A 72089-nucleotide genomic window follows, 5' to 3' on the forward strand; every position below is an offset into this window, starting at 1 on the left:
GCTCCTTGGCCCATAGGCAGAGGGTGTAGGTGGAAGCTCAGGGTGCCCTCAGGGCCCTGACATTCCTTGTCAGGGAATAACTGCCCACAGTCTCCCAATCCTCTACTTAAACCTGCTTCACACTGTACGCCAACTCTCCCTTCTTCCAAGCACTGGCTATATCCTAATACCAAACTTACTTCCTGATTTCTTTTTGTTGTTGTTTGTTTGTTTTTGTTCCTTTCTTCATCCATCTCATTCTGGTAGCCCTTGGCCCTGTCTGTTTGCAGCATGTTTGCAGAGACTGTACTCACCAGATCCCCATGTTTCTACTGTATCCGTCTTCCAAACTCGATTTCACTTCTTCTCCCCAAGTGTGTCCTCAACAGGCTGTACAATTCTCAGCACAAGCTTATGGTGCTCAAGTTCCATGAGTCTCTGCAAGATAGCAGTGAAGAATTTTAGAAGGTTAAACAAAATTTTGGAAGGTTATTTATGTCTAGATATTATATCTTTTGGTCAATGACCGAGACTCAGTGATGCTCTGCCATGCCCATACGTGCCTGCTCTGACAGCAACACAAACATGTGCCGCTCTCCCAGCACATCCATTCCAGATGAATAATCTGAGAACGATTGCTCTTGCCTCGGAGCTTCTTGCCATTTCTAGCCACTATAAGCAACAAATAAGTAAATATGTGATGAATGGTGTTTGGCCTCCTTTTACTATGTCATGCTGACTTAAAGCTGCTGCAGGGGGGAAAAGGTTGATTCACTAAAATCTGGTTCTGATCGTTGTTTGCTTTGCTGTTTACAGTGAAGTTAATCCTGATTTAAACAATTATAATAGGGGGTGACTGTCCTAGTAACTTGCTTGTTCTTATGCATTGATCATTTCCATGCTGCATTCATATAAAACATAATTTAACTTACTTATACATTAAAAATGCATATTGGACAAAAAAAAAAAAAAAAAAAAAAAAAAAAGGTGTAGAAAATGTGAGAAAAGAAAGACTAGCCCCGGAGGATATCACAGACAGTACCAGACAAATGATCTCTGAGACTGACTGAAATAGTGATTGGTGTGAACTAGCCTGATGGTGCTAGATCTGTTCCTCTGCAGTTTTCAGAGCTTGAGCACTTGGGTGGCACCTTAAAGTATCTAACTCTCTAACGTGTGAGTAAACACCTGTAAAACCTCAAAATGCAGCACAGTTTCTAGGATGAGATGTCTCTGTCAAGGTGAGAGAAGGCCAGCCCAGGAGGAATCACAGAATCACAGAACTGTAGGGGTTGGAAGGGGATGTCATGGGAGACAGTATCGAAAGCCTTGCTAAAGTCAAGGTAGATGACATCCACCGCTCTTTTCCCATCTACCCAGCTGGTGATGCCATCATAGAAGGCAACAAGGTTGGTCGAGCACGACTTCCCCTTGGTGAATCCATGCTGACTACTCCTCATAACCAATTCCAATAACCTCTCTTCCAATTGCTTGGAGATGGCATCCAGAACAAGCTGCTCCAATACCTTTCCAGGGACAGAGGTGAGACTGACTGGCCTGTAGTTTCCCAGATCCTCCTTCCTGCCCTTCTTGAAGACTGGAGTGACACTGGCTATCCTCCAGTCTTCAGGCACCTCACCTGTTCTCCAGGACCTTTCAAAGATGATAGAGTGGTTTGGCAATCACATGTTCCAGCTCCCTTAGCACACGGGGATGCATCCCATCGGGACCAATGGATTTGTCTGTGTTGAGCCCACTCAGATGCTCCCGAACCACTCCCACGTTCACCACAGGGGGAGCCCTCCATTTCCCAGACCCTTTGTCCTATTGCCAGGGGCGAGGAGTCCCGGGGGAGTGTCCTTGAAGCAAAGACTGCAGCAAAGAAAGCATTCAGTATCTCTGCCTTCTCAGCATCTCCTGTGACCAGGACACCCTCCTCATTCAGCAAGGGACCCACACTATCCCTAGTCTTCCTCTTGCTGTTTACATACTTGAAAAAACCCTTCTTATTATCCTTTATCTCTTTTGAAAGCCTCATCTCTAGGTGGGTGTAGTGGGTTTACGTGGCAAGGTTTTGGTAGCAGGGAGCCATAGGGGTGGTTTCTGTGAGAAAGATCTAGAAGCTGCCCCATGTTTGGGAAGGGCCCCATTGTTTTCCAGATCCGAGCCAATAAGCGATGTTGTTTTGCACCTCTGTGAGAGCATATTTAAGACAGGGAAAAAACGCTGCGCCACACAGCAGCCGGGAGAGTCAAGGGAGTGGGAGAACAGCCTTGCACCAAGGTCAGTGTAGAAGGAGGGGGAGAGGTGCTCCAGGCGCCGGAGCAGAAGTCCCCTGCGGCCTGTGGTGAGGACCATGGTGAAGCAGGATGTCCCCCTGCAGCCCATGGAGTACCACGGTGGAGCAGGGTTCCACGCTGCAGCCCGTGGAGGAGACCACGGTGGAGCAGGTGGCCCTGCACCGACGGAGGCTGCCGCCTGTGGAAGACCCCTGCCGGAGCAGATTCCGGGCCGGACCTGTAGCCCGTGGAGAGGAGACCACGCAGGAGCAGGTGATCTGGCAGGAGCTGCTGCCCGTAGGGGAGCCAGGTTGGAGCAGTTTTCTCCTGAGGGATGGACCCCGTGGTACGGACCCATATCTGGAGCAGTTCTGGAAGAGCTGCTGCCTGTGGGAAGCCCACGCCAGATCAGTTCATCAAGGACTGTATCCCGTGGGTGGGACCCCACAGCACAGGGGACGAGAGTGACCGAGAAGGAGCGGCAGAGAAGAAGTGCTGTAGACTGACCATAACCCCCATTCCCCGTTTCCCTGCGCCGCTCGGGGGGAGGAGGTGGAAGAGGGTGGATGAGGGGGGAAGGTGCTTTTGGTTTTTTTTTTTTTTTCCTTTGTTTTCTCACTTCTCTCGCTTGTTAGTTGTAGGCAATAAATCTTACTATCTCCTTATGCCGAGTCTGTTTTGCCCGTTACAATAATTATTGCGTGATTTTCTCGTCCTTATCTCAATCCTTGAGCACTTTTCACATATTTTCTCCCCATTCCTCTTTGAGGAGGGGGAGTGAGAGAGCGGCTGTGGTGGAGCTCAGCTGCCCACTCGAGCGGAACCACGACAGTGGGCTTTAGCCTTCCTCATCACACTGAGATCGCGACCCCGTGGCTGAACACAGATCTCAAGCTCATCCTGTTTATTTCCCATGATCTGTGCATTGGTGTACAGGCACTTTAGGGAAGCAGCAGGCGCAGTTACCCCTGGGGGGATACTAGACATGTTGCCTTCAGGGGCAGTGGCGACCTGGTTCAGGAACGGCACGGCGACCAACCCCAGGCTGCTCGGTCCATCAGCTCACAGACACCAATGTGGTGGATGGCAAATGGCCTTTATTGTCGAGTCACATGGCGTTATATACCCAAGGCCCATAGCGTCACTTCCGCTTGCTTACATCACAGACCACGCGCTACTGTCCATCAAGGGAGGGGCTCCACCTTTCCGTACAGCACCACATCTTCCGGCCACCAGACCCTAACCACCCACATTTCCCCCCTCCCTATGCACAACCAAATTAGCTAAAATATAACAATCTTAAGACGTAGACATCATAACTTAAATAAAAAACATAAGGCACAATAACCAGGAGAAAAGTAGGAGCTAACTGGTAACCCTGAGTAAATACACTCTGAAAGTAGTTGCTGGTGTTCTACCAACATAATGTTAACTTTCTCTAACCAACTTTTAACAAACAACACAAACTTATTTAGTATACAAGGTCCAAAGATAAGATCACACAAAGGCATCACAGCCCTCCATCCACGGAGGCCACTTTGCTGTTGTCTGGATTCTGCCAGTGTGGAACTCTCAGACTTAGACAGGATGCTTGCTGACTTATTGTCTTCTCTTGTCACCGGGGTATACAGATCACGGGGGTGTCCAATGATCCGTTCCTGTGAACAGAAACTCAGTTTTCATTAGTTTTATTCTGAGTTGCGGTCGGGTCACTGCGCCAAACTGGCGCCAGCGCCCGATCCACCGTGATCTGGCAGATAGTAGGCGAGTTGATCATTCCTTGAGGCAGCATTTTCCACTGGAAGTTGGGGTGTTGGGTGTTTGGAGCTTCTCTGGCCGCACGAGTTGCCATAACTTCATGGGCCCGCAGGCCCTGGGCTTGCTCCTGGGGGGTGATCACTGTTGGGTCCACACCCATTAGCCGCTGCAGGCTAGAGCCACATAGTGGGTGATCCGCCCCAGTTACTTGGGCCAGTTGTCTCATACAGTTGTCCTCCCATTCTTGTTTAAAGATGATCATCCCCCCCCCGTCAAAGATCAGTCTACAAGTTTGTTTTGTATCAAACAGGAGCATATCATCTCCCCTGAAAACACCATCTATGAGGGTGGAGACCATTGCAGAATGAAGCCCTTTATCCGCAATGGCTTTAACAATCGCTTGTACATCCTTAGGGTTTATTGATGAGTGAACCCTCTGCCCCCCATCTGTCACCCAGACCGGGAATGCTAGCGTGGCCGACAGAGCCCAGGCAGCACACGCAATCTTAATTTTCCTCCAATCCGTGAAAGGAATTTCTCCCCCTCGCGGTGAAGCTTTATTTCGGATGTGGATATTTTTGCTATCTGTCCCCATTTCCTCCTCCTCCTCCGAATGTGAATCGGTATCTGATCCGGAGTCGGAGCTCGGCTGACCGGTCACCTCCGAGTCCCGGTACCCTCCCATCGAGTTCCGGCCCCGCCCCCCACCCCTTTGGGCGGGCCGCTCTCTCCCTCGTGGCTCACCCCACCGCCTCCTTGGCGAGGCGTTTGCCCCACCAGAGCGTTTTTTCGGATGTCCGTTCCGATCAGCTCTCTGCCCCTCTCTCACGCTTCTACCTCCTCCCCGGTCGCCCCCACAGCCGTTCTCTTTCTCCCATTTCCACGTGTTAGTAAAACCTAGCACTTCATCCCCGTTCCCACCGGAGGCTTCTTCACCCGACTCTTCGTCTTCTAGTTCGGCGCCGTACTGGGGCGCACATGGCGGTGGTCTCTCCCGGATTTCCTCAGGCTCTGGTTCCCCACTGGCACCCCTGACTTCCTCAGCTGAGCCACCCCATAGCTTCCACAACTTTGGTACGACCTTCACAAGGGTTTCCATCTTCCCTGTTGGTCCGGGAGCGTCCTCCCCGCCGGGCTGGTCCCGCCGCTCCGGCCGCCGTTCACCCAAATCCAGGAGTTTTCCCGGGTTTCGGCACCACTTGTTGCCTTCAGGGAGCAGTGGCGACCAACCCCAGGCTGCTCGGTCCATCGGCTCACAGACACCAATGTGGTGGATGGCAAATGGCCTTTATTGTCGAGTCACATGGCGTTATATAGCCGAGGCCCATAGCGTCACTTCCGCTTGCTTACATCACAGACCAAGCGCTACTGTCCATCAAGGGAGGGGCTCCACCTTTCCGTACAGCGCCACGTCTTCCAGCCACCAGACCCTAACCACCCACATAGACGGGGGATCAGGAATGTTACCTTATCTGAGGAGCCCTCAGACATTCCTGTGTGAGAGCTCAGAAGTTTTTCCCTGTCTTCAACAGCGACAGTAGTGACAACTTCCCCCAGCCCTTCTCTGTCACCTTTAACTCCCCTCCCTTCCCCCATTAAACCTAGTTTAAAGCCCTGGTAATCAGCCCAGAGAGCTTGCTCCCCAACACACTTGTGCCCCACTTGCTCAGTTGGTGTCTGTCCGTAGCCCACATACTCGGCCTCTCAAAGGATGGCCCAAGATCAAAATACCCAAATCCCTGGTCCAGACACCACCCCCTCAGCCAGTCATTTACCTGTTCTGTTCTGCTCCTTCTATCTGCATCCCAGTCACCCAGCAGGAGGACAGAGGAGAACACTACCTGCACCCCCCATCCCCGCAACAACCTCCCCAGGGATGCAAAGTCCTTTGTAATATTCTTCATTTTTCTAATAGCAGCTTCCCAGGATCCAGCCTGAATGACTGCGAGAAGATAGTAGTCCTCTGGTTTAATGAGTCGTGGCAGAGCCTTCCTAACGTCTCTGACACGTGCCCCAGGAAGACAGCACACTTCTCTGGCTAGGTTGTTTGGGTGGCAGATGGGAGCCTCAGTGCCCCTCAGCAAGGTGTCCCCAGTCACCAGGACTCTCCGCTCTTTTTTTGTGGCACAGGTTACAATGCGGTGCTCCATCCGTCCCTAATCCTTATGTTTTGAACTTCCCCCAATCTTGACTCTCTTCTCGGGGTTGCTTCCCGGGTTCAGACTACTGTGCAGACCCTCAGCCTCTTCCACAACCTCCCTGAGAGCCTCAAATCTATTTTCCAGGGACACTGTGGGGGTAGGTGGCACCGTGGGTGTTGGGGGCAGACGTCTCTTTCTGCTCCGAGTCAACACAAGGGTCCAGCCCCTTGTCTCTTGCGGACAGTCTGGCCCTCTGTTCTGCATCTGTACAATGGGGGCAGCCTCTACCCCTTGTCAGGACATAGGAGAGGGCTGCAGAGCAACAGCAGGGGCGGGGAGACCCCTCCTATCTGTCACCCTCAGAGACTCCCTCAGGCTGCCAATTTCTTGCTGCAGCGAGCCACCTGCTCAAGGAGTCCCTGAAGCAGGGCACACCTGCACCCGTGACAGCGCTCTCCTTCCTCATGGCTGGGGCTGCGGCTCTCTTCCGCATTATTGGGGGGTTTGGGGTTGGCTTCGTTTGTCTCCCTGCCAGGAGCCCTCGCTGCAGCTGATCCCTGCGAGGTTCCTGATCAAATGAGGAGTGGGAAGCCTTGCTGGAGTGTGACCCACTGATGCTCAGTTCCCACTCTTCTGGAAGCAAAGTGAGCGCACAGAGGGATCTATAGGCCCCAAATGCGATAAAGAGCACAAGGGTCTCCAATATGTCTTCGTGTCACCCTTAGCTCCCACAGACTTTTCTGACAGGACCTCCCCAGCTCCCTTTCGGGTGCCACCTTCCCTAAGCACTACTCTCACCAGCACAAGCGGCCCTTGGGCCCCGTGTGCTCTTCTGGCACAAGCCAGTGGGAGCGATGGCTCTGCCTCTCTGGGGGTCTCAGCTGCAGACATGTGGCCGAGCATCCTGGCAACAAGACAAAGGACAGCAGCCCCCTCGTGGTCCAGATTCCGTTTCTTTGTAGCTAAATCCTGGGCTGGTCCTCACCTTCACTCTACTTTCTGGTTAAAAATATCTGACCTTGTGAAACTTCCCAGCTCTCTCTGGGCTGTCCCTCCCTGCCCTGTGAAACACCCATTGAGGTCTGCTGAGGACCACGCAGCTTTGTCTGCTTCCACGTGTGCCTGTCCTCGACCTGACGGCGCCCTGCTATTGGTTCCCCCTAATTTTAATCTTCTCCCCCAGCTTGATAACCTATTTTCTTGTGCCTACAAGGACACGAAGACTCACTTTTCATTGTTTGCTGGAACACCTGCAGGGGGTGGGGGGCACAGTGTGTGCTCACTCCCCCAGCCAAGAGCTGCTCTCTGTTTCCAGTGATGGGTTTTGTTCTGGGAGCAACTGGAGGGACTGCCTGCAGCGTTCACACGTCCCTCTGCGTCTGCTGTTCGTGAGGGATCGGGGGATGCTGGAATACTGGGAATTTTAAGTCAGAAAGCGATGAACTAAAACAGTGCTCCCCCACGGCAACAAAATGCTCTCATGCAGAAGCTGATGGGGGCCCTGCACGCAGGGGTCAGTCCTGGGGGGAAAGCGCAGCCGCCGGCAGCCCCGAGGTGTGAGCTGCACCAACCGATGCTATTTCTGCCAAGGTCTCCTGGGCAGGGGCAGGGCCGAGGGGTGAAAAACCCGCAACAGAGCTTTTTAACCGCTCATGATGATGGCTTTAACTATCCGGCACTTGGAACTGCCGTTAGAGCTATGAAATTGTAAAAGCCGGGTGGATAAGGGCAGGTCGCGGTACCTGAGTCGGCAGCGGTGGCAGCAGCCCGTAGAGCTGCTCCCTGAGCCTGGCTGCGCCCCGTCTCCCCGTAGAGCCCCCACTGCGGGCTCCCCAGCTCCCTCCCCGAGTTTTCAGGTGTCCCCATCCGCCCGATAAATGCTTGGAGCAGGGTTTCGATACCCGCTGGTGCCCCGCGGCCGCCAGAGACACTCGCACAACCCGCGCTTGGCAGAGCACGACATGAAGCCAGCTCCGCCGCTGCCTTGAATGGGAGCATAATTCCCACGGCCGTCTGGCTCTGATATTGGGCACGGGTCCTCCTCACGGCTGGGCGCTGGCTCCCCCGTTCCTCTGCGCTGCTCCTGGGGAGCGGCTGAGCCCGGTAGGCGGAAGCTGCCGGGACGGGGGCTGCCGGGGCGGGGGCTGCTGCTCCCCGATCCCCTTCCCCGCCGCGCCGCCGTGATGAATGGAGCCGGGCCGAGCGGGAATGACGGCCGATGAATGAGGAGGAACCAATGAATGAATGAATGAATGAATGAACGAACGGGGGCGGGAGGGGCGCGCGCCGCGGGGGGGCGCTGTGCCGCCGCCGCCCGGCAGCCCCCGGCCGCGCACGTGTGTGAGTGCGCGGGGCTGGGAGGGGCGGGGCGGGGCGGGGCGGGGCCGTTTTTTTTTTGTTGTATAAAAGCTTCCCGCCACAGCACGCGCCCGTTTGGCGGCAGTTTCCCGCCACCACCGTTCCCGCCACCTGCGCGGAGCTCCCGGCGCCGGCGGGAGGGAGCCGGCCCCGCGCTGCCCGGCCCGGCCCCGGGGCAGGATGCGAGCGAACGGCTCCGTCCTGAACGGCTCCGTCCTGCCGCGGGACCCGCCGGCCGGGGACGCCCCGCGCCGCCCGCCCTGGGTCACCTCCACCTTGGCCGCTATCCTCATCTTCACCATCGTGGTGGACCTGCTGGGGAACCTCCTGGTCATCCTCTCCGTGTACCGCAACAAGAAGCTGCGGAACGCAGGTAAGCGGCGACGGGGCGAGGAGCGGGCTCCGGGAGCTCCTCGGGCTGCCCCCGCGCTGCGGTGGCGGAGCGGCTGTGGGTATTTTTAGCGCCCGCCGCCGCCTCGTGGTGCTATTTTTGGCTCCCACCTCGGGAGGGAGGAAGCAGGGAGCCTCCGAGGGCGGCATTTAGCGCGGGGTTAGGGGTGCTGCCGGGGCACGGTGCGATTCCGCGTGATGGGTGCTGGGCTTCTGGGTGAGCTGCTTTCAGGTAGAGAAAGGTCTCAGGTGATATATAGGTGATACACTTCCACCTGCGGTGCGAGCTTCAAAGCCAGCCACACGTTAAACTATAAATGTTGCAGGATTCAGAATAAGAGGACACTTGCTTTGCTTGTTTTGTTCACCTCCTACTTGTTCCTACTTGTTATTTCTTTTGGTAGCAGCAGACAGCTTGAGGTACATCCTTAATCTGTAGTTTCGACAGGATAGTTTTTGCGATGGTCTGTATTAAGTAAATCCCTTTTAGCTCATGTGCTATTGCTCTGACAGGCAGCAACTTCCTCAGATTCATTCTGCTTTATCACGGCAGGCCAGCTGCTGTGCACGTGTACCAAATCTGTGCGCTCAGCCCCATGCATCTTTCATTGAGAGAAATAGGAGTGTGTGAGGGAAGCTGTGCTGTTAATGAAAGCAGAATTGCAATCTCATAATAGAGATGCTAGCTGTACTTTTTTCATGACTAGCTGCCAGTTTCTTTGTTACAACTTCGCTAAATTTAGTAGCTACTGGTTCAAAATTCAGCTGAAGGGGAACTTGATCCTTGGCTTCACTGTAAACTGGCACAGCAAAGGTAGCTGACTGGCAACCAGTGGCATGCTTACCTTTCTGAGGTTAAGTCAGGCAATTCAAGTAGATGGTACATATCAGTTTTATTCAGCTCTTGTGGAATACCAGAGCACAGTATCAAAATGAAGACAATCTGACTTTTCCTGTTGCCATTGATCTAAATTCCTAAAGCTGTATCTTGCTTTCATTGACAGAAGTTACTTTCACTAGAGCTGGCAGTACTACAGTGTGCAATACTGTATGGTCAAGATGAGAATCAGACTCCAAAATGCTAAGGCAGCACTTGGCTAGCTTTGTTTCTTGTGAGATGCTCTAATGGAGAGAGGGTTGAGATGGCCATGTTACTGGGGTTATTCCAGGGAAAAGGGGTAATACTCTCTTCCCCCTTAGTACAGACATATTTCAGTGCTTCTGGGGGAGGGGGAGAGTTGCACTGCAGACACTTCTGGTAATAAGCCTGAAATAAGTACAGTGCCAATTTTCTGGAAATGTAACTCACTGGTTTGGTTCTGTGTGCATGTTCAGTACTGTACATTTCACAATATCCCTTTTGAATCAAGACACATGCTTGCTTGCTCTTACTGCATTTCTCATTCTTTTTCTGTCACAGTGAACTGCAGCAAACTGTCAACAGTTATCTCCTACAGCTAGGGGAGTAGAGCACTTTCCTGAACATATGATTTAACCTTGAATATGAACTAGATACTTTCCTATACTCTGAAATGAAGGATTATTGGAAATAAGTAGATACTTGGTACATGATAAATTGTTTATAGTCTCCTTTAGGGAAAAATAGGAAAAGTAAGTTTTAAGTTTTCTAATGAGGCAGATTAAAAATCCTTTTCCTCAAAGGAAAGATAATACATAGATAAAATGAAACTCTGGGAAGAAAATATGCCTTGAAAAGGTGTGTGGACTCTTCTTGACTAATCTGGTAAAACCCCATACCTGGGCATAACTTGACCTATGTGAACACTACTATTAACTTGGCATTGAATTAAGGAAGGCTTACTCAGGTGAGTAAAAACTTATGATTAAGTGTAACTACTCAAACACTGACCTAATATTTACTGAATAGGAAGGAGCTTCCTAACTTTTCATACTAATTCCAGGTTATTCAGCAAGAGAATATTGCAAATTGTGTTTAAATCAGATCATATAACTTGATGGTTATAAAGACAGTTACAACTTTTTACAGAGCTATAAGAAGAGAAACTTCTGGTTTTACAACAGCCTATTTAATAAGTCTTTTGCTGGCACATTTATTAAGGAAAAAAGGACACAGGATGAAAATTCCACTGGAAAAAGGTCAGGGAGGAACAGAAGACACCTCCTGAAGAAAATATATAATTGAAGACTTTTCTTTTTCCAAGAAAGGACTAACAAATGAGGAATATTAATACTTTGCCAAAAAGGTGGATTTGGTGGGGGAATACATCTTGCATCTCTGTCCCACTCTCTATTATGTACATATTTTGGAAGATTACTGCAAATTGAACCAGTGGACTTATGATTAAAAAAATGCACTGAGGAATAGTAGGAAGGCATAGAAAAACCTTCTCAACAAGTGGTATAACCTTCTTGACAGTCAGAAGGTTAGTAAAAGGCACTGGCCAAAGCAGAGAAGTCAGTATCAAAGAAGTTTGTCTCAGCAAGCGAGGAGTTTCTGATACTACAGACTCCTTCATAGTCACAAGCATGGCTTCAGTAGATGCTCTTCTAGACACAGAAGCTGATGATGCAACTGGTAGGATCCTCTTTTATTTAATGTACTTCACTTGTAATAAGTTTCATAGTTCTGGTCTGTTTCTTTAATGGTAACTTTCTAATCTAACAAGCACCTGACACCAATTCAGTCCTGATGGGAACAGTTGTGATTTAATGCTGGACTGAATTTGGTTTATGATGTCTGATCTTTTAACTTTGAAAGAAATTTCAAGAGGAACATTCAAGGCATAAGGATTCTAGTGCCCATATCTTGACAGGATGTCCATGCAATTTAAACTTTAAGCTTATATGCTTTATTAATAATTCATTTGAAGAAGAATGAGGATAGCTCATTTTCAAAAGTTTGCTGTAAATCATCTTAATATTTGCAATGGAAAATGAAATTCATAGATGAGAAATAGGGTCATTCAACAAATTCTACCCTGAAATATGGAATAACCAGCTTTAGGGAAGGTAGATTAAAGAAATGCTAGTAGTTTTTGCAAAAAGTGAAACTTCTATTTGAAACTCTTAGCACTGGAGTTAAACACCTCAGAAAAATGCGAAGAGATTATTCAAAGTGGTTTATGTAGGATTGTACAGATTCCTATCAGTGACTGCTAGTATCCTTATGCCTTTGCTGTTAACCATGCCAAGAAAAACAATGCATCAAGAACAAGGTGAAGGAGCAGTTGTAAGTCTTTGACTCTGAAGATTAGTTTAAAGCTTAGTATGTTAAAATGTCAGCGTTTTGGCCATGGGGGGCTTGGGTGTACAGTGATTACAGAACTGGGCCATTCTTAAGGTCAATGAAGAAAGTTCAAGTGCTACTGTCCCTCTTGTTCTTTTTTCTATTCCTTCTGAAACTGGTCTCTTGGTCCAGTGGGTTGCCTTTTCCTGGGTATTTTTGTACTGAGGTCAGCTGTGCCCTGATTATCCCTTCAGTAAACTTCTGTGACAGAAGGGAGCCTAAAGCAGGCAAGAAGCTAGCTCCAGTAGTTTCACACTGACTCTTCTATGCCTGCCTTGTTGGCTAATGCTTGGTAAAAGCTGGATATCACAGGGATTGGTGCCAAGATGGTAACTAGCACCTACTGCATCAGGGCAGACAGCTGCATTCACACCCCACCCTCCTTCTCAGCCATCTCTCTTTTGTGTTTAGATGTATCTGGCTTTTCCCTGTTTTCTGTATTCTTGGCACAAATGCATTGTTGCTAAAACTCTAGCTTTTGGTACTGATGAAGATAGAGCAAGTCTGATGTTGCTGAGGCCTCAGGGCCCTAGAAAAGTAATTAACTCACTAGGACTGCACACATGCTTAATCTGGAGTGTTAACTACTTTAGTTTCTTCCTTTTCATTTGACAATGTTTGCAGCTGAGGCAGATTTAGCATGCATTAGGTCCAAACAAGTCTGTAAAGGAAGCTGAGTGCTCAAAGGAATGATGAGGTTGAGAGTTATCTATGACTGTAAGTCACTGGTGAAAGAACGAAGCAGCTGTGTTCCTTAGTACTATTTTTCAAAAAATGGTAATTGCTAAATAATACAGCCATCCCAGAACTGGAGAGTGGGATCCACCAGTAAGAATATTATTTTGGAGGCTTTCCAAATTGGCCTTGTTTTAAAATTATGTACTCTGAGCAGTGTAAGAATCTGCCTGTAGTTTTTTCAGTGCAATTTCTAGAATATCAATCTTCTGCTTCATTTGGAACCAACTTCTGATAATCACATTGGAGATCTCATCGAGCTTTTCAGAATGGCTATTCTTGATGATGTTTTTTAGTGTTCAGACAATTTTTAGTAGAGTAATAGTATTTAATAAATGAAATTCCTGTTGTAAATCCAGACTAATGTAACCATTGTTTTTGTTACAGGTGATCCTTGGACTTCTTTTTCTGTCCAGAGAGAGAATGGGTAGCCTGACAAATATTTGACTCAAGGGAGATAACTAACAGAAGATCAAGTTGTAGCACAAATTCAGGGTTCTGATGAAAGATGAGATGATGTTGATGGCATTATTTCAGACATAACTTCAGGTATTAAAAATGGTAAGCTGATTGGGAGAGGGGAAAATGTCTAGAGGAAATACTGAACTTGTTCAATTGAACAGAACTGAGTATAAAAACTTGGTTTAAATAAAGCTGTTCCAAAGACTGGTTTTGATGAATAATTTACTGAATTGAGGGTTTTTCAGAAAACTACTTAAATGACATTGTCCTGTCAGTGACCAACAATAGATGAGTATTTCAAATAACATTCCATTCTTTCTAATATGTCCGCTAAATTCAACTATTTATACCTTCTGCAAGTTTCTGCTTTTTGAAGTCTTTCACAGCAGTGCTTCTAGCTTGCTGCTGCTAGCAGAGAACAGTACCTACATATTATACTGCTTGTCTTTTTTAGTAGTTCTTGGAGTGCTTCTCCCTTTTCTCATTTAGACGGCTTTTCATCTTTAATCTTTTATCAATTTCTGATCTGCTTCTACTCTCATTCTTTTTCTATTTTTCTTTTTACATTACTTTCCTATCCTGCTGTGGATGCTTCTTGTGTTTGTAGCAAATGACATAAGCAGCAAGTCTAGTTTCGTGACAACTGCTACCACCAGTGGGCATCCAATGCTATAGGACAATGTCCAACCCATTTGTATAAGGCTGGCTTTCCTAGGGCAATAACAATTGCTATAGCAGGGTTAATTCAGTGCTGTGCATTAGTCTAATTTTGCAACCTCAAGAACCTTGTCACCCTTGCTCTTGGCAGTTTTTGTCATATCAGTGAGCTGCTTCAAATTCCATGTTAATTTTGCATTCCTGAGTAATGATTGCCAAGCTCTGTTTCAGGAGGATGAGTGTTACTAAGAATTCTTCAGGTTAAGAGAATATTGCTAATGTTTTATTGTCTGCTTATTTAATGTGTAGTTAAAAATGCTGAAGACTGTAATACAAATGCTGCTATTAGAAGTATTCTTTCAAAGTCTATTCCCCTTAAAGTCACAGAGGCACTACAGCAGCTGAGTAGTATAATCCAGGTTCCTACCTTACATGTCAAAATAAAGGTCAGGCCTATCTTTTCCTCCTGTAGTTTTGAGGATGGATATGATATACAAGAACAAAACCTTAATGATACCCTTACATTCAGATGATAAGAATGTTGCATGTTTTAACCTTGTACTTTTCAAGCTGATCAGAAACTAAGGTGTAATCAGCAAGTCTGTTTAACTCTTTAAATAGTGACTTCTGTTACTTCTAAATAGCTTATAGTGCCATTATAGTCCTGTACTTGAATTAGGCATTTTCTCATAATGGAGAACTTGATCTCTTCCTTTGCTATAGTTGTAAGAAACTCCTTTTAACACTTTGCTTGTTCTTTGCTCTCCTGTCACTCCTAAGGTCCCATGTTGAAAACAGAATAATTTCAAACCCTGCTGTACATAAGCAAGTATTGAAATTTTCAATTCAAATGCAAAGTAGTGGGAAAGGTATGTGAATGGCTTCTGTCTTTGTCTACACCCTTAGATAGCCTTTTAGCTACCTTTGTGTTGCTTGGGAAGGGTATGTACCTTTCCATTTAGGCCTACAGAAACCCTGCTCTGCATGATGTACATTTCACATGGATCATTTTCCTCCAATGTGATGCTGAAATATAAGCTCTATCTTATCTTAGTTTTGTATCTGCACCCCAAAAAATAAAGTTAGCAAAACTAGTTTTTCTCTTTGAAGGAGAGGCTACCAAGCAGAGGCACCCTGTCCCTGTGCTGGAAGTGGTTAACTCTTCCCTTGTTGCTTGGTATTGTGAGGTCAAGTGATAACATCGCTTTTGTTAGGCCACTTTGTCTGGACCTGAGTATCAACTTAGTGCAACAGTCAGTACTATGTTAGTTGTTTAGGGAAGACAGCCAGTTCTGTAGCCCTTGGCAAAAGGCACGAATGAGCACAAGTACAGGGATTGGCCTTGAAAACTGGTACCCAGCCACAGCCCAGAGAAGTTCTAGAAATGTGCAATGATATCTACTGGGTGAAGCATCATAATCTTTCTCCCCATAGCAGTAGCTATGGATTACATTTGATGTATACCTCTTTACCAGATTCAGTGATGAGTTTTCTGCTCCTTAGTCTTGATTCTTAAGGACTTGTTCTTCCTGTGTTGGGTGTGGGAATAGAAATGTTGTTTTTGCAGAGTTACATTGTTTAGAAGGAGGGAATGTGGTACTGAGATATGCTTACAGTGATAAGAAAAGTTTAGCAGGCAACCTTGTAAAATGCAGACAATCAGACTCCTTAGGACAATTAGGTGAAAATCACGGTGTCAAGTCAAGTCAAATAAGTGAAGAAACATTACCACTTCAAGCAGTAAAAATGTCAAAAGAAATTTGAAAGTTAACAGGCCGGCGACTGAAGGCCATGCATTGTTTGTGAAGCATCAGATAGATTGTGAACCTGGATTACCCACTCAGTGGGGAAACAGGGGAGGGTCCTGCCATCAAAAGGTATATAAACTGTGTTTTGGAACTAGTAGATGCGCTCTCTCCTGCTTGTGGGGCGCCCGCCATTGCAATCGCGAATAAATTACTACTTCACTGAGATCCTCGCCTGAGCCTAAGTTATTGGCTACGGAGTGTTTCTCACAATTTGGGGGCTCGTCCGGGATCCAGTCACCTGCTGGGGAGCCCCACCGCCGCAGCAGCAGGAAGGCATGCCCCGCTGATTTCAGCGGTCCTGTGCATCGACGGTGGCGGTTCTGCGGAAAGCTGACAGAGGGCCCGAGACTGGTTAAAGAGGCAGGATCCGTGAAGTAGTGGGGAAAGGAAGAAGGTAGGCACTCCGGGTTTTTAAGAATCGATCCGGTAACTCTGTGCACAGACCAAGGTAAGAAATATTAAGTATTGCCTTGGGGGTCGGGTGATCTGGTGTATGGTAAGCCCTTGCACGGGGAAGTGCTGGCACTACACCAGGGGAATCTGGTGTACGGTAATCCTTGCACGGGGAAGTGCTTGGAAGTACACCAGGGAATCTGGTAAACTCAGGTGTGCGGTAACGCTGGCACGGGGAAGTGCTTGGCGGTACACCCCCATCTTTCAGTACGTTGGTGTGTGGTACACTGCAGAAGGGAAAATTCTGTAGCACATACTGGCGAGGGTTAGGAAAGATGGGAAAATATGAGTTCCAGGGGACAGGGAGATATCCCTGGGGGAGTGCCTACTAATAGTTCTTCCTGAAAAATGATAAGAAATTGGAAACATAATCCCAAAATTAGAGGGATTGTAAAAGAAAAGTAATTAAAAAAAAAAAAAAAAAAAAAAGGTTAAACATTGTGTATCAGTCTGGACAAAACAATCAATTAAGGAAACAGCAGTATTTTGGCCAAAATACGGGTCTGATGAAAATTCAGGCTTTAAATTTATGTGTAAACAATAAGATTCCTTTTTCAGAGAAGGAGCCAAGTTATGCTCCCTATAATCTTAATATTGAACTGGTGGCAGCAGCAGTCACTCCGGGAAGGGAGACAGGGACTGTAATTAACACTGTCCCTAAAGAAGGATTGTACTCTAGGCTCTGGCAAGAATTAGAACAAGGTAGAAGATATGTTGAGAATTTTGCCTTCCCTGATACTAACAGTACTAACACTAACTGTGTATCCTCTTAGGTGAACTACCCCCTCCTCCTTACCAGCAGAGAGGTTAGGACTTTTTAAGAAGGAGAGGAAGTCTTTATTCAAGGACCCCAACAGCCTAGCTGAACAATTAGACCAGTTCCTACGACCTGATTTATACTCTTGGGGGAGGGAATTATGTCTATAAGTATGTTGTTTACAGGGAAAGAAATGTGAATGATCAGGAGGAGAGCTGCTATACAAGAATGGGAAAGAGCTCATCCTCCAGGACCAGGGGTAATACCGGCAGGGCAGAAATACCCACTTGCCAATCCTGGCTGGAATAATAATAGTGTGCAACACAGAAATCATATGAGAGACTTCGGGTTAGAATGAGAAAGTACTTGGGGATGAGACCTGAGGACCCAGTATCCCAAGGGCTCTTGAAAGTTCATTGTGTGATTAAAGCCTTGCAAAATACGCAGAAAATGCTTCAGAAGGTGGGGGAATGTAGTGAACAGTCACTGGGGGACCCTCCTGCGGGAGGCCCTGGAGGTGTGTGTCTGGAGGGGAGATGAGAAGGAAAAAAAAAAAAAAAAAAAAGAGATCGAAACTAATGGTATTGACAGTGCAGCGGGTAGTGAGGCAGAGGGTTGGAGAAAGATGAAGAAAATCTTCAGGGGGAGTCAGGGCCAGGATGGAAAGGAGAGGAAGAGAGATGAAGGAATGGCAGGCAAAGAGGGCTGCCTGTATTGTGGCCCGAGTCCTAGCAGAGACAGGCTTTGATAAGATGTTTTAAGTGTGGCCAGGCTGGCCACTTCGAATAGGAATATCTGGAGTGGAAGAAGGAGGAAAGAAGGAAAATGGGATGAAATATGCTATATTGATATGTTGTTTCAGTATCTTGGAGGGAAAAGGTATGGAATTAAGTTGGACTCTGACTGAGCCTTTGGTGCTGGTATTAGAAAAGTGCGGGCTGGAGAAAGATAAAGGAAGTGTTAAAAGTCTTGCCGAAGGTGTTAAAGGTGTGGCATGTAATATTTAACAGAGCTGTTTGAAATTGAATGAGCAGGGAAAGGTGATGTAGGCGTTATCTAAGTAACAGTCTAGAAGTTTTGGTATATTTGCATATTTGCTGTGGTGTTTGTTCAGTTTCCCAAGCATCGGGGAGGGGGGAACAGCCTGCTCCACCAGGGGCCTCTCCAGCGGCCGCAGGGGGGGCTTCGGCTCCAGCGCCTGGAGCGCCTCCTCCCCCTCCTTCTGCACTGACTTTGGTGTCTGCGGGGGGGTTTCTCGCTCTCCCAACTGCTGTTGAGCAGCAGGCTTTTGTTTGTTTCTTTGTTTGTTTGTTTTCGTGGATGTGTTCTCACAGAGGCACGGACTGTGTTGCTCATGGCTTGGCTCTGGGCAGCAGTGGGCCCCTTAGGGCCAGATGAAATTGTCCCTTATTTGCCACGGGGAGGCTTCCGGTTTTTTTTTCTCACGGGGGCTGCCACTGCAGTTTCCCAACCCCCTACTCACAGCCCCCGAACCTTGCCATCAAACCCAATACACTGGGGAACAGCTAGGTCATTACTGACTTGTAAAGCATCAGGGATTAAATTAACTAATGAAACCCTAAAAAGTGATTGGGGTAGAAGGGGCTGGGATAACAGTGCCACTTTTGGGGGATACCAAGCTGAGACCAGGGGATAAAATGATCACTGGGCAATTATTGTATGTATCCAAGGCAGAGACTAACTTGTTGGGAAGGGATTTGATGATTAAATTGGGCATTCAACTAGTAAATTATTAGACTGGAATAACAGTGTAATTAATGGAGTGCTCTCAGGCCCTGAGAGCAAACGTACATGTATATTCACCTCTAACTGGAAAGACCCTGAAATGGGGGCGGAAGCAACAATATAGGTGGACAATTTTACCTTGGGGGGTTTACAGGGCCACCTATCTATATGAGTAAGTTTTAAAAAAGATTTTGGAGCAATTACAACCTCCCAAGGAGGTATTAATGTTACAAATATGTGGATCATTTTCTGTTGTCAGGACAGGAGAAAAGAGTTGTGAAGAAAGCTACTAACAAGCTATTCAACTTTCTGGGAAAGCAAAAAGTTACAATATGGAGAAAGAGAAGTCAGGTATTTAAGGCATCTAATGTCTGAGGGAAAATGAAGAATAAATCCAGAGAGGATTCAGGGAATTGTTGAAAATTAAGAAAGAACTAAAAAGTTTTAAAAGAATGATTTTTTTAAGGAATCAGGAGCCATGAAGTCTGAAGGAAAACGGATACTCCCTGATGGGAGAGAAATGCTGAATAAAGTGATAATGAGGCAAATATTAACTGTTTTACATCAAAAGAGTCATTGGGAGGTGCAAGCAATGTGTGATATTGTGCTAAGAAAGTATGTCTGTGTAGGAATATACACTTTAGGGAAGCACATATGTAGAGGATGTACCATATGTCAAAAGGTAAATAAAAAGGTGTTCTGTAACCCATTTAGAGGGGGATGGGAGCCAGGGGTTTGACCTTTCCAAAGTATACAGGTAAACTTTACTGAGTTACTTGTTTGTCCTAATTGACCACGTGACTAGATGGGTGTAAGCTTTACTGAAAGGGTTAAAGCAGGCCTTAGAGATTGAGTGGGATTTTCACAGCCCCTGGCACCCCTCCTCTTCTGGGAAGGTGGAGCGAATGAATCAGACATTAAAGAAGCAATTAACTAAACTAGTGTTAGAAACCCAATTTCCTTGGGTAAAATGCTTACTCCTACAGGTTTAAACAGCACCAAGAAAGGATATAGGAATTTCACCATATGAGATGCTGTTCAGATTGCCCTATCTGGGCAGAAGGGATGAGATACCACAATTCAAAATAAGAGAGTTTCCTTAAGAACTGTATTCTGGGGTTGTCTTCTTCTTTGTCATCTCTCAGGACCTGTGGGTTGTTGGCTCAAACCCCACCTTTGGAATTCCCCATTCACCACCATCACCCAGGAAACCGGGTCCTGATTCAGACCTGGAAAGAGTCAACTCCAGCCTGAATGGGAAGGACAATTACTAACCGCTGAAACAGCCGTAAGAACTGCGGAAAAAGGTTGGACTCACTATACTCGAGTGAAGGCATCTGTCGACGCTAGTACCTGGGAAGCTGTTCCTACAAAAGACTTGTTGGAAGTTGAAATTGAAGAGAAAAAATCTCGTAGTGGACTCTGAGCAGGATAAGAGCTTACAATTGTAAACTAACCTTTTATTTTCACAGGTAACTAACGAGTGTGACTTGTGATTGAGAGAAAGGACAGACCTATAGCAAACTGCAGTGCTCCCAAGGGGGGGGTTGTTATAGTAGTAGTGTACATCTTATTTTTGTATCGATAATTATTTGGAAACCTAAGGTTTAAAAATAATGACAGGGAAAAATTGATTACTAATTTTGTTTTTAGTGATTCTAGGCCTCAGAGAAGGCCTCGGTCAATTGGTAACTTGGAAAAGGCATGACCAGATAACAGCAAAAACGGGATACCCCATCAAAATATGGGTGACTGTGACAGAGGGTTATGTACCACAAGCCGTCACGTTTGATGCTTGTGAGGTGTTAGCTTGTGGAGATTTAAATGCCCAATGACAATTGAGCAGAAAGAACAAGTAACTGGGAGAGACACAACAGCCAGATTGAGAATAGCTGTATGGAAACAATCCTCTATTGCCATCAGAGAAAGGGAGAAACTCAAGGAGAAAACAGGAGAGTAAACAGGAGGCCCTCTGAAATGTGGCAGTTCAAACATTTGAGATTCAAACAGGGTATGGGGACGTGAATGCCTGGATAGAATGGGTCAAATATACTGTCCAGAGTCTCAACCGTAGCTACTGCTATGCTTCTGCCTCGGGATGACCGATTGCCCAGATAGTGCCCTTCCCATGGGGGTGGACCAAAGACTCCCAAGGGATGCGATGTATGATTGCATTGTACCAAGAAAAGACTGCCTGGGGAAATGAGGCCTGTAAGTCTCTCTTTGCTGTTTCTTGCATGATAACAATATCACAGTTCCCCCTGCATTCTCTACAGCTATAGGTAACCATACAGCTTGCCTCTCACAGCAGGGTGTGAGTGCTACCTGGCATCTGGGAGAATTTGCCTTGTGCTACCAAAGACTTGATGGGAAACTGCTCAAGACTAGAGATCCCCAGGGCAGATCTCTGGTGGTACAGTGGAGGGAAGATCTTACGGTCCACCCTACCATCTAATTGGGAAGGCACTTGTGCACTTGTTCAATCAGCTATACCCTTCACCCTGGCATTTGAAAGAGAAACATCACAAATACCCAGAAGAAGTAAAGGAGGCTTAGGAATATCATTTGATGATAGAGTATACATAGATTCTGTTGGGGTACCTAGAGGAGTTCGGGATGAATATAAAGCCAGAATTTAAATTGCTGCAGGGTTTGAGTTACTGTTCTGGTGGGTAACAATCAATAAAAATGTGGATTGGATTAATTATTTCTATTATAATCAGCAGAGATTCATCAATTATACCAAGGATGCGATGAGAGGAATCGCTGAACAACTAGATGCCATCAGCAAAATGGCTTGGGAAAACAGGATAGCATTAGATATGATGCTTGTGGAGAAGGGTGGTGTATGCGTGATGCTGGGCAACCATTGTACTTTTATCCGTAACAATACTGTCCCGGATGGCACAGTAACAAGAGCATTGCAAGGGCTTACCACCCTTGCCAATGAATTAGCAGAAAATTCGGGAGCAGACACTTCCATCACAGGATGGTTGAAATCTTGGTTTGGTAAATGGAAAGGGATGGTAATGTCCATATTTACATCTTTGATTATAGTAGCAGGAGTTTTGACAGCTATTGGCTGTTGCGTTATCCCCTGTGTAAGGGGACTTGTCCAGCGGTTAATTGAAACCACATTATTGAAACAAATGACCATAGATCCACCACCCTACTCAGATAAAATGATATTAGAGGAAATGGAGAGCAAAGAAAGTGAAGAACAGGAAGATATTTACCAAATTACACTTAAAATAAATAAATAAATAAAAATAAAAAGAGTTTTTGCAAAAATCAACAGTTTATAAAAAAAAAGAAAAGGGGGGAATTGTGGGAATAGAAATGTTGTTTTTGCAGAGTTACATTGTTTAGAAGGAGGGAATGTGGTACTGAGATATGCTTACAGTGATAAGAAAAGTTTAGCAGGCAACCTTGTAAAATGCAGACAATCAGACTCCTTAGGACAATTAGGTGAAAATCACGGTGTCAAGTCAAGTCAAATAAGTGAAGAAACATTACCACTTCAAGCAGTAAAAATGTCAAAAGAAATTTGAAAGTTAACAGGCCGGCGACTGAAGGCCATGCATTGTTTGTGAAGCATCAGATAGATTGTGAACCTGGATTACCCACTCAGTGGGGAAACAGGGGAGGGTCCTGCCATCAAAAGGTATATAAACTGTGTTTTGGAACTAGTAGATGCGCTCTCTCCTGCTTGTGGGGCGCCCGCCATTGCAATCGCGAATAAATTACTACTTCACTGAGATCCTCGCCTGAGCCTAAGTTATTGGCTACGGAGTGTTTCTCACATTGGGGAGTGAAGAAGGGTTTTCATTCTTGGATATGGAAGTGTTCTTAGCTCAATACAGGCATGGTATGGACAACTTCATTTTTGAGGCATTGAAAGAAAGGTATCTTTTTGCATGAGTTTCCCTCACTTTATTAGTATCACAAAGCCACTTTTTAGTGCCTTTTCTATGAGTGCTAAAGGAGAATAAATTTTCTTTTCTTGAGTAACAGCATCCACAACCTTATTTTGATGTTATTTTAAAGGACTGGATATTGTTGGAAAATTTGGTAGCTACATTTTATGAAGAATTGATGTCTCCATATATGTGAATGAACTGGATATTTCATTGGTTAACTTCATTTTGGATGAAGAACTAATGGGTTATAAATAAAATCATTTTTTATTAATGGTTTGTGTATTTTGCATTCATATATTGTCTTTTAATGTAAATAATTACTAATTGTCTCCAGATATCTCTGGCTGTATAATTCTGGGGTCTGCCTTCTGTAGTTTGAGTAATTATCTAACATGCATGTTTGCATAATTTTAATCTGTTACAAGATTAAATTTCTTCCTAATTTCTGTGCCATATTAAATCTGCAAACCTTTCCCAAATTTAGGTTATTGAATCAGTTATTACTTAGAACAAGGGATTAAAAGGGAACTTCTAGACTATCAAGTCCAATTTCTAGGTGTACTAGACATTCATATAAATTCTTTAGGAGTCAGTCCTCACCTTAAGTTATAGCTTTTTCTTATTCAATTGCAAGAAGGATGCTCTCAATACCTAAAATGTTTTCTTGTGTAAATGTATCGTGCTTACTAAATGTACTGTGCTTAATATTTAATATCTCTTCCAGTAATAAAGGGTGAGAAAAAGCTCTTGGCTCTTACTCTAACTTTCTAGCCCAAGTCAAGTATCAAATTCTATTTGTCTTTTGGCAAAATAACCTTTCCCCTTCTGTGAGAGCACTTCCCCCAGGCATGCACCTCATCTCTAGAATATACCTTCCCTAAAAGCAAAATGCTTGTTGTACTGAAATCAACTAGCAAACCTTTTACTATGGTCATTAACAGCCTCCTTTCTCTACTTTGGCTGCAATACTTGCCAAAGGATACAATACTTGCCAAAGTCTGCAATACTGTTAAGTCTTAAACCTGAAGTGCTGAAAGCAGTAAAATCTTCTGCATAACTTCCCTTCCTATACCTGGCCTCAAGCCAAAAGCCAAAGATGCATGTTCACCTCTGTTCTCTGTGGTAAACTCATCAGCATTTAAATTTTTTTTAAATGTTACCCTTAGGTATGTTCTCTAGTGAAATTCTTAATACAGAGATTCGTTAAATGTTTTAAGAAACATGGGGTCAGGTGGGGATTTTTGTTTGGTTGCCAATTTCCTTGTGATAAAGGTGATTAAAAATCAGGGTTACTGTACTCTTAAGTGCCTGACCTTTGTATAGCCTGACACGGGTGCATGATGTGAAGCCAGTTGCAATTTCATGTATAGCTGGTATGCAGACTATGGAGTCTGATAATTGGTGCTTCAAGAAACCCTTTGGGAATAAAGAAAACACAAAAGGCCATCTACTACCACAATACTGTACTCTGATTTTCCTCAAATGGATTTTGTTACTGAGGTCAAGGGCAGTTTGCTTGTACTAGAGTTGTCTAGTCAGATCACATCATGTTATCCTTGATGCTATCTTTGTCCTCTGCTTTCTAAATACTCATCATTCTTTAACACATTCATTAAGCAGAACACAGTTTAAAATTTGGGCTTTGCCTTATTGTACAGATTGGTGGTTCTGTTGTTATTTACATCAATATTTGATATTCCTTTGGAAGTTTCTTATCAATGTGACTATCTCTAACCACTACCTTTTCAGTTCTTGCCTTGACTTTTATCCTAATTTTAGGAACCCCACTGCTCAGAACCTCCGCAGTGCATCATAAACCCACCTTATTCTCCCTTCCTGATGCTGAAGCATGTTTCAGCACCTATTGCTAATTATTTTCTTGGGATTGGCTTTTTCTACTGGAGATATACAGAGTTACTTTATATAAAGCTTATGTAAGTCCTATGGTTCTTTACCATGCTGCACAAAGTACTTGTACAAGAGTTCCATTTTATGGTATACTTGTTTCATGCATTTGCAGAAATAAATGTATTTAGCAGCATTTCCTCTAATTATATTTTTTACTGAAATTAAATTTTCATTTTTCTTTTAGTGCTGTAGTATCCCCAGCATATAACTCATGTTCATTGCTTGTGAATATATACGCTGTCTCTGCAAATAAGGATCTCATATACAGGTTAATATTCAGCTTGTCTGACAGGAAGACAGCGCTGTTTTCCCTTCTTCCTTCATCTAGACAGGTGGCTATAAATGGTATAAATTAGAACAATTTCAATGTTTCTGTAATTGATGCTTACTGAAATGGATCCCATGGAGATTTTTGTATTGCTGAGTGCCACTTGAATACAGTTTTCACTGGCCAAGCTTATTCTAACTATTCTGCATGTAACCATTATGGATAATAGAGTTAACACAGTGATCTCCATCTGTCAGGGTACACTGGATTTTTGTCTCTGTATACAGAGAAGACAGTAGAACCAAATTTGTCTTAAATGCAAATTTGTTTAAAATAGTTTTAGTTTAATACCTAAAGTAGAACTCAAAATGCAGTCAGATTTTCTTCTACTTCCTTGCAGCAAAGGTTTTCAAACATGCCTTGAATTAATTGGGCAAATAATTGGGGATTTTTTTTTTTTTGCAGTTTCTCCTAGAAAACTGTGTTTATACCACTTCTGTTTTTTTTCAGCACTCTTTCTTGTACCTTCTTCTCCTGCCCAGTTAGTGTACGCTGCTACTAGGAATCTCTGCAGTGCCTGATAATGTCAATTATGAACATTTTGTTGGTTGCTGGAAACCTGTCTTGGTTTTCCTTGTTTGTATGGTATAAGTATCTTGTTCATAGATGCCCTCCTCCAACAGCATTTTGTCTGCCTAGCATACCCATTTTTGTTATTTTTGAATGCACCTAGGAATTTGTGTTGCTTCTGTTCATTGTGTGTTTGCACTTAGGAATATTAGCACTTTAAAAGGGCATTGAGTGCTTCCTTTGCAATTACTCGTTGTAAGAATTTCTAAGGAATACTTCATGACAATCTAATACAGTTGTACGAAGCTTGGGTTTGCACCCTGTTAATACTGCTGGCAGTGATCATTATCTAAATCATGCTGTGAAGATGCCCTGAAGATATGGTGAACTCTGACACATGTAAGTGCAGGAGTATGAATGCATTAAAAAAAAAAAAGATTAATAAGCTAAGTGAAACCATCCCAGTGGAGACAGTTTGCAGTCTGCTTGTTGGTGGTGTTTGTATTGGGGTATCCCAATTATGACAGCAGTAACCCACCCCATCATTGTAAGCTTTTATAGCAGGTCTTCTCTATAGTTTCCTCAAGCTTTTACAGTGACAGAGCTTTGCTACTAGAATGCTGACTAGCAGCAGGCTGCCTGAGCGCTTCTTTCCTGTGCAAAGATAACTTCATAGACTACCGTCAAAGCAGTGAACTGATTTCTAAGATCTGCTTATATTCAGAGATTCACGTTATCTTCTGTATCCATATTCAGAAAATTTCAGATCAGATTCAAATCTCACAAAGATGAGTCACGCTGTTTCTATATTTTGTCTAGTCATCACAAGAAACGGTCAACAATTCAATGTTTGCCTACTTTACTTAAAAACAACCTTTTCTGCCTTGCCAACAAATCTCCAAATCATGAATTTTCTCATGTCGCTTTGTCTACTCAAACCAAAGAAATGGAATTTCCAGTAGTAACACTGTATGGCATCATCAGTATATGCTTAAGCTGAAACCCATTCTGAAGATGTACATGTGTTAATACAACTTTAAGAATGTATTTTGTGATAGCATTTCTACATCTACATATTCATATGAGAAGTGGAAATAGAGTATGTGACCAACCACTTGTAGAAACACTAAAAACAAATATTCTTAGCACATCAGAATGTTACTAGAAATAAAGAACCATCTAATGATTACCTATCTGTAAACTGAAAGAATGATACCTTCTGTATTCAAAAACTAAGATGCTACTAAGATAGGAAGACGTGATTTGACAAGTAAGGAAAGTCGTATAACTTGAAAAGTGAATTTCAATTGTAGGAGGGCAATAATTAGGCAATAAGCCTAAACTCAACCTTCACTCAAAGGTTTAATCACTCCGGAGAGTTACTGGAAGTTAGCTGTGACTCTTTGCATGTGTAACTTTGTGGTTACTTTTGGGCTGCTGTCTGTCTGTCCTCCTAAAGAAGTTGGTTCTCAGGAACTCCACACCCCCCCCAGTGATTGCAGTACTCACAGTGGATAGAAGGGGCATCACTGCAAACCTTCAGTTGTATAAGGTGGTTTTAGTTCATAGAGCGTTGTTCAGCTAGCAGCATCAAAATAGTGTTCTGTCATTTTCTTTTTGTTTTTTGATTCCTTTTGCCTCCTAGAAGAGAAATTGGACCTTTCAGAGCACAGAACATTTTGGGTTGAATTTTTTGCAGCTGGTGTCTGATAACCCTAGTTTTGATAAGTAGCCTGACTCACTTGCTCTGAAATTAATTTGCTGGTTACAATTATTCAACTTCAGGTTTAGCTCCAATTTGGAGTTCTCAGTCACCATGCAGAACTGTATGGCTACTTCAGGGCTACCTCTGTGACTGATGAATATGCATGGTGCTACAGCCCATCACAATCCTTGTCATAAGGAGGCTTTCTGAAGGACCTGCTTTTTTTTTTTTTTTTTTTTGTCCAAGGCATCTTGATTCCACCAGGCTTCTGTTGCAGCACTCAAACCGTTTTAGATCACAGTATTAAGGGAATCTTCTGTATCTGACAAGGACAAATATTTTGCCTGTCATACCTAAAAACTGCACATTATCCAGTATACTCTATTGTACTGAACAATAAATGCAAGCGGACGCAGATTTTGTCATTTTCTTAGCCTTTATTTATTTGGAGTTTTCAACCAGCTTCAGGTTTTCTAGCTTTTCAACAACAAATGGCAGCAAGCTCTCCAATGTTTTGTGTTCCTTCAGAAGATCAGACTTATCTTCTATTGAAGTTCTATCAAAAGGGCATCAGTTGCCCTTTTCTCGTCTTCCAGAACCATCTTTCCCATTCTCTGTAGACTTTGTTGATTCCATATCTGTCTTCAAAGTTCAGAAATGACCTTTGTCTTTAACAATCTGTGTTAATATGTTGAATACTAAATTTCTGCCTGCATGCGGACACATGACCTCTATTTCTTGTTCTCTGTGGACTTTTGCTCTTAGCACAGTTTTCTTGTTTTGTCCTATCTGTCATGTCATTCCTTCCATGTTTGTTCCTAGTCAAAGCTTATAATTTATTACATTTCTCTAGACCCCCTAATGTATCTTGTCTGCTTGTGTCATGGTTTTCAAGCAGTCAGTGTAGAAAATAGCTAAATCCATTGGATTCTATTGCATCTTGCAGTCCCTAGGCATTTTTTCCTACATATATTCCACATCAAACACTACATCATTTTAAACCCTAGCTACAGTTAGGAAAAAACTTTAAAACTATAGTTTATTACTTCATTTATTCTGCCTCAAAATCAAATCCTTTTAGTTTAGAAGTCACTGTGAAATACCAGGAAAGTTCAGCTATTCAGGGAATTCTTTTCTACATAGGTAAGTTTGATAGCATTTCAATTAATAAATAATATCAAAGAAAGTGCAGCAGGAACATAACTTCAGTCAGAGAAAATCAAAATATAATTTTATGGTATATAGAAAAATTTGAATCATCTTAAATACAGTATTACTCTACAAATTACTCTAAAAGTTTCTTAAAAAGATCTACTGTTAAGTATTCTTTGCTTCTTGCTTTTTCAAGTTCTTGTTTGGATTGTAGCCCTGAAACAAATCTGCTTAAGCTAAGCTGTTTAAAGCAGTACCTAATGCTTTGTTAATTGTCCAGACAGATTACTTATTTTAATGACTCAGCTTTGCCTTCAAGATTTCATGACATCTTGGCACAGCATCCTGGCACTATTCTGATGGGAGGGGCTGTAGGGAAAAAGTGATTAATATGGGTCTTGAAATTACCACTCAGTTAAGTGGAGTAAATGCATGAATAATTTTGAACCTGCAACACATAGGCACCTGAAATTCCCATTTGTTAGTTTATGAATCAAATTTAAAATATTACAAGTTTCTTCTGGTACCGGTGACTTAGACCTAAATAGTAGGTGGCTGTATAAGCTGTTTTCTTGCCTGATACACTGTAAATCCCTTTGAGCAGCAATAGTTCTGAAACTTATGTATTTTAAAGGAGGATATGAATCATTACAAATGTACTATGCTTTTGAATGCCTCTAGACCCTCAAAGAATTTCAGACACTGCACAATTTGATTTATTTCAGTGATGGATGCATTTGTGCAGAACATGTGTAGTTTAGTATATTTGGGCTTTGCAAAAAGGAAGGTTTTCAGCTTCGATGGCATTGTAGAACTATGCAAGAAAAAGGATTGAGTCTTCCTTACTCTAGACTGTTGATTCCACTAAGGTATCTCACTTTGGGCTTTTTTGATCCACATATAAAATATTCACGTACAGCATGTGTATACATTACATATATGATATGCACAATGTCAGACTATCTGAGGAAGAACTGTTGTCCCTGTTAAATGAGTATCTAAAATAATACAATATATTAGCTTCAGTCTCTTTATAAAGCCTGAGAAGTACATTCCCTAAATACACTGTAGAATACTAAGTCTCTCTAAACTCCAAGCATCATATGTGACTTCTTTTTATTCTGTAGTACTCTAGAGTTGAGGCAGAAATTTGTGAATTTATCTTTGGGGTGAGTCACCTATTCTGAACATGGCTAATTGTGATTTTGCTTTCTGCATTTGTGGCAGATTCAAATCCCATGTCTGTACAGAGACTTGTTTGTATTGATTGTTGTATATATTCAGGAAAATACATATTTCTGACTTTCAGAATTGGTAGTCTCCCTGCTTTTTTGTGAGTGGTCTTTGAGTCTGCCAGTATACAATTCAGTCTTGATATTCCTGCACATTTTTTGAATTGTTTTTGTAGAGCTTGTAAAATTCTGAAAATGTATCTCATATGTTGCAAGAATGATAATTTTAAAAGAAAGCACTTGAGTTTTTTCTCCAGATAACCTTCCTTATAAATGCCATTTGTTCACAAAAGTTATTCAGATAACATATGTCCTGTAATCCTTCAAAAAAATTGGCTTGAAAGAAAATGAACTGTGTAATTAGATGTTCTTTCATGATCATGTACTGAAGTAATTTCCTACTTAAGTTTGCACAGCTGTTTTTGGATGAGATGATACAATAAAGATAAACATTAGAATATGTTCAGTTTGTTTTTTCTGGAATTAGCATTTTGAGAGGCAACAATTAAATGGAAAAGCTAATAGAGTTCATGAGTCTGTGGGGAAAAAATGATTAGTTAAGAAAATTAATGGCATGATAGCTCTGTGGACCTTTCAGTTCTTTAAAGATCTTATTTCCATTTACTTCTCTTTTAATCTAGGTACATGGAGATCATTGAATGAAATATATCAGTTAATCACTAGTGAAGCACAGTTCAAATGCTCCTGTGAATTCTTTTAGATCTCAGTCCCTTTAACCACAGAATCATAGAAAAGCTGAGTTGGAAGGGACCCGTGAGGATCGAGTCCAACTCCTGGGTCCCCTAAGGATCACCCTCCTCCCGCCCTCCACCACCACCCCTCCAGCCCCCCCAGAAAAAAAACAACACCCATAGTGTCTGATTTACTTGCCTTATATTGCCTAGCACCAATGAAAGTTGCTTTTAGATATTTCCACTATTTGTGTCTTAAATGATAGTTCAAATAATGTCTAATATTCACTAGAATGCATCTTCTCTCATTTGTTGTGCCAGTGTCTGAAGTTTATGAGGTTACTTACAAAGCTTGCCCTAAGTTCTCCATTTTACCAAGTAAAATAAATGTTGCTGTGTCTTTCACTGTATTTCCATACTGTTGAAATCAGAAACTTTACTGAAGGTACTGGATGCTAGTGAAAGCAGGAGGTAGCCTTGAGTTACATTTTTCTCCTTGCCAAGACTGCTTATATCAAGGAACTTAACATTACTTTAAAATGTACATATTTGAAATCAATGACTAGCCCCTCAGTTTAGCCAAAAAGCTCATTGCTGTACTTGTTGGGAAAGTCTATAGTACTTCTTTAGACAGCTTTATCTGTTTTTGGGTAAGACCAGCATGTCTGATAACCTGCAGTCGGTCATCTCATTGTGGTTATTTGTGAACTGATACATCAGAATGACTACTTTTATAGTAAGACATTTGTGTCTTCCTCTAGCTTATGAATTTTTAAACTTATAATAAAATCTAATAAAATTATGTCCTTTTAAACACGTTGAAATACCAGTCAACTGTAACTATGTATGTGTGAAAATTCTACTGAAAGCTCTAGAGTAGTCATAAAATAAGGGCATGGCATAGCTTTAAAATCACTACAGCAACAGCTAGTGATGCTTGCTCTAGTTATGGTCTTGCCACAAAAACTGCACACATCAAAAACATCAAAACCTTCCAGAGTTTCTTTTCTGCTGAATTTGACATAAAAGTAATCATCACAGAATTAACTTTTTTGCATTAAAATATTAATCTCTGATTAGCAGTCAAGTATTCTCTTAAAACTAACAGCAAATGAGAAATCCTGAAAATTTTTAATGAAGAAAAAAGCTGAAGTCACATAGAGTGAACCACAAATCGAGCTGCTAGCCTGACGCAGACACCTGTTAATAGAGCTGTAAACTGTAAACTGAGATTTTCTAAAAAGCATAGAGGTGGTCCCTCTGATGTGCAGTGATTTAAATATTGAAGCTATCATGACCAGTGTAAGGGGAAAGTCAGTATAAAGGACAAATCTCTTATTTTAATTTCCAAGAATCTAATCTACTAATTTGAAAAAATGCTTTCTAAACTGTAGGGAAAAAGAGACATGTTTGTGACAGCAGAAATGAAATTATATAGTAGTAAGAATATTTACTAATTTCATGCTTATTTATACTGCCCCTGTATACTGCCCCTGTAATGGACTGGGCTTCTATGTAGTAAGTATTGCAAAAACACCCCCAAAAATGTGGTCCTTATTAACAGGATTGCAATCAAGTAATTAGGAATTGGGTTCATGCATTGGCTTATTTATTCTCATTCTCTGCTGATCATTCATTGAGCATGATGTCACAGCTGTAACTTGTATAAGAGATGTGGCAGACTGAAAGTCTGTTTTCTGTACTTACATATGTATACATACTATGTGTATCATACTATGTAAAGTGTATATCTCTGTTATCCAACATCTCATATATTGCCTGGAGCAGCACACCTTACAATAATTTCATTTTTATTAACACCTGCATTACCTTAGGCTGCAGATTTTTATTTTCTTCCCTCTCGGGGTGTGAGAATGCATCTCCCACTGTATTTGTCTTCAAACCCAGTCTCAAACAGCCTAGGTATCTTAGTCTGTTCTTTCCAATTCAGTGTCATATTTCATCTATCAGATGAAAATCCAGAGCCATTTGCCCCCATTGAATTCAGCTATGCTGAATTTTTACACTAAAATGGTAGCCTCTGGTTAGATTTTGCCCGCATTTTGTTGATATCAGTGTGTCTGTGCCACTTGCAGAGATTGGTCATTTCCTCCTTAACCTCTTCTAAATTAAATAAGCAAACCTTTAATTGATGCAAGTGTTATCAGCTTCTACAGTTGTGATAGCTGTAGCTGATGTTACATACTCCCCATACACCCGTGTAATGTTCTTTGCCTATTGAAATTCAAGGTCAAGACATAAGAAGCTATGATATTTTCTTAATAAGATTCAAGCCAAAACAGAAACTCATTGGAAACTATCAGGAGATAGGCCTCCCTTCTAGAAGTATTTCAAGCATTTGCATAGCATGCAATTTTAAACTCCTCACACACTTTCAACACATTTCAGGTCATTGCGGAGGCTTCAGGAAGGATAGTGGATTTGGCCAAGCAGTTCTCTAGACAACTTTGTTTAAAGCTGCAAGCTCTAAACAAGAATCACCTACAGTAAGATATGCATGTGACAAAGTGCTAAATGGAAGAGGCAAAGGCATGTACCAAAAGATGGAGCTTTGAAAGCGTTATCCACACTTTGCCAAAGACCTTTCTGAAGTTAGGTTCCTTTGTCTTTCAAATACAGTCACCTCACAGGGGACCCAAATGAAGTTTCCAGGGTTGTTGTTGTTGTTTTTTGGTTTGGTTTGGTTTGGTTTTGGTGCCGTTCCATTTCAACATGAAAATGGTGAAATGTCATGTTTTAAGGATGTGGATGCCTCAGTCAGAATATAGTACCTACCCTGCAGCTGGCTTATTTTTAAGTGCTCTGCAGATCTAGGGCTTAGCTGTGAATGTCAATGTTGGAATGCTTGGAACTAAAAGCCATTATACAGATTATTTTTTTTTCGTCTCCCTTCTTTTTTCATGTCTCCACTGAACTTAGAAGTCAAATGTTTTTGAGAGTGGAAGATATCTAGGAAACTCAAAATGCTCTCACAAGTTTAGAAGTCCCCAAAATACTTCAGTTACTTCAGATAGTTTTGTCTTCATCTTATTGCAACACCTCCACAAAAGCAGAGCATGATTGATGTATTAAATGTCTAGGGAAAGAAAAAAAATTTAGCTTCAGTGCCAGTTACACTTGAGAAGATGAGACAAATTTTATTTTCTATCTGAATGCTGAAGGCACTTTCTGCTCAAATGACTCTTCTTCTGATAAACAAAGTATTCAAAATGAAGTTCCTTAGACACATGTTTTTAGTGATGGTAACTGGAAGATTTCTTATGTCACTGTGTCGTCGTGCCTAGTATGTCCATGTTCCAGTCACTCAAATCCATAGATTTATCTAAAATAAAAATCAGTTCCAACACACTGCATTCCCCTTTGGCTTATCTTTAACTGCTTGAGTTGTCACAAAAGTCATTTTAATAGAGGCAGCTGCATTTCATCAAAATAGTGTGTGATGCTGTTCTTTGAGTACTGACAAGCCAAAGCTGTGCAAAGCAACCTTAATCCAAAGTTCAGAAGAACTCTTCATTGCTGAATTTTCTGAGGTTTGTTTCAAAATTTCTAGGTGATCTTTCTACATGATGTTAGTATATGTTTTGCTCCATCTGTGAGTATTTTTCATATCAGAGTTCTTATTGATGTTATTAATCAGCCATAGATTTTTTGTTTTCTAAAGGCAAATGAAAGGTTTGCAAAAGTCAAATTTGACCATTTCCAGCAAACAAATGGCTTCACTGTTTTGTGCCAGTGATTCCTTTCCTTATAATGTCTTTTAAGCTAAGTGGCAATTTTTGCAGATTTTTTTCCTCCTGTAATTTTCAGGAGCATGACTTTCAGAAGAGAACAATCATCTCTTTTCAGAAAAGAGATGTGGTTATTACCTGTTGTATGGTCACATCAAATCTGCTTGACAGCTATGCTTTGCCAATGATTACCATTAACACCTGCATGAAGCAGAAAGCCATTTTAGATAATATTGCAGCTTATTTAGCTAATATTGCAGCTATATTGCAGTTATCCAGGGTGGCTAAACCTCTCCCATCTTTTTTTTTCAGTTTGGGAAATATGTAGCCACAGTGATTGCTGTTTGATCTTTTTACTTGTCAGATTGCAGTGGCTGAAAAATGATCTACATTATGGTGCCACTTGAACTTTGAATGGGACACATGAAAATGACCTTAAGACAAATAATTTAAACTGATTAGGAACTTAAAATATAGAGAGACTTTGTTTCTAGTTGGAAATTTTGATCTGTTCCACCTTTATTTTCCTTCAACTTCTTAGTCTTCATAATAAAGTATTAATAGCTCTCAACATACTGAAGGCATCAAATTCTAGTGGGATATGAACCTGTGCTAGGAATTTTAAGAAGTCTGTCTCTTTCTACATACCATAGGACCAGCTCCATCAAAGTGACCCTGAAAAAGTATCTCCCTAGTCAATTCATTACTGTATTTCAGAATCTGTTTGCTTGCAACTGTGCAAGTTGTGGGGTAAAGACTGAATCTTCATCTATGCATGCACTACTCATTCTCTTCAGGAAGCGTTGTTTCCCGTGGAACTTCTAATGGCAAGGGGTGTAGCACCGTTGAAGAGTGCTTGCTTTAAATGAAGGAGGACCTGGGTTTGATCCCTGGCATCTCCAGGAGTGCTTTTTGGTCGTGGAAGGTGATTTCTCCATCTCTATTCCACTCTTGTGAGACCCCACCTGGGGTACTCCATCCAGCTCTGAGGCCTCAGCACAGGAAGGACATGGGCCTGTTGGAACAGGTCCAGAGGAAGGCCACAAAGATGACCAAGAGGGCTGGAGCACTTCTATGAAGGAAGGCTAAGAGTTCTGGGGATGTTCAGCCTGGAGAAGAGAAGGCTCTAGGGAGACCTCATTGCAGACTTTCAGTACTTAAAGAGTTCTTACAAAAAGGATGGAGAGGGACTCTTTACTCATGTAGATAATGATAGGACAAGGGCGAATAGTTTGAAACTGAAAGAGGGGAGATTTTGATTGGATGTTAGGAAGAAGTTCCTTACTCAGAGGGTGGTGAGGCACTGGAACAGGTTGCCCAGAGAAATTGTGGATGCCCTATCCCTGGAGGTGTTCAAGGTCGAGTAGGATGGGGCCCTGCCCAACCTGGTCAGTGAGTGGCATCCCCACCCATGGCAGGCGGCCTGGAACTTTAGGTGGTCTTTAAGGTCCCTTCCAACCCAAACCATCCTGTGATTTGTTTCCTTAAGTCTGATTGTAGGCACGTTTTAAAAAAGTTGTCTATCAAATTATACAATAATAACTTTTAATATCCAATTGAATCTGAAATTATTTCAAAGACACTATTGAGATGATGAAATAAATTGTATGTGTGACCCTTCATATTTGGAAAAGAGGAGTGAGTGGTAATATTAGAACAACCATTAATTACAGAGCAGCAAGTCGCGTTATCAGTGTTAAACTTCGAATGTTTGAATAGAAATAACACATCTAGGTTTAGAAAATAAACAGAACCACTGCAATTCAACCCCTAAATCAAATAAGTCATTCTTTTTGAACCAGTTTAGTTGGGGTGTTTTCCTAAGTCTTAACCTTAATCAGCTTCTGCTTTACAGTCAGTGGACAGCTCAGCCCATTATCCTTGCACCATTCAACCTGTCAGAATTCATTAGCTTGCCATCTACAGAGAACTCCCTCTACAACCAATTGCTTGTTAATTCATCTTCAGCAAACTCTGAGGGATTTTGTTAAAGAGCCATTTTAAGCAAAGTATTTGATTTATACTTCCTTTGGCACCATTTAGCCAAAGGTTCAACAAACGTCAGATTTTTACAGCTCACCCAAGGTTGCTAAGATTTCATGCTTCTCGAGATTTTGAAAGTAATCCGTTCACAGTGATTTTGGCAGTGGGTAAATACCACGATAAAAATCTTTTGTGATTACTGCATTGAACACTGTTTAGTACTTTTCTCCCTTTAGGGCAATTATCTTCATTAAAACACACTAAAAATAATATGATGGAGCATCTTTCAGTTTACAAGTTCAGTAACAGACATTCCTTGATGCATGTACAGCATATTTTTCTGAAATTGCTACAAGGCATTGAAACCTCTTGGAATATAATTTCTTCATTTTTGTTAAGCTTGATTTTTTTTGTTAGATTGCCTCTTTGATTGCTATTTGATTTCATCTTTATACTGCAGTGCCACAGATTTTAAACAATAATAATCTTCAGAATTGCATTTAAGTTTAGTTATGAAATGGCTCTACAAATTGTACACTTCTTTTTGCCTACGTAGAAGAGTCACTATAAAATAATATGTCATATATAGGAGAATTCTCCTGAATTCTCCTTCTCTTTCACAAATATTTTCAGGCCAGAAATTACTTAGGCTATTGTGTGAACAAAGGAAATAGAGAGTTGTGTCAAGGGAATAGGCACCAAAACTGTGGCAGCTACATGCATTTGGAACATGATTAATGTGTTTTGGAGATGGAACATCAGGGTAAAAATGTGAATCTTACACTGTTTACTGGTATATTTTTTGTTTTGTTTTTAACTTCAAACTCTCATATCTTTGCTTTTTAACTAAGAATGGATAGCATTTGACGCTTATTTTCTTGTATCTATGATTTATACCATAGATATGTTATACATTTTTGGAATGTCATTCCACGCAGCCTTCTGCTGTAGGGTACCAGCCAAACTACTTCAGTTAGGAGTACAGGAGTACGTTATCAGAAGCCTCTGTAAAATCAATGGATGCAGCTAAAGAAGCTTTAGCCTTTTTTTTTCTTTTAAAAGAAGATATCAGCACTTTCTCTTCAACGGGTAGGAAGCAATGGAAAGGTTTGCAAGGTGGAAAGTAAACCTCAGAGAAGAATAGGGAGTTAAGAAGAACAAAACTAGATCTGGAAGAAGAAAATAAGGAACTTTTAGGGGATCATTTATTTCTTCTCAAAGACATAAGACCCGTAACAAAATGTAGAAAGAAACTAAAGCACTAGATGAAAGACAGTCATGAAAAACAGGTTAATAACAATGAAATAAAATAAAATAAACTCCAGAAGAGTAATTGCTTGCTTCATTCAAAGCAGATTGAAGATGTGACAGAAACTTGGGAAAGCCACATAATTTGCTTCTTTTTGCTCTTATTATTTCCTTATGCAATCAAAATAAATAAATAAATAAATCGAAGCTGGCATTCTTATTTTTCACCTCTAGAATCCTGTGTGCAAACTTTATAGGCTTTCAGACTTTTCAGAACTTCCAGTTTATAAAGAAATGTTTCTGACTGTAGAATATGAATTTTAAATTAAGCATTGTTTTTGATAATGTTTTTTCACATCATATGCAACAAATAGTTCATAAATAAGGTGAACACAATTGCGTGTTCTTTACTGATAACTGATTACATTTTATATTGATTTTTCTGCTTAAAAGCAGAAAAGTAAAAGGAAATGAGTAATAGGAGATAACCATATGTTTCTTGGTAATTTTTTTTTTTTTTTTTTAATATCCTAGTGTTTATTCATGTGGAAAATTGTATCTCCCACTGCTCTTGCCGTTGCTTGAGAGTCTACAGTGTTAAGGCAAACTATTAAGGAATAAATGAGGATATTTATTTCATGGGACTTTTCCTTGATGTTTTTTTCCTGTCACTTTTATACTATATGATGAATGGAATCTGAGCTTGTAGAATCTCTGAAATAATCCTTCAGTTTTGAAATAGCTTTAACAATGGTTTGAATATACTAGGCAGACACATGATAAAGGTAGCATCCATTACTTCCAACATCAGTATTCCAAAGATATGGAATATTACATTATGGATATTACACTTGCCTTTTGTTTTGTTTTGTTTTTGTTTGTTTGTTTGTTTTGTTTTGTTTTGTTTTTTCCCTTGTTTTTTTTTTTTTTTTCTATGTAAAGATAAGAGGGCTTCAAACAGATCATGTGTTAACCATAGCAAAACCAAGACTGTCCCCAGATTGTTATCAATACGCCTCAGATTCAGACATTCCTTTCTCCATCTGAAGCACATAATATTGTTAATGTGAATGTGAATGGGAGTATAGTTCACTATATTTATTTCAGAGGTATAAGCACACAATTAAATTTGAGCGATCCATGGCCAGATATTTAACTGCTGTAACTGAAGTGCTTTATTCATCTCACAATGCAGTATCTCATAGATGATATATTAGCTTTTGATCAAATTGACCGTATAAAATGTGTACGTGAATTTCACAAGTATGGTAAATCATCCTCCCCTGCTTTGATTTCTGTGTACAATGATATTTTCAACAAACATGTAGTTTAAAATAAACATAACTTGCAGAAGTATATGGGGAAAGCCTTTTCTCTTCCATAGGCAGGTATTATGTTAGTGCTGTGCTGTGCTTCTCATCAGGAACAGAATGTCAAATTTATGGAATGATAATGGCCAAGTAACTGATTAGTTCAGCAGAGATGTCAAAGACCTGGACAAGACCAGACTGTAAAACATTCAATATGAAACTGCAGTCTATTTGTAAAAGACTGTACACCTGCAAATGAATGTCTAAAAGATGAAAGCACAATGGATAACACTTAAAAATACCTAAACTACTTACAAGTAAAGGTCCCCCCCCCCGCTTTTTTTTTTTTTTCTCCCAGTAACTTGTGAGCATATAAAGAGTATTTTTGGTAGGCCATGCATTTTTGATAGCCCATGCATTTTTCAGCAGCTACATGTAAGTAGAATCTGTAGTTTTCTTTCTTCTTTTTCCATTTGTGATTTGTATTTATTTATTTTTGTTTTGATTTCCTTAAAATTATTTTGGGATCTCCACCCAGATCCTTCAGCTCTTAGGTAACAAACTGGAGTAAGTTCCTTCTACCTGTACTCTCAGCAGCTACAGGGGGACTGGCATCTCCAAACAGACAGTCTCTTATTAGCCTAATTTTTCATTACTTCAGACTTTTTTAAAGTCATTCATTACCATAAAGCAACGTCATAGCTATGCAAAATCTTATTCTCTAGTCAGACTTTAAATATGTAAATGACTGATGACTGTCTTTCAAATTACTCACATCAAGTTTGAACACTTGGTTCCAACAACACCAAGCCTTTTTTTTAATTACAACTACAGAATTTACCACATATTAGTTCTCTTTGACTTCTAGTTATTGTATAGTGTATTTTTCTGTCAACACACTTCTGATTTGATACCAAGTGAAAATATAGGAGAATTTAATCGTTACTTTCTATATGAGCCTGATCTATCTTTATTAAAAGGAAAGATATAATAAATTTCACTAAAGCAGTGCCTGGAAAAACTGGTCAGATGTTCAAGACTAGACTCCTCTCAACAAATTTCACAAGCAGCAGCAAAGTCCAAGCTAAGTCCCATTTACACACAGTAAGTTGTAGTTTAATGTAATTATATAATAGATTGTAAATTCTGTTGGAATGTATATGCTTCATGTAGATGACTAGAAACATGCTATTGTTTAGTCTGATTTTTTTTTTTGTTACTTCCTGGGTGTATTTAGAGAGCAGACTGAATGACAAAATCAGGTCACAGTGGTGACATTCAAAGCAGCAATTAAGCTTCTGATCATCCATTCTCCAAAGTGCCCTACACAGACTGGAGAATGCCATATGCAAACCATGGAAGTTCCTACCTTACATGCCTGCTTTTCTCTGCTCGCTGTACAGGACTGATGAGAGATACAGATGGCAGGCACTCTGGATTGCTGTTCAGTCTCTTGAATTTAGCTGCTCTAATGGGTGCCGGTATGAACCTCTGGCTCCCCTGTATTAAGATTATAGAGCCTACAGAGACAAACTCAGATGGAGCAGATGAGGCCCTGACTGCAAGTTAACAGATGCTGGCCCTTCTCTGAAACAACTGCTTTATAGTATAGACATTACTGATGCACCTAACTGTATAGATTGCCTTCTACTAAATAACCACATTAGCAATGAGTTCCAGTCTACTTTTGCTATAACCACTCTAACTCAGTTGTATAATGTTAACTCATCCAAAATTTGTCTTGAGATATGCCTTTTCCAGTGTTTCTCATTTTAATAAATTTAAGGCCCATTGACCTCAACAAGAAAACTTTCCTCTATTTCAGTATAGGAATTGGGCCTTATATTAATTTCAAAATATCCCATTAGGTCTAACTAAGACTTTAACATGCTTTTAATTTAAATAAAATTATTTATAAATTAAATAAAATACTGTAATTGTTCAGAAGTCCATTCAACTAGCTGTAATTTCTGCTAGCAGACACTAGAGGAAAAAAATGTTCTGTGTTTTTAGACCATTAAGATGCAAACCCAACCGTAATGCATTCCATTTTATGCATCCCTTGTCAGAATCAACATGCTGATTGTACTGTTGTGGAGTCACTGAATTAGAGCTCAGCTTTGAGAGAACATGGGATTTTAACAGTATTCTTTACTGAGCAGTCAGCTGGTGTTAAGGTGTGATAAAGGCTCGTTTTGTAATCCTTACAGAAGCTGAAATCCATTAAAGTACTGTAAAAAAATTTGTCTAGGTAACAACCACGGGTTCATTTCATTCTCTTCAATGCACTGAATTCTTGTGAATATTTTATAGGTGCATGTTCATTCACAGAAACTTGCAGTTCATCTTTGCTAGGAAACATAGCTTAATTTTCATGAGCACAAAGTATTTTTTTAAGTGTGTGATTGCCTTTTTCCCGGCAAGCTCTCCAGCTTTTTTTTTTTTTCCACAAAAAACATACTCCTTAGATTCTGCTCTCCCACCTCCCCCAAAAGTTAGAAGAAAAAAAAAGGAAACTTGCCAAAATTAGACCCCTGCAGAATCCACATATTTACTTGAAATAATAGGAAGATTTTAAAAAGTCCAATGGTATTTTCTCCTAGACAGCTACAAAAAGCAAATGTGTGTAGTCATGGATAACAGGGAGCACAACCAGTGTGAAAGTGTACTCCTGAAACTATGCCAAAAACCCATTCTAACACATACGTTGGAATGTCTCCAACACCAAAAGGCATACGGCATTTTAGGACAGTGGTAAGAACAGGCAGATGTTATCTGCTTTTTTTCTCTAGGTATTGTAAGTTAAAGCTCAGTCATCTCCAGTTTTCAGAACTATACATGTTTAATCATATTAACTAGTTATTACTTTGCTTTTTAATTATGATTAATTATATTATAATTATATTATACTAATATAATTATATATTATTATAATTATTTTAAATTACAGTATTAAAAACCACTCATATTTTTCTTCTATTACAACTGCTTTATACAACCTGGTGTTTGCACTGCTGAAAAATATGACAGACTTCCAAAGACCAAGGAAACTAGATTTCTGGTTCCCACTGAAATTCAGTGAGATCTGGGCATCCAGGCCCATCCCTGAGGCCCATTTTAAAACCTCAATCCAAGCTATGAAGACATCTGCTACCTTATTACTTTGATTTCTTTGCTTCAGTTGACAGAATCTCAGTGAGTTAGTTTCAGAAAAAGGTATAGGAATACTCTGTGCAGGGCAGAGATGCATGTCAATCTGTTTTTTTGACAAATGCAAGCAACAGAGTAAAAGGGAGGATAGATGAATAGAAATGTTCACCAGGAGAATTATTTAACATAATTGGTTATCCCTTGCCTGAGTACAGCAGTACAGTGAAAGGTGATGCTGTGCTGGTTCTACTAGGTGACAAAAGAGGAATTAATAAGTAAAGTAGAATATGAACTTGTGTTTGATACTCATTTTGTAGAGGATGCAACTAAATTTGGAGTTGGAGGGGAGAAAAAGATGTCACAACCATAACAAGCAAAAGACTGACATCTTAAAGGAAAGAGCAGCAAACATTTCAGAAGTCTCTAAATTCTTGATGAGGTTATATTCTAAAGTGTAAATATGTCTGAACATGAAGGAGAAGAGCACTACAAACAACAAAACAAAACAAAAAAAAGAGCACTAAAAAAAAATCAATCAGTTGGTTTAGTCATCTGGAAGTAGATCATGTTGTATAGAGAGACAAATAAAGAGTTCAGATGGGATTCTATAAAGCTACTATAAATAATTCCGAAGATTTATTTTTTTTTATTTAACCTTTTACAAACATGAGTTACAGATATTTTTCTGACAATTCTCTTGGCAATAAAATTCCAGTACCTCTCACAAAATAAGGGTTTGACTATTAATCAGCTTGTGTAATAATTAAAGGAACCGAAGTACCACATGTGTGAAAGTAATTTAATTACCACAGAATGCTCAATAAAAGGGAGCATTTAATATGTTTTGGTCAGATACATAATACACATACATAATATAAAGAAAACATGAGTACTTAGCAAGACTAAAATGTTCCAGACAATGATTTCTAGAAATGAGTAGTAGAGTTATCTGAATGCATATCCATGCAATTGCTGATGCAGTTATTAAATGTCGTCTTCAGTTTTAAACACACGTATATCACTCCAGCTAATATTAATGAACCTGATGTGTGCTCAACAAGGGCAAAAAGCATCTCTAATGCATGAGACTTGTCACTAAGAGTTTGAATATATTAAATAGCTTAATTTTGTACTATCCTTTCACTTTTTCTAGTGTATTCAACAACTTTGGCCACACTATAAGTTATAGTCATGTAAATGCACCTCAAAAAGTTACCAGAGTTTGATGGTCTATAATAGAAACAGGCTTATGACATAAACTTGATATGGACATGCACTTCTCTAATATTCATAGAGGTCTTTATTACAGCCACCTGCAGTTTATTTCTCACTGCTATATTTATACCAATGTCAATTTGGCATCATGTACCTGTATATTTTACTATATATTTGTATGTAAGCATGACTACATACATGCTTACATGTATGCATGCTTACATTTATGTATGTGTAAAGTTTTTCTCCTGCAGCTGCATCATTATATAGAGAAATTGTAAAATCATTGACCTAGAAGGGAACAAAGGGAAGTCCCTATGGAAAAAATGTACACATTCAGGAAAACCTTTTTTTTTCTTTTTTTTCTGTAACTTCCAATTTGCTTTGTCCTCATATTTCCTAGACAGTTTGTCAGTTGCAATTACAGTGTTTTTCCCTACGCTGAAATCATAACCAATAAAGCTTTTGTTATTGAGCTCTAAGCTATGTCAATTCTTAATCTCTACAAACATTTCTATGTAATCTAGAAGAAACACAAAAATATATTTTGTTAATCTACTAACAAAGATTAAGTGCAATTCAAGCTGGATTAACCTGCATTCCACAAAATTGAACTCTGCTGGACTCAGGGTTAGGCCTCCTGTTTCATACTACTGCTGCTAATCCCTAATGGCACAAAATATTACTGAGAGAATTGGTAGTACTGTTGCTGAGGATCAGTACAGAAGTACTAATGAAAGATCTGGCACAGTGTTAGTTTCTTCATATTGCTACTACTGTATTCCTTTATTTTCTGAATCAGCAATGTGTCACATACATTTTCTATTTATAAAGAAATAATCTATTTCTCTATGTCTATTTTAAACACTTCCTACAAAGAAGTACCTCTATAAGGAAGGTGGGTTCTTGATATTTCAGAAAGTTTATTTTGAGTCTAGTCAATTTCATTTTTCAAGAATGTCTCACTTTTGAACAGATATGGCACAAACCTGCTTGGTTACCAAGATCCTAGCACTTTATTCTCTTTTCACTTTACGAAAAGATTCATTATATTTCAGCATATATTCATATGCTGATTTCATTTCAAAATCTTTTCATTATTTTGGGGCCATAATTCCTTAAGCCATCTCAGGTAAGGCATGACATTAATTTTGACATTCATTAAGATCATTAAAATGACATTAATTAAGATCATAAAATATAAAAATTCAGTTCCTTTCTGTAATTTTTTTATTTATATTAGTCACCCCCCCCTCCACGTGAGCAAGGTCAGTAAGGTTGCTGGACTGTGTCCTGCCATGTTCTGGTTGTCTCCATAACTCTGGGCAACCTGTGCCAGTGGCTGATCACTTTTACAGTACACTTTTTTTTTTTTACACTTTTACGTTAAACTTTTTGAAGCAACAGATATGTTCCATATGGCAAAATGATGTACTGAATTAATGACATCCTTGAATTAAACCAAACAGATTTCTAATGATGGTTCTGGCTGGCTTTTTGCAGAACTCTTCGCAAGCAGTGAAAAAGTAGCCCACACCAGTGGGCATAACTCTACTGTCAGATATGCAAATTCAGACTGATTTGATGATTTTGTCTCAGAAAAACTTAAAACTGACTGCAAATCCTGAAGATTCTGTAAGTCTTCCTTCGGTGTGATTAATTCTAGAGACACATTTCGCATCTAGATATGATCCAGATCTGGACCCGAACCAAAGCCTTTATCTGTATAATTTCTAGCTTAATGAAAAAGTGTTCAGAAGCTAAAGTAACATTCTTCCAACCTAGCAATAATAGATAAGAAAATAAAGAATTTTTCCTAAATTATATAAATAATCTTTTTTTAAATTTAAATAAACAGAATAAAACCTGGGCCAACACAAAATGTTCCTAACAAACACTATTCCAACTCTTGATAGAACTTAAATACCCTCCAAAATACTATAATATTTTTATGTGCATAACAAATAAATAAAAATGATTACTTCACAGACATGCAGCCAAAACAATTGGCCAGAAATTTCATAGCTGTTGAACTGCGGCAACTCCCAATAGCACAGGATTTGTGAGTACCTAAAATAAGTAGACCTCTAAAAGCTCAATGTTTCATAAAAGGAACATCTGTTCAGGTTATAGAATTGAAAGTTTTAAGCAGGCAACAGCTAATATTTTAGTTCTGTTGCCTCTCAGGAATTTCTTCTGTAAAAGCATTGCTTTGAAATCATTAGTCTGGTTGTTTTTTCCTGGGATGAAGTGACTAAAATAAAAAATGAAGCAAATGTTGCTAATGGAAATTTGCAGGTGTCTTGTCTAGAAATTGTGTGCAATGATGAATGTGAGAAATACAAAATATGGGATATGTTCATTGTTGGTTGAGAATTTCACTAGGCTTCTGCCATTGCCTTTTTGGTTATTAGGATTCTCTCTCCTCATTTTTATGAACATTAACAGTCTCAGTGAGCAAGGTGATGTAGGAAGTGCTAAAAGATTATAAAATAGCAACTAGTCTTTTCAGTGAAACCATTTTATGTATGAACAACAGCCTTATCACGTTAAAACCTTCCGACTGAAATCAGTCCTGGAAGGAGAGATCCACCTTGAAAGTATGAAAAAAAGCAGAGAGAACCTGGTTTCCTTTTATCCTTCTCTGTCTTAAATTGTTTTCTTTATTGAGCTCACTGTAAGGAGAAGGTAAATAGATTTTTAATCTCTGACCAGTTCAACATCCCGCCTTACTGGGTTTACAGAAAAGTTGATGTTGTTAATAAAATATGATTAAAATATCATAAAGAACTCACATTGTCCTGAGTATTTCAGATATTGGAATTCCTATAAAAAATCCCCCAGGCCTTTCCTAAAATATGAATTCAAGTCTATTAGGAAATGAATATAATGACAGCAAGTATTATTATTTCTCATCAGTGGTTGTAGCTGACATGCAGAAGTTCGATAAAAGAGTTTGTAAGGGGATTTTTCAAAAGGTACTAAAATATTTTCTCCTGCATCATGCACTGACCAGTTTTCCTTCACACACGTGAAGACTGTTAGTCTTGGTATACATAATTTTTGAAAGAGTGAAGAATCTTTTGGGGAAGCCTTTCTGCTTTTACTTTCCAAAAATACATTAATGTGCTAATGCACACATTTTTGTGCTCATACATGGAAACATCTGTAGTGGCACTTTGAGGAGCTCAAGCTGTCTTTCACTTTCCAATCTTTTCACTTACAAAGCTAAATACAGATGTTTCTGAAAATAAAGGAAGAAAATCTAGGAGGCTTTAGATGAGGTGTGGAAGATAGACCTTTTTTTTTTTTTCTTTTTTTCTTTTTTCTTTTTCTTTTTAATGCTCACTGTCTCTTATTTAAATTTGATTGCTGATGTCTTTTTGCATTCAGCCACTTGTAGAATATTTTACAGGGATAATCTTTAAAAAATGAGGTGATTATTCCCTAATAGACCAGTGTAAAGAAAAGAAAAGAGACCATTCAGTGTTGCCTGAAGCTAAGGCTGCCTTACCACTTGCTCACTACTTTTATTATTCTTTTCATACTAAGCTTCATGTTGAGTTTTGTAACATAGTATAAATAGACTGTATCATTGACATCCAGATTGTACAGAACCTTATTATTATTTTTTTAGTATAAATTGAAATAATTATCCCACCCTTCCTGTGTTCCTTTTTTTTTTTTTTTTTTTTTTAAGCTTCCTAAGTAACAGTGTTGTCTTCTGCTTTTTAAAATTTTGTTAAATAATGAAGTATGTTGGCACGCTAAAAACCTGTACCTAAAAAAAGAAGGAGAACTCAGGAGTAAGGTTCAGAGAGAGAACACGTTCAGTTTTTACTGAATAATTAAAAGATGCTATCTTTAGCTGTCTATATTTAGCTGCTCAGTTTGCTTAAAAGCTTTTTTTTAAGGTTCTCTCTAACATAGTTCAACAAAGGTAGGAAGGCTTGGAAGAGAACAAATAGGCGTTAACAAAGCAAAGGAGCTCCAACAGCCCAGTTGTTATAGCTATAGTATTATGACACTAAGATTAGATTTGGAAAACTATACCACCAGTATATTTTATTTTCCCACAGAGGAAGGGTTCATATTTTTTACACTGCAGTTAAAAATTGTGTTTGGACTCTCTAAAGTGCGGATATTTCTGAGTCATAATAAAAATCACAGGGTAACAATACTTCAGATAAGGTATCATAGCACAGCTTTTATATGTTACCATACTGAAATTACCATAATACAAAATCCAATAATTTTGACAACAAGTTTTAGTTTCAGCTATGTGTTTCATTGTACTTGAGAGGTGCTACAGGTTAAGCAGGAATCCTGAGTGATACATTCTAAAGACATATACAGGTACACTCAGTATTTATATCACAGAATCACAGAATTTCCTAGGTTGGAAGAGACCTCAAGGTCATCGAGTCCAACCTCCAACCTAGTTCTCTCCTATTAGCTGTGTCCTGGCCGCATTGTCCTTTGACTACATCTGTTGATAAAGAGATGGTTTAGACTTAAACAACAGAAAAATAAAATGCTTTCTGAAAAAATCCATACTATTATTCATGAATCCACACTGCTATTCATGAAACCAACAGACAAACAAACGGAAAAACCTGTACAACATGGGAGTAACTAAAACAAGTTGGAGAGGAATAAGAATTCAATAATCAAATTATGAGATATATTCAGTAACCAGAACCACGTTTTGCCTCAGTCACACTGGTTCAACTTGTCTGAAGTCAGTACAAGAAGTAGCTATATCATTTTAGCTAACTGTATCTAGTCACAAGCTTACTTCTAAGGATATAATTTTTGGCAAATTCATCATCACACCAATCTACTTGCCCCCATGTAAGTGAGCACTTAGTAAAGAATTTCATTTAATACTTATAGGATAAATAGCATAAATTGTAACTCTGTTTCATTTCTAATATGCATTAAAGTCCTATATTTTCTAATTAACTAACCAAGAGGTTATTGAAAAATTTTAGAGTTGTATGGCAGTATTTACCAAAGAGAATGAAAGTCCCTTTTTAAGAGGCAGACCTCAATTATATAAGCTCATCATGGTATGTTGTGGAAAGGCCTGAAGTCTTTTATGATGCTTAACTGTCAAATTCAGCAGACTAATACTAAAAGCACTGGGATAGTATTAGAATACTGAGAGAAAGTTTTCTTTTAATCAATTTTTGTTCTATAAGAGCCCTAGAAATAAGATATTTAGCAAAAACTAATTAAATAAATAAAGTTTAGGTGCAGAGAAATTTCCTATTTGCCCTATTTTTTTAAAATATATTTTACTTCAGATAATACAATGCCTTCATTCCCCCTCCTCCAATGTAAAATACCAACTATTGCCTGAGGTTTTATCAACAAGCTATTTTAAAAATACATCTCATATAGGCAAATATTGTTTCTGAGTCAGACATAGTACAGAGGTGCTAAAATCTGATAATTTTAATCACCTGTATGACAATAGTGAATATCACCTGTAGGGCAATAGTGAGGCAACTACCTACTGCCTTCAATTTCTCATAAATCTATCCTGTATCGTGTATTTAAATCCATGGTATTTTAAATTGTACAAAGGGCTAAAATATAACCCTGCTTGTAAGCTTTTGACACATTTAAATTGTCAGGGCTATCATTTTAATTGCTTGCTGAAGCAATCTTGCACAGATTTCTGCCACCAACATGTTCTTTCTAAGAAAGCTGTCTGAAACCTGAATCGATGCCTTGTCATATTTTGAATTTGATTGACACTCAATTTAAATACTTTAGGTTTAACTTGTATTTCTCGCCCTATTTTCACCACAGTGTGGCAGGTGCAGAGCCCTACATGGGTGTGGGTGGTCACCAAATTACAAAGGCACAAGCTAAGAAAGGGATTCTTCTGGCAGGCTATGGCCATACATGGGAGGATTGTGAAGGTATTTCAGTGCTGGATTAGAACAGTCTACTAGCTGGTCCACAGAGTACATTTCTCAGGGTGTTAAATCTTTACAGAGGAAAGAACTACTTGTCATGGTGTCTTCACTCTCTCTTAGTCTATAGTTGTAGTTTTCCCATTTCCTTTTCATAAAGAGGAATGCACAAGAAATAGAGAAGACAGATGTTAACAGCCTTGGCCTTGCTGCCATGCATGTCTAAGTTCCACTTCACCATCTTTCTTTCAGTTTCCAGTGCTAAATGCATCTCCCATGCTATACGAGTGTTATTCTCTTGCCACTGTGAGTTACTTTCACCAACAAACCCCACTATTGTTGCAATTAAAATAGCAGTTATGCTGATTCTAGTGAATTTCCCATGATACTTGACACCATTTCACTTGCTCCATGTAGTCTGGGACCATTCCACTCCTGCCTTTTTACTGTAGCACAGTACAGAAAGAAGATATGAAAGGGAGGCAGCTGTGTTTTTGCATTGTAATTGTGTCATTTGGTAATTACAACAAAACCATTTGCCTAGAACCACTAAGCCTAGAGTAATACAGGAATTTTCTGTGTCTTCTCAAATTTTCTAATACACTTGAGAAAACAAATAAGGGAGGGGAAAGAAGAGAGGAAAAAGATTTCTGTTGGGAATGTACATTTTGTGTTAAGGACATAAGGAGAGAAGATGTGGAGATGGAATAAAGAAGAGATGGAAGAAAAACAGTGGAGAAATAGGGAAGGGATAGAGGACGTGAGAGTAAATACACATAAGTCTAACTATGTCTAAGTGAAATTTTCCACACTATTTTCTAGTTCCTGACAGATGCCCCACCATTACTGATTTTTGGAGAAAGAACTGGGAAGACTGTTTTATGACTTCATTTAATTAGCATTGCTCTCTACTGTGGACTCTCAGTTAAACATGGGATTGGTTGAATGACTACCTATACCGTTATTAGTCGTAACAGAAAGGAAATGGATTATTTTGTGCTTTTTTTTTTTTGTTGTTCCCAAAAGACATTCAGGAAAGTAATTTCATCTTTACAGTATGGAAACCTGCTGTCAGCTATGTGGCTGTCTTCACCTTCCTGTTTTTTCCTACTTACTTTCTCAAAATATGAAGTTGGGTGGAAAAAGGCTGTGTTGCTCCATTTTCTAGCACTTATCCTGACAGATTTATGAGATTTTGTATAAATAAAAACCATCACTATATTTTACATGCATCCATCTCTGCCATTTTCTGCTTCTTTCTAACCCTTTGTTTTAGTCTCTGAAATGCATTATTAGTTTTGTTTATCTAAGCTATGATAGCACCATTTTATTGTCCTTCCATTTATTTCCAATCTTTAGTGCAAACAGAACTGAAGGGGGAAGATGTACTCCCATCCTTACAGTGCTGCGATGCTTTTCAGTAGTGTGATCCTCTGACATCAGCAGTATTGTTATTGTAATCGGCTTCATACAGCTTGCTGAACTGGGATGACAGCCTCAGTGTTCTCTAACATCTAGGCAATACATTGTTGGAAAACAGGCTGTTCTGTTGGATTTTTTTTTCCACCCAAATGAATCATAAAAATGAGAGAGAGAAAAGATCAGATTGGAAGCAGTAATATTCCTTCTGTAAAAGTGGATATGTTACTCAGGCAAACCTATTTGGTTTCTGAAATACTGTCATCATGGGGAGGGGGCTCATGTTCAATATAGATGCCATGACCTTGAAATCACACCAGCCCATTGAAGGGCAAAAGAAATAGTCGAGGCAGATAACAGTGACAAAAACAGGGTTGAAGAACTTGAGACCTCCCCCACTATGTCTGCTTGCCCTGGTTTCTCTCTTCCACCTGTGAGATAGAAGGGTTTGTTGATTCTTTTAAATGTCTATACCAGCCTTCTGGATATTTTGTTATGCTCATCCTCTTCCCTAGCTTGGGTAGGCAGAACAAAATTTATGTTAAGAATGATTTAAACAGAATTGCATCTGACTGGATTTGTTGCCATGAGTTATGCATTTAGGTGAACAACACCCTTAGAAATGGCAAAGTATACATTTATGCACTGAATGGTGCACAGAACTACAGTGATATCTGAGTATCAGGAAATATGCGTACAGCAGTGCAAACATGTCAAATAGCAATTAAACTGTGTTTATTTTATCAACATCTACTGGAGATTTGTCAATGAAGTGTTAAAAAAAACTAATGAGTCATTTTCAACTGTTATTTCTAGGTTATAAAACTAAGAATGTGTATGACAATGACAGTGTAATGCAATCTTCATACCAAAGAAAATGCATATTAGCTAGATGTTATTCTGTTAGAATAGATATAAGAACAGAAAGTCGTGTTCAGTTGCTGCTGCTTCATATCTTGGATATGAATGGACTATATAGACTCTCAAGGCAAAATATTTAATGGCACTGCATAATTTAACTGAATGATGAGTGTATCTTAAGGTTCAGTATTAGCTCAGACTGCTAGTATTTAAAATCCTTTTTCAGCCTGCACTTCTTAAAAATTCTTCAAAAGACCCAAACCCTGACCACCACTATATCTTTAAGATTAGACCCACAAGAGGACTTAGTCAAGTCCTTTCTTCTCCTACATTAGGTGCTTAAATGTACTGTGGTAGCCCAGGCCTTTCTTTACTGCTGCTTTTCTTTTCTTGGGCACTTTATATTTCATGGCACACTAATTCATCCAGTGGCTAACACTGCCCTTCTCAGCACACCCAGCAATACCTCAGTCTCACCACTGCTGTGTTCAATGTCCCATGCACCTACTAAATCTGCTTAGTACAAGCTAAGCACTCCTATCCTATGAGAGGTCCAATACAAGAGACCTTTTCCAAGCAGCCCTGACATGTCACACAGAACTGCCAGAGGCAAGGTACATCCCCAAGTCTGTAGCACTCACCCAGCATATATACTCAATTCCTTTCTCTGCCTGACAGTAAAACTCACACCACTTTTCTCTCATGACTGAAGCACCAAGAATAGCACTGACAAATGCTTTTAGGCTGCAAGAAGGAGTGTAGTGGCTATCTCACTCATACGTGGGCCATGGGACCAAAGAAAAAGATAGCAGGTGATAAAGTCACAGAAAACTGTCATCTGCATCTCTGCAGAACCACATACTCACATCTACATACTGTTTAGCTACAGCCAGTATAGACCTGACATTCCTTGATAGATCCTCCATTCCTTTATGCTGAGTATTACGTAATTCCTCACTGCCATTTTCTGCCAATTACTCTTCCATGCATCTAATTTTCTTGGCCAGAAGATGGCATAGGCATTTCAAATTAAATAGCTGTTGTAGCTTCCCTGGAAGTTTCTGTATGGTAATTAGTATAATCTAAATACAGTATAACATTTTCTTTTCAGTGTGCATCAGTGTGATCTTTCATTCATGCTGTGCTGATTATGTCAGATTTTCTTCAACCCACAGCACATTGGAATAAAGTATTACAGGTAATTATGATAACATGGATTAAAAAATAATAATAATTAAATCCTATCTTTCAAATATACTGTTACACGGTTTGCCAGCTGTTCAGACCTGTAACGTTCAGCACCCTGGATTTCTATCAGCTAAAGTTAAAAGTTGAGGCTACTCAGGTCCTTGCAGCATCTGAAGTTCTTTGACACTCAGAATCTCTACCTTAGCAAGATTGTTAATGAGTCTGAAGTGTAAATATTTAATTCTTTTACCTCAGTGCTATCAAGCTACCATCCCAATATCATTACAGCTACAGGCAATTGTCCTGTCTATAATTACACAGTTGGCTTCATTAGTATCCCAACTAGACAGTGGATCTGAAAATCCCTTCCATTATGAGAGAATTTTGAAAGAGGATTTATGAAAATTGCTAAATAACATAGGGTCTTTTATTTTTCAGTTTAAAAGGAATGAGAAAGGTAGGTTTTCCTCCCTGCATTTAAAGCTAAAACGTGCATTGTGGGCTTTAAGCCATTCATATTTCATTGCATCGCCACCTGCAGCATGAGGGTTAAGTTGCTAATCAGCAGCAAAAACCCACAGGCCCATCACGCTACTTAAATTTAATGTGCATGTGGACTTCTTGATTTAGGGCAAGTTTATAAATAGCATCTTTAGTTTAAAAATAGGCTTTTCAAATCTAAGGGAGTTGATATTATGATCTGCAAAGTGAATGAAGCTCCCAGGAGTAACTGGAGCTTATGTAATATTTATTCCTACATTTCTGCTCAGCTGTATTGTGCCATTCTGATACTGAGCTGCAAGGACTCTTAGTTTCTCAAACCTTTAAAATCTAGTGAAGCTGGGACTGTCTGCACACTTGCTTGCCTAGGTAACCTTACTTGGCTTTGAGATTATGCCAAAGAAACAGGGGTCACTGGCCCCACTTACAGATATTTTTACTTGATAGCTTTATTGTATGTGACCTTTGTGGAATCCCAAACTGTGCTGCCAGGTACAGCAAATTTCTGATATTAAATTGATCCTAGAAAGATTATGGACAGATCTTTCTTTTTTTGAAACCATATGACTGGTTAAGGTCATGACTAGTTAAGATCCCAGGGAGACGCATTGCTGTGCCTGTAGAACTAAGTTCTGTCTCCAGATAAGTGAACACAAGTATTTTATTAAATTTGCATTAGGTACTCACAAGAACAGCTTTCACTCCTTGATTTTGTATTTGCTTATAATGTCTTTAAAAGTGAAACACTGGTGCTAATGGAACAATGTTCAGGGCAAAAATGTTCACAGATTATGAGATAAATCTAGTGTTGACATCTGACATTATGACAACATTTTGTGCATGGAAACAGCCATGTAAGAGAAGCAGAGGCGTGACCAACAGGTTTGCTTAACAAAATGCCTTTCCAGGGAAGAAAATCCAGCTCTTAGAAGCAAAACATGGCAAATTGCACTGAATATTACACTTAGACTTCTGATTTTGCTTTCTTCATAAACCAGCTTGTTGACTCACTTCCTGTGATGCCTTGTATTCTAGAATCACTGCCTTCTACCATCCTGTGGTGTAAGGGAGCTACAAGTTTCCTGAGCTAGGTATTTTGCCAGCTCTTTATCGGTGCTGTCACTTTTGCTAGATGTAACCTTGTCAGAATGGTGCTGTTCAGTCATGGCTGTGAAGTATGTGATGTTTGAATTTCCTCCTTCCTGCTGTATGTATTCACTGGCATGCAGCTACCGTTAGTCTTGTGTTCACCTAGCAGCACACAGCCTCAGCTTCACATTCTTAGACAGGGTTGGATTAATGAGAAACATTTCAAAATCCTGTGAAATCTTTAAGCTATCCTTGAAGAAAATCTGTAAAAGTATTAGAGTGACTAAAAATGGGTGCTTTAAAGCTTGGTACCATTAAATATATAGAAACTACAGACATAACACTCCTGGCAACACAATATTTGAATAAATTGCAACTTCTAGTAAACCTGATCTAAATTTATAGCTAAGCATCCTGTTAATCAAGCCTAGTTATGGAACAATTGGAGGTGACTTAGCACATCTGGCAGTATCTTATAGCTAATAAAAAAGACAGTTATTAAGAATGGTATGGAACTGTTAGTTGGAAATTAAGTTTGATCTCATCATTTCAAATGTTTTTACTATCCTCATTCTATAAAGATAGACTTAACAAGTAAACATTAGAGAGCTGAGTCAATGGCCACTGAAACAAAAGCTTTGTATATATGTGACTTCAATGACAGCTATATGTACTATTTGGTTTTGCCTAAAAGCAAAAGCATTCCCAGTATGTGTAAAGACTATTATCTCTTAGCTACATTTGGTGCAACTGGAGGAACTAATGCATGAACAGGAAATGTAATATTTATACCGCAAAATATAGCTGCAAATTGAAATCATGATGTCTGGAAAGCATTTGTAATAAGGAGCCAATACATTACTTATTATGAGAAATAATTTTAAATAGATAAACAGAAATAATGACCTAGCAACCAAAATTAAAAGGTATAGAAATATCTTTGAAAAAAGCAGGAGAAATAATAGCTTTACCATTGTTGTCAGCAAAATGACATCTTCTCCACAATTTCTTCAGATGTACTTAGTACCAAGAAATTCTGGCTGAAGCTACTAATGGCTTTACGATGTTGCTATTTTGCTCCTTAGGTAAATATTCTATTTAATTCCTTGTCCACAATATACTTTTCTTCAAGCTAAAAATGTTGAGGGTCAAAATACTTCACAGCCTCTACACCTGAAATAGCTCTGCAGACCTCATTTCCCTCAGTTCTGCTCCTGAAATTGAAGAAAAACTGTGCCCTTCTTTCTAACCTGGCAACATGCTCAGTGTTCCATTTTAAGTCTATGGGAGGCACACAGCACCATTTAGACTAAGTAATCATATATATATATTTTTCCCCATTAATATTCTGCACTTATTTAAGTTTCTGGAAATTTCTGAAAATGTTTGAATTCCCATTAACAAAGACCTATTTAACATTATATCTAGGGAATAACTACCTGCATAGTAATTTGTATATGTTACGTAGATACTAGCTGTCAGTGATAAAACATCACGTAGTTCTCATTTCATGTCACTATTTTCATTTTGACATTACAATGATTAAAGCCAAATGTATTTTTTTATAATCTGCCACGGTCACAGTTTTTATATTCAATTTGTGTTGTTTTTTTTGCTCTTGGAAAAGTTGAGTTGTCTGGGAGAGCACTTGTTTGTTTTCTTTTGTTTTAAAGCCATTATTTATTCAGCAGATGGGTCTGATGTTGCTGCGTGTTTGCTGAGCAGAAAGGTGTCTTTTCAGTAAAAGTGGTGAAAATATTTAATGGAACATTGCTTTAGATTGCATCCCAAAGCAGAGGCTGCTACAGCTGGTAACCATGAGATTGCCTTTCTTCCTACACACATCCATATCACAGCAACTGCTTAAGTTTATTAAATCGCAATGTCAAGAAATTCAACCTCTACCTTCACAGTTTCAGCCAACTGGTGTTAATGCACTGTAATGCATTCTAGTTACATAAATCACATTTTATCATAGCAAAATAATCTCATTCTCTGTAGAGAATGAATACGTCTCATTCAAGGAAGAGTTATTAAGAATTTGTTGGTTTGGGTTTTTCTTTGGAAAAGTTCAATATGGAGCTTCAGGCTTCATTTATAGCATTCTGTCCAAACCCAATTCCGAGGATAAAAGCTAATTTACTCATAGATCTTTTTTATGGTATTTACCACTACAATGCCAATTGCTCCACAAACCTAAGAGATTGTATTTTCACAATATGCCATTAAATATATGGGAATTTAATATAATATCAATATTTACCATTAATAGTGGATACCTAAATCTGGGAACGCATTTTTAGAGCACATACTAGAAAACGTGAAAGCTCGACACTATTTTAGAACTGACTTCAGGATCTGAAACAACAAACCTCAAAACACACAGCAAACATATGAAACCCAAATAATTTTTACATGAATTTTCTGTTCTGTCTTAATGGCAAAGTTTCCAAGCTTACAAGGTAAGCATCAGAACTCAAGTTTGAAGATAACCTTTCCTGAAAGGCAAGTTAAAAGCCCTCTCTCTGCAAGCAGGTATCTGGTTTCCAGCCAGACTTTTTGCCCAACACTTTGGTCATCCACCTGACATGTTAACCATGAGCTGACAGCCAGGGAGTTTGGTCTCCCTGCTCATGATTTTTTTAACAGACAGGCTCCCAGCACAGCCTGCAACTTCCTTATGAAACAGCTTGAATTTCCAATGCATTGAGGCTTTGAGGCTCTCTGGCAGCCTACTGAAAAGATAAGCTGGGATCCCTGCTTTGTAGAAGCCTAAAATTTGGCAGATTTGGAGGTAGAGTGCCTATTCTGAGACTCAGTTGTTCACCAAAGCATAGGGTAGCTAAAACAATTCAGAGAAAAGCACGACACCTTTCTTCTTTTAACAGAGAAAAAAAAAAAAAAAAAAAAAACAATAAAAAAAAACACAACACACACACTTACTATCTTTTTGCTTATCAATAGCTGAACTTTTTGTCTCAAGCATATTAATAACGATAAAAATGGCAATATTAATGAAGAGCACCAACAGAATTTGCAGTGAATGTCATGGAGAAAAGCTTGATGTGGTAAATTTCCAGCTAAGTGGAAAATCTAAAAGCAAATGTAAACTGGGTTCTTCATGTATTCTTTAATAAGGGTCCCATCTAGAGTTTATACAGTGTCATTTCTTGAAATCTGCAGCATTTGAGACAGAGGAGAGGAATTTTAGGAAACTCACCCACAGCAAGTTTTCATTCACTTTCCACCTCTCAATTCACAACCTAAACACAGAGCTCTTGAGTTTAATCTAGTCTCTTGATCCTTGCATCACTTGCCAGTACATCAAGGGTAAATTCTGAAAGATTCTGAAAGCAATGTTTTTTTTTTGTTGTTTTGTTTTGTTTTTTCCTTGTCCTCTTCTGCTTAAAGGAGCTCTGATGTTTGTGCTGAAATGATCTGGAATTCTGCCAAAGCCTTTAGGATAAGCGTATTTCAGTCTGGCAGTGAATTTGCAGGAAAAAAGAATAAACAACTAGAGACACCATAGAGAGAGATTTATAAATCTACATACAAAATCTATGAAAACTAGTGTAGCAGTCTTTTAGCTGAGGCCATTTATCCTAACTGCCACAAGTATAAATCTCATACATGGTATTTCATGCTTGTATTAAAACTTAAAAAAAAGGGGGGGGGGACACAAGTATCATCCTGTGACAAATAATTGCTATATTTTTGTCTGAAGGTGTTTGCAGATTTAATATTCCTCCCTGACCACGTACAGTATAAGTATAGTGAGAGAATATATATTTTAAAAAATTAAATTTCAAGATAAAATACAAAAAACTATTTTTGAGAATTATAGCAGCTAAAATGCACAATTAGTTCATAGGTATTTTTGCCTTTTAAAAGTCTGTTCTAACTTATTTGTATTGTGTCTGCTTAAGATAAATGTATAACACAGGTCACCAAAGCTAATTTGGATTACTAATGAAATTCTGTGTCATCTAAAGCTAGCAATATACTTTTCTTAGAGGTTGCAATAGGTGTTCATATTTCATCTTTAGTGAATAATCTCAGAGCTCCAAAATACGATTCCAAACACAAGCATACTTATATACACACATATATACATTTGTATACCTATACCTCTCTCTCTATATATATATATTTACACATTTATAGCTTTCTGTTGATATGGATGCAAATAACTAGACATATAAATGTAGTAGTTATTTTTAAAAAAGATAAAGAAAAGCTGTATCAGTGTATCTGGTGAATTCCTCCTTAGAAACTAGAACGGTTGGGAGGTACTCGGGTGGATTATTGTTAAAATATTTAAAAACAAACAAACAAGAAAAAAAAAGAAAAAAAGAAAAGAGAGAAAATATATTATCTATGCTCAAAAAATATATTCAAACTGAATGTAATTATTTGTCTCTGTTGTCTCTGAAGAACAGAGAGACGTCTAAAAAAATAAGAAAACCTAAAATATTTTCCCTTTGCTTTAATTCACAAATGAACTAAGAGAATGGATGATTGCTTAATTTTTCAGTTAGGAGACAAAGAAGAATGTGGCAGTCTGTGGGAACTGTCTTGGTCATTGCCTGGCATAAGTTGTTTTACTGAAGAGCATGTCTCTCAATTTAGGAAAGACAACTTAGTTTGTGTCCAGCTAGACTCTTAGAAATTCTGACTTTAAATTCCTATGATGCTACTTCTCAAAGTATGAATTGCAATGGTTTAGTTAAGTGTTATCTAGCAGATACAAAAAGATGTCACTTCAGTGGTAGTTTGAAATACAAATGGAAAAATAGATTTTCACTTCAGAACTGTAAAAACTAAGGGGTAATGTAAGGAAAAGGAATTAAGTTAAATATGGAAGGTAAATGTGAGTTTTGAAATGTATTAGCAATCATTTTATTTATGCTGATTTTTCAAGAGAGACTATCTATTTAAAGCCAAACCAAGTCTTAAAGTTATGAATATTTTAATATGATCTGAATTCTGAGTCTCTGTGATTAGGAGAATCCAAATAAATGAGATGATAAAAATAGTAGGTCATGGTAATTAAACCCATAGACAGTTCTCTTTTAGATGGTGCGTGTTTAAATTCAGCATCTTCTTTAGATTAAAAATGAGTGTCATTTCTGATATGCAAAAATTAATTTCAACCTGGAAACTAGAAATTAATTAAAGTGTTCCACTAAGGATGGTTGTTAATGTTTTGAGAGCAGAAGTGATGGAAGAGAGCAAATGAGAAGCTAACACTTCTCTTTTTATATTTATTTTGCAGGAAACATATTTGTGGTAAGCCTGGCAATTGCAGACTTGGTCGTAGCAATCTATCCATATCCACTGGTCCTCACATCTGTGTTTCACAACGGATGGAACCTGGGATACCTTCACTGCCAGATTAGTGGCTTCTTGATGGGCCTAAGTGTCATTGGATCAATTTTCAATATTACCGGCATCGCTATCAATCGATACTGCTATATCTGCCACAGCCTCAGATATGACAAGCTGTACAGTGACAAGAATTCTTTGTGCTACGTTGTTCTTATCTGGATCCTAACAGTTGTTGCTATTGTGCCCAACCTGTTTGTGGGGTCTCTCCAGTATGACCCCAGGATTTACTCATGCACGTTCGCACAGTCGGTGAGCTCTGCATATACAATAGCAGTCGTGTTTTTCCACTTCCTGCTTCCCATGGCCATAGTTACTTTCTGTTACTTGAGAATATGGATCCTTGTTATTCAGGTGAGACGAAGGGTTAAACCAGACAACAACCCCAGACTGAAACCACATGACTTCAGAAACTTTCTAACCATGTTTGTGGTATTTGTACTGTTCGCAGTCTGCTGGGCTCCCTTGAACTTTATAGGCCTTGCTGTGGCAGTCAACCCAGAAACTGTAATCCCTAGGATTCCAGAGTGGTTGTTCGTGTCAAGCTATTACATGGCATACTTCAACAGCTGCCTTAATGCTATCATATATGGACTCCTGAATCAGAACTTCAGAAGAGAATACAAGAGAATTATTGTCAGTTTTTGTACAGCAAAAGTTTTTTTCCAGGACAGTTCTAATGATGCAGCAGACAGGGTGAAAAGTAAACCTTCTCCGCTGCTTACAAACAACAATCAAGTGAAGGTGGACTCTGTGTGAAAACTGGAACCCTGTTATTGTCCCTCCACAGCATCCAAGTAAAGTATCTGTTTTAGTGGAACTACTGTTAAACATTATAGTGAAGTATCTATTCTACACTGAAGGCACTTTTATTGAATCCTTTGCATGGTATCTGGGAACCCAAGTTACAGAGCCGTGACATGCAGTCCCTATTCTACATTGCGGTATCTTTCATATAACACAGTGACATCCTTAAAGGAATTACAAATTATGCATGGATACTTCTTTCTTTCTTTCTTTTCATAAATGGAGATAAAGAACTAGACATAGATTGAAACAGAAATATCCGCATTGCCTGGCTCTATAAAAGCAACCACAAAGCTATTCCCACTGCTCTCTGCTTGCTTCTTCTGGCCAAGCTATGATCCTGATTCTAAAACCACTGAGAACTTATTTTGAAAGATGAAATCAGGCCATTAGGAAGCGTATTAGGAAATGTGCAATCAAGCTACTTGAAAAGTCATCAGGATTTTTTATAAGTACCTATACCTATATTGCTTTGCTCCTAAAATGGACATGACTATACATTTTGTGGAGGCTAAACCTCATCAGCCCTCCTCGGAATGGCCTTCCCAATAGACTTCTCAATTTTAAAACAGTTTTTAGGTGGAGAAATATGAGAACTGACTCGCTATCTTCAAAGCTACAGAGGCAGGAGGCTAAACAGGAAGGAATAAAAAGAGACATGATTTGTCAGCTTAAGCCATTTGGGGAATTAAAAAAAAGGTGTAGGAGGAGTGGAGAGAGAAATACAAAATACCATTCTTTCTGAAGAGACAGAAATTCACAAAACTGGGAAGTTCCCCTGAAGGAATTCTGGGGAGACACCTCCTAAAACATAAGCAAGGAAGGACCATTGTTTCTCACTTATGTACAGTATGGAATATCTGAAACTCTGCAAGAAGATAAATGTTTTTAAGAGGGACTGTGGGTGAGGATGACAGTTCGTCTGGTTAGTGGAATCTTAATCTCATTAAACCTTGGGAAATGACAAATATTTACAGAACAAGCATGTGACATTTCTCAGCTCAATCTCCTGAGCATAGCCTGAGACATGTAGGTTATTATGTTATCTGCCATACATACACTTTTCAAAATAATCATTAGGTGTTTACCACAATCATGAAAATAGTCTAATAACCTAGAACAATTGGACACATTTAAATAATAGAAGATGATACTTATGGCACTGGTACAAGGAGGAACACATGACTTTCAGGACAGGTCCTGCTACGTGGACTTTCCACAGACAGAAAGGAACCACACTGTGAATGGAGGAAGCACAGCTAGACAGGCTGACTCCTGTGACAACGAATCTGTTTATAACAAAGTCCTCTGGGGGAGGAAAGCAATTGACAACAATAGGATTCACCTTCAAACTGACTTTAAAGAGAAGGAACATTTAGCTCTGGATAAATGCTCCAACTGTCCTACCTTTTAGTGCTCAAGTGTTCATACCTGCACTGATGTTCAATTACGCTTGAGCTTTTCCATGCCAATTCCAATCACTTCAACTGGACTTGGAGTTTCTGTATAGCCTGTCATATGTCTGTTAATCTATATTTAAAAGTGGACTACGTAATTCATTGGAATTATTACTTGCTGTACTGGAGATTTTCTTGATCTTATATGGTTTAGAAACCAACAGTCACTCTATATTATTTAATTCCTTAAACACTCTACAGATCTAACAGTATCTCTTCTTTCTTTGATCATAGATTTTCATCCCTGTGACTTAATAATGAACCAGAAAGGAACACTTTCGTATTTACTTGAAAACCCCACTGACACTTTGTCAATGACCAGCTTCTTACCTTAAAAATAGGTGCCTCATGTTCTCACATGGTCGTGTCAAGTTGACAATGGAACTAGCAAACATCATAAAAACCTGGAGCTGAACTCACCAGTCAGTGCATTGCCCAGGTGCTTGACACATCTTTGTTTACATTTGCCAGTCAGAACCACTGTGTAAATAACCAGCTCTCTTCTATTGTGGTATCATCATATGATGTGGTATGATACAACTTGATTAACAGCATAAATTATATCACAGCTTTCTTCACTGTGATTTCATCCTCAGAGGATGCTTAGCTCTGTAATTTTATCGCTTTATGTGAACTGATTTCAGAATAGGAAGGGAGGCATGACCACCTTATAAGAAAAGACATTCTTCATGTAAGAAAAAACACTACTTAAATTCTTACAAAACTTGCCTTATTTAAAGCATATTTTCAATGAAAATAATGTCTTATGATGCATCTAATAAAGTAGCATACAGATAGTTAAAGTAGCTTAATCATCAGTAAATTTAGAATTCTCAAAGATTTTCCACTTGCCATTGGCAACAGAAAATGTACATGCTTATCATGTCTACATATGTATGAGCCAATTCATATACTGTATCCAACATTGTGAGTTATCTGAGGAATTAAAGTCCCCTGTAATTCACAAGTGCTAAAGTATATTTTTGATGATAATGAAAACGGTTTGCTGTATGCAATAAAACCTATTATACCAAAGGTATATATTTTATTGAATAGGCCTGTAATAAAAATGGAGAGATTTTTTCAGATCTGATATTTTGAAATATTTGTATTAAATCTAAATCACAGAAATGTGCATGTTGGTGATGTTATGCGCTGCTAAATATAGCAATAATTTTAAGAAATTAATCTCTTGTTCTTCTTTGGGTGAGGGAAGCGGGTTAGTCTTTAGAAAGTAATTTAAGTTAATAAAACCAAATGATGAAAAAAAAAAAAAAAGAAAAAGAAATACCTGATGCCATCTTCAAATTAATTCTTCATTTACTGCCATTCTCAAATACGGTTCAGTCAGGGTATGCAAAACAACTCACTGCAAAAGGAAAGGAATACTGATGTAGCAATGATTTCTTTCAGTTGGCTTCTATTCCCTTGCAGGGGTCAAAGTGATTCATGTAAGACAGTGAGCGGCCTTGCCAGATCATTGTCGTACAAGGCAGTGTAAGTCAGCCCATCACCAGATCAGACTCTATGGTCAAGGTAAAAATGACTGATGAAGATAATTGTGTTTTCCTTCCACTATCATGAGATGGAGTTAGAAACTTAGCCAAATTTAATTTGCTTCTGTGCAAGTGAATGAGCCATGACATGTTTTTTTACATTCCACATCACAAAATTTTCCTCCGTATGCAAGGCTAGCATAGCACACATGCAATGTTCAGAGCTCTGTCTGGAAGAGAGAGTAGTTGTCCCATTGCAGCCATAAGTTTTGGAGGGATTTGAACCTAAACCACAAGTTCTGGCAGTCTGCCATACACACAGGGACCCATCCTTTCACTGCTTCCTATCCACCTCTGTTCTGAGCCCCAGTGAAGACAAAGGACCTCTGTGAAGGAGCTTTGAGCCCCCTGTATGCAAGACACTGAAGACTTATAGCCTGATTGACCTTGGCTTATGCTACAAGAATTTTTCTGAAATCACAACCTTGACTATGTTGGCAGTCCATATGTCATCTTATATCACCACAAACTGAGCCCTTACAGACAGATGGTTTTATCTTCATCATTTTATCTTCATCATCTTCATTGCAAACTTCCTTTAGACAAGGAAGTTTGGCATTATTTCATTTTCATCAGTAGAGAGAATTAATGAATATATTAATATTTTTTAACAGGGCATTTATTGTAGTTAAACTGTGAGTGTATGCAACAATGTTATTTCATTTGGGATAGCTCACGTGAGAGCGCTTTGCACATTTTTTTCTTCCACTGAGCTAATAGATATGCACATATCTATATATAAGCACATAGATATGAACCAAATACATGTAGTTTTAAGAGGCATAAGATACAGAAATGATTTTACTATTTTTCTTTTTCCTCTTACATATTTTAGAAGCTAGTAAAGTCTGTGAATAATCAGTAATAAAAAAAACTATTGTAATCAATCCCTGCTGCACTGTATAACACACCATTCTATAATCAGTTAATATCACACCTTTTTCTTCTTTTGGACCACTTCTGAAGCAATACAATGTTAAATCTGATAAATTCAGATGTGTTGAAGGGAACTGTTACTTCCCTTAAACTGCACTTTAAGAAATAATCAGTAAAAAACTCCTTTAAATATAATACACAAGCACACGAGTATATGTGGCCACCAAATTTAAAATAGAAACTCAGATGAACATCTTGTGCACAAACTGGAGTAATACAGATGGACTGTTATTATTTAATTCTTTTCCAATGACTGCACTTTCTAAGTATGATTAATATGGTTTACAAATGATTAAGAACTACAAATGTCTGTCATCTTGTCACTGAGGCTTGGGAAACTGCAAGTGCAAAAGCCAAATTTATTGAAAGAAGAAAAAAAAAATGGAGCGGTGGCCTAGCTCATAACCTATGCACTGCATCTCCAATTTTTGCCTGTAAGTAAGAATTGCATTATATAGTTTTATGAACTTACTCATTAAAAATATTACTCCTACCTCAAATATGTGTCTAACACATTACAGTGAAGATATAAACCAGTTATTCCAGAAAATACGACCAAACAGCAGCATGGGACAATGAACAGGTCTCATTTTCAGCTCACATAAACCAGCACAGCTTCTCTGATTTGTGTCAGCTGGGGATTTTGGCATATTAGATTTCATTAATATGGAGAATAGCTATTTTACGGTATTACACAAGCAATATTTGTTCCATCTCTAAAGAACCCATTATTGTTGGCTGCACAGGTTGTGGAAGAATATGAATTTGCCTACTGAATCTCTGCAAAATTAACCTCAGCCAGTGTAACTCTCCCTGTGATTTTTCATTTTCTAAGTAAACATATGAAGTCAGAAGACTTATTCTGCTTCAATGTTAATTCTACCTATATTAATAGTACCTATTTAACAGATATCTAGATAATTGCACCAATACAAGAGACATGTTCAATACAGAGACAAGAGGGACTACCTGCAAGTATTCTTTGCTTACTCTGTCTGTATATATGCAAAACAGTTTCATTTAATAGCAACACAAATTTTTCTTTGCATGTCTGCTTCCAGATTCTAAAAATGTTTTTACTCAAATACATACTCTTCACTCACTTGGTATGTACAAATATTCAGTTTTCATAATGTATGCTAAAGTCTGGGTGATACAATGAGATTATTGAGCTTATGGTTCAAACCAAATTGGTTTTGCACACATCTTAGGCTGCGGAATGTTTTGCACAAAGCATTACCTATATGATCCCTAAGCAGACATACAAAAAAACAATTGTACTGATTTACAGGAAGAAGACTCAATAGAGCTATCAAGCACCAAAATACAATGTCAGCACCAGGAAAGCCCTAAATGCTGTCTGGAGGAAGCATTACTGTCATTAGCTTCTGGAAGCCCTCTGTGATTACTTTGAAAAAGTTAAATAAAAATGTTATGTAGATCAATGGATAACACATGCATGCCTTACCACCTTCAAGTAAAAAGAAACATCCCATAGATACTGTATTACAGTAGATGTTCATATCCAACATACAGAAATGTAGCAACTACAGGTACATTAAACCAACTCTAATGCCCAAACTCGGAAGCCCAAACTTCTGTTTCAGACTAGATGAAAGGCTAATATGCCAATAATTTTTCCACTACCTTCTAGACTTTCCTAGTAGTTTAATAACATGCAATGTCTCTCTCATCATAAATTTTGCCTAGCCTGACAGATAGAGACATTACAGGATATGAACAGTTTCCTTCATATTTATGTTCACACAGATCATCTTTTGCAGCCAATTTTGATGTTAATGCAATATTCCAGGACAGCTCCTGGCAATTCACCACCTTCAAAAATTAGCCTGTCCTCCTTTTCTATCTCAAACCTTGGATATTCATTCCTCAGTTCTGAATGTACTAACAGCTTAGCTGTCCATACAGCTGTCCCTATACCATCTGTCTGTACCAGTGAATGTATGCCACAATTCTTGACTCCAGAATGTCCCTGCCCCATAAGGATCCATTATGTCCACTTGTGCTTTTACAAGGAATTTGATATCAATTGAAGACCCTCTTGTAGAAAAACTTAATACAACAGTTTCAGTAATAGTCACACTCAGGAATCAATAATTTATACATGCATTTTAATCTATAAAATAAATAAAACCCCACTAGGCTCTGTTCACTAAATACATGCTGTGCTGTACAATCTTCAAAATAATTTTATTTCTTTGAAATCCTCATGGATCCCATTAAAGCCCCCATTTTTAACTCCACATCAGGAACCAAGCTATTGTACTGAGAAAATAAATAGTCACTAGAAGAAGGGGAGCATTTGAAGTCTCCTATGAGCTGTGACAGGAAGAGAAATCAAATTCACTAAATATTACACTGAATATTGAATCATTTGACAGAAGATAAGTATCTGTTACCCAAGTTTTTAAGGAAAAAAAAAATTAGACCTTGTTTCAGGAAAAGCTCAGAAAAAAAAAAGGAATAGTTAAGTCAGTAAGGAAGCATCCCTTATGTTACCATCAAAAGCTTTTTATGAGTAAAAGGGAGCCCATTTTATATATGAAACCGAGATTTTATTGCTAGTCTAATTAATGTTTTAATAGTCTAATAAAAACTGCAACAATCATTCTTAGTCCAGTTGCAACCACACTAACTCCAAGTCCAGATCAACTAATTATTATATAAAAGCCTCGTTGACAATATGATTCAAGTCATTATACACAAATCTTCCTAATATCTACCCTTTTTCTTGTTATTGTGCCCATCCTTCCAAAACACCTCCGGGTTGTTTCTATGCTCCTCTCTGTTGGGATGAAGAAGAGGTTATGAAGTTTTGTTGCAACCCTTAAAGCCACTGAAACCTCCAAACCTGAAGGAAAAGACCACAATGGGTGCTGCTTCAGTTTGTGTAAATTTGTTTATAACCCTCTTTCATTTTCATATTTAACAGCATGTCTGATGGAAGTAGTGGAATAGTCACTCCCTCATTCTACAGGAAAAAGCATCTGAAACACAACAGTAATAGCCCAGTGAAATGTCCTATGTTATTGGGACATCTTCTGTCATGGGAAACTCAGGGAACAATGAAGATACAGGGGAGGTATTTTCTAATCCCAAATGGATTTAGAGGTATCTGCCCTTGGTGGGGAAGCTAGGGGCCAGACACTGGGTTTGGCATTAAATAGGGTTCTCTTATCTTTTTTCTTTTATTGTTTCTGTTTTATGTCTTCAGGACAGATCTTACATTCAATTCACATATTGTTAGAAAACTGTTGTCTGGGAAAATAGTAATCAAAAGACAGAATCTGTCTCACACAATAATTTCACTGCTGTTACAAATTAAGTGTTTTCAGAGTAATTAGTACAGCATCCTGAAGGAATTAGCTAATTAGGAAGTTTCCTTAGTAATCCAGAAAAGCAGTTTTTTTTCTTTTTCTAATTTATCTTCTCAGAATGTTTGCTTGATGTCAAAGAAGTGTTTTCATAATCCAGCTAATACTATCAAATGAATTATTTCTCATCAACTAGCAGAATTCAAAATAAATTAAAAAAAAATCCAACTGGTTGTCAAAGTAACAGTTGAGTCATACTTGCATCGAAACTTGAAATAAAATATGATCAAATCTCCAGAATAACTTTCAAATAATGAGAGTAATTTATCACACTTTTCTTACCTAGGACCTAGCTTGCATATAAACAGCAACACACTCATCAAAGAAGCTAACTGCCACTGTTTTTCACAAATGGGTACGTATGTTTATGAAGGCAAGCCAAGAGACTATTGAGTGTTCTCATAAATAACTCATCAGAGTGTCATTGGGTCACATCTGAAGATAAATATTAGTTACTACAAACTGATCATGTAAGCATAGTTAAGGGCAGAATGATGATAGCATAGGAAGATGGAGTGAAAAAAGTTCCATCCCTAGCAGAAATACACAAATAAAGGCATTCAGAGCAGCATCTGTAGCCACTTGAAAGAGTTGCATTTCAGCCTCACCTGGCAGCCAAGAGGGCAAACTGCATTTTGGAGTGCATTAAACCCAGCCTAGCCAGCCAGTCAGAAGGTGTGATTATCCAACTACGTTTCACAGTGGTGCAGCCTCACCTTGAACACTGTGTGCAGTTCTGCACTCCACGATATAAAAAGGGCAACAAAGGTGGCAAAAGGGCTGGAAGGCATGTTCTGTGAGGAGAGGCTGAGACAATTTGGGTTGTCTGGAGAAAGAGGCTGAGAGGCAACTCATTGCTCTCTGCAACTTCCTGAGGAGGGAAAGGGGAGAGGGAGGTGCCGTTCTCTGCTCCCTGGGAACTGATGACAGGATGTGCAGGAACAGCACAAAGCTGGGCCAGGTGAGATTCACACAGGACACTAGGAAACATTTCTCTACCATGAAGGTGGTCGGATACTGGGACAGGCTTGCTAGAGAGGTAGTTGATGCCCCACAGCTGTCAGTGTTCAAAAGACATTTGGACAATGCCCTCATGAATATGCTTTAACTTCTGCTTAGATCTGACGAGATCAGGCAGTTGGACTCAATGATCTTTATAGGTCTCTTCCAACTGATCTATTCTCTTCTCTTTTATTTGTTGTTGTTGTTCACAGTCACCTCATACACAACCTTTGGACAAAGTTCCATGACAATGAAAAATACAATTTAGCATATGTCTGTGACATTCTTGATTTCAACTCTTCCTTCTATTTTGGCAGAAGAAAATGTTCAAAGAGAACCCTGATAACACATTCCAAGTATGTTTGGATACAGCTGGGTATACATAATTGAAGGCAGCTATAAAAATTAACTTTGCTTTCAGTAAAGAGTTTGTAACAGCCACAGGGAATGATGAAGGCATTTGAAAAGCATATGAATTGTTTTGTCAACACCAAACAATAAACTGGACTACACTGAAGTATTTGACTTGCATTTCCCATATTATCCTACTTTTCATTTCATGGCCAGAACTAATGTTTTCTAGCTGGTAGAAATCTTAGTGGAAAATTTTGCATTGGATTTTGCATGTGTGTATGTACACAAGCTGCTCTATGTAGAAAAACAGAAGAGAATGGCTACTACCTTGAAAATCACCCTGCAGTGGGTTTTCCTTCTCTCTCAGCCTGATTTCTACACTCTCGTCCCTGCCAGCTTAGGAAGAGGTGGAGTAACCACAGCTGTGGCTACCCTGCAGAGCCAGCAGACTCCTGCTTTGGGGTATAATACTGCCTGTTCTGGCACCTTGTGGTGCTGGGCTGGGTGCTGGCTGAAGCACCACCTACACCTAGGGCAAGGAAGATTACTCAGGAGGATTTTTATGGTCTGTACTTTTTCTGATTACTTCTGGTGAATATGGAGAACGCAAAGCTATCACTGTTTCATTTTACTGGTAATCCTAATCATTTTCTTTCCTAGGTAACAGAGAATGCAAATTTAAACTGCTAATACCAGGGATCAAGGTATTAATAGACTTCAACTGAGTCATGACAGTAGATGCTGCGAAGTTTTTCTTATTATCAAGGCTTGCAGCAATGGAGAGTGAATCTGATTTCAAAGGTGGAAATTTAGAATTTTCTGTTTTTTTCTGCTTTAAAAAGGAAGTACTTTAACACTGGAAATGAACCGAAATATAATGCAAGTAAATTATACCAAACAGCACCATTACTTTTCTTCAAATATGCTACTGCTCATGTCAGCAGATCTTGCAGAAGAAGCAAATGAAAGCAATGAAAACCTGTCAAGAGTTACTAAATGATTTTCTTCCAGTCACAATACTCAATACTAGGCTAATTTTATTTTGGAGGAGTAGAGGACTTTGTGTGGTCTCATTCAGATGGAATGTATCATCGGAACACCACCATTTTTCTTCCTTTTTAAAGGATACACCATGAAGGAATAGGTAAGTTATGTGCTAATTCAAGCCTGGAAAAATATATCTTCCCTGATCAAAAATCCCTCCTTTGTTTTAGGGCTAAACCAGTACATCTTTTCTTTCACGTACTATCAAATTTGTTTAATGTTGATATGCATTACTGCTGCATTACAATCCCAGGATGGCTATACTTCAGTAGCAAATGGCACAACCAGCACAAATTGTTCCTCTTACCAGTCATCGAATACAATATGCTTTTACATTAAAATGTAGGATAAATTCTCCCTAATCAAATCCACTCCATGAATTTAATTTCTTTCTGGAAAAAAACAGTGAGACTTAATCAGAGTTCAAAGTAACAGACTGCAACTTGTCTCCTGGGTCACAGAAAGTCATGATTGCTAGCCTAATTCTTCACAAACCATGAAATAGCATACAGAAGCCTAAGAATGTTATTAAAAACACATATGATTTCAGAGTAGTTTTGACTTCCATTTTTAGGTCTTTAAGAAGCAATTATGCTCATATTTTCAATCTTTTCTTAAAACCCTGAGGACTAGACACTTACTTTTTCTTGAGTGATATGTTCTGTAATGGTTTGTTTGCTAAAACAAACAAATGTATCAATCCTACTGAAATTACAAGACCTACACTGAGATAAATATTTGAAAACCAGGAAGAAGCACCCTCCATCTACTTCCCCCATACTCAACACAATGATGAGCTTCACTAAACTACACTGTTGCTTTATTATCTGAATGTAAAATAGCTTGTGAATAGTCAGGTGGATGAATCTATCCCTCTATCTTTTAACACACCCATTTGGTCATTCCTTTCACCTAGCATTTGCAAATAATCTTAGAGAGGGTGAAGCAGTTTGAGGAATGAACTGCATGCTATGTTTACCAACTTTACTGAGAATTTTATTGCTACCCAGTACTAAGTGAAATTTGAATAATAAAATGCATTTAAAATAAATAAATTAGTAACACAATAAAACTAACATTATCACTCAAATATTCACCTAAATTAGTTGTATTAGTTATAGAAATATATTTATTTTCTCAAAAAACACACACACAAAAAAACAAAAAAAAAACAAAAAAAAAAACAGGATGTTATCCCAACAACTTTTTTTTTTAACCCTTAGATAATTTCAAATATTTGTTTGTTTGTATGTTTGTTTTTCACCTAGGATATCTGTAATATTAAAATAGTATAGTAAAATAGATTGTACAAAAGAATTGACAGGTTTCGATCACGCATCCCATAGATCATAAAAGGCATACAGGTCATTATGAGCACATGCCAATTGGAAGGCCTGAAGAAAAGACTTACGTTCAGCTCATACATCACTTCCAGTACATGAGTAGGCATGTGCAAATCTGTATGGGCAAAATGGTGAGGAAACATCCCCTCTATCCAGCTCTGTATAGCCTTTAGTACAGAGCAGCTGCTAGACAGAGATGGTGAAATTTCCTTTCAGGAAGTATTTACTACTATGGAAGCATGAATGTGCTTCAAGAAGACTCATGGGGCAGCCCTGGTTAGCAACTAGTAGAGAAGGCCTGTTTGCCAGTAAAACAAGAGAATCTTGTCAATTTGCTTTTGTAATATTATTCAGGATTTTACAACAGTCTATAACTCTGACAAAGTTTATCTGTACTCTCCTTACATAAGAGTCCTGGGATTAGGAACCGTGTCTGAAAGTTTCAGTACGTTTTAAAACTATCAGTTTTAATTTGGATTGTATTATCACTGTCTTTACATTGTCTCCAAATTAGAGATTTGAAATTAAAACCAAAGGAGACCAGGAAAATAATTTAAAATATGCATAACAATTGTTAGCTTGCTAGCTAAACTTTTGCAAACCTAAAAAATACACATTTCCACATACACATAAAATAAATGGCGTTAAAAATATAGAAGCATGTTAGAACTAAAGAAAGGATTAAAAACAAAACCAAAATCAGTATACCTTCTCACAGAAGGTCTCAAAGACCACTGAACATGTTGCCCTTGTCAGTTTGCCTACACTGTGCGAATTTGCTTCAGGAACTGAAATGCACATGACTATAATGTTTCGTGGGCTTCATCCTCTCAAGGAAACCAGAATTTGGTAAGAACTCATGGAAGCTTATTAATTTCTTTCATAAGGTGAAGCACATAAAGAAACCTGAGGAAGGACTGTAATACAATACA

General features: G+C 39.2%; 1 protein-coding gene across 1 annotated transcript; it reads left to right on the forward strand.

Moving 5' to 3' along the window:
* Positions 1–8695: 8695 nt before the first annotated feature.
* MTNR1A (melatonin receptor 1A) lies at positions 8696–60022 on the forward strand (the record flags this gene model as incomplete). The annotated part of the gene is made up of 2 exons (XM_082760393.1): positions 8696–8888; positions 59154–60022. 2 exons carry the CDS (start codon positions 8696–8698, stop codon positions 60020–60022), a joined length of 1062 nt encoding a protein of 353 aa, XP_082616519.1.
* Between the last annotated feature and the right edge of the window lie 12067 nt (positions 60023–72089).

The sequence above is a fragment of the Aythya marila genome (genome assembly GCF_965140915.1).
Source record: "Aythya marila genome assembly, chromosome: 4".
In the NCBI taxonomy this organism is placed as follows: domain Eukaryota; kingdom Metazoa; phylum Chordata; class Aves; order Anseriformes; family Anatidae; genus Aythya; species Aythya marila.